The sequence below is a fragment of the Oncorhynchus tshawytscha genome, linkage group LG03 (genome assembly GCF_018296145.1).
Source record: "Oncorhynchus tshawytscha isolate Ot180627B linkage group LG03, Otsh_v2.0, whole genome shotgun sequence".
Classification (NCBI taxonomy): Eukaryota; Metazoa; Chordata; class Actinopteri; order Salmoniformes; family Salmonidae; genus Oncorhynchus; species Oncorhynchus tshawytscha.
Genome location: NC_056431.1, coordinates 11,642,153 through 11,713,500, shown reverse-complemented (window position 1 = coordinate 11,713,500; position 71,348 = coordinate 11,642,153). Strand labels below are relative to the sequence as shown.

The window sequence follows — 71,348 nt, the reverse complement described above, 5'->3', positions numbered from 1 at the left end:
AACCCCAGTCATGTTCTCTGTCCCCAGGGGAAAGCAGAATGCTACTCTCAGCCAGGTTGTTATGTGTTATCCAGTCTCACTGTTATCCACACGAACACATTTGTTTATTAATTAATTAATAAAATGCAAATTAGGAGGCCTATTATCAAGCCAAACAAACACAAATACAAACACGGGGCTGTATAAAACGCGATATTCACAAAGTCAATTCTAATCCCGTAGAATGGTACGTTGCCAGCAGTGTATAATTCCTCCAGGCCTTTGAAGGTGTTAGACAAAATGGAGTATGGCACCTGGAGAATGGGAGTGATTATACAGTAACAGAATGAAATGTCACTCATGAAAACTTGTAATCCACAGAATGGCTTTTTACTCTTTTCATCTATTATAACTGTTATGGAAACAGTCATAGGCCTACAGTACTATACACACTAGGCTACTCTGTTTCTACACACTAGGCTACTCTGTTTCTATACACTAGGCTACTCTGTTTCTATACACTAGGCTACTCTGTTTCTACACACTAGGCTACTCTGTTTCTACACACTAGGCTACTCTGTTTCTACACACTAGGCTACTCTGTTTCTATACACTAGGCTACTCTGTTTTTATACACTAGGCTACTCTGTTTTTATACACTAGGCTACTCTGTTTCTACACACTAGGCTACTCTGTTTCTACACACTAGGCTACTCTGTTTTCTACACACTAGGCTACTCTGTTTCTACACACTAGGTACTCTGTTTCTACACACTAGGCTACTCTGTTTCTACACACTAGGCTACTCTGTTTCTACACACTAGGCTACTCTGTTTCTACACACTAGGCTACTCTGTTTCTACACACTAGGCTACTCTGTTTCTACACACTAGGCTACTCTGTTTCTACACACTAGGCTACTCTGTTTCTACACACTAGGCTACTCTGTTTCTACACACTAGGCTACTCTGTTTCTACACACTAGGCTACTCTCTATCTACTCTTCTCACTCTCTCTGCGGTAACCCCTTGAGTCCTTTCAAGAATGTTTATCAGTAGAAGTGAAAGGGGAAGTTCTGTAACGATTGCGGCTGAACTCCCTTGAACTGTTAACTGCCACTAGTTAACTGCCTCGTTCAGGGGCAGAACGACAGATTTTCACCTTGTCAGCTCAGGGGATCCAATCTTGCAACCTTACAGTTAACTAGTCCAATGCTATAACCACCTGCCTCTCGTTGCAGACTGCCTGTTACGCGAATGCAGTAAGCCAAGGTAAGTTGTAAGCTAGCATTAAACTTATCTTATAAAAACAAACAATCAATCATAATCACTAGTTAACTACACATGGTTGATGATATTACTAGTTTATCTAACGTGTCCTGCGTTGCATATAATCTAACTGAGTATACAAGCATACAAGTATCTGACTGAACGGTGGTAGGCAGCAGCAGGCTCGTAAGCATTCGTTCAAACAGCACTTTCGTGTGTTTTGCCAGCAGCTCTTCATTGCGCGTCAAGCATTGAGCTGTTTATGACTTCAAGCCTATCAACTCCCGAGATGAGGCTGGTGTAACCGATGTGAAATGGCTAGCTAGTTAGCGGGGTGCGCGCTAATAGCGTTTGAAAAGTCAGTTGCTCTGAGACTTGGAGTGGTTGTTCCCCTTGCTCTGCATGGGTAACGCTGCTTCGAGGGTGGCTGTTGTCGAGCCCATGGAGGAGCGAGGAAAGGGACGGAAGCTATACTGTTACGCTGGCAATACTAAAGTTCCTATAAGAACATCCAATAGTCAAAGGTTAATGAAAAAATAAATTGGTATAGAGGGAAATAGTCCTATAATTCCTACAACCTAAAACTTCTTACCTGGGAATATTGAAGACTCATGTTAAAAGGAACCACCAGCTTTCAAATGTTCTCATGTTCTGAGCAAGGAACTTAAACATTAGCTTTCTTACATGGCCCATATTGCACTTTTACTTTCTTCTCCAACACTTTGTTTTTGCATTATTTAAACCAAATTGAACATGTTTCATTATTTGTTGGAGTGTAACGGTTTTCTAGTGGTGATGAAGTAGAGTCGGACCAAACTGCAGCGTGTCGATTGCGATCCATATTTATTAAACAAAACGTAAACACGACTAAACACTAAACACTACAAAACAATAAACGTAATGAAAACCGAAAACAGCCTATCTAGTGCAAACTAACAGAGAGTACAAGTAAGACACTAAGGACAATCACCCACGACAAACTCAAAGAATATGGCTGCCTAAATATGGTTCCCAATCAGAGACAACGATAAGCACCTGCCTCTGATTGAGAACCACTCCAGACAGCCATAGACCTTGCTAGACAACCCACTAAGCCACAATCCCAATACCACCACCAAAACCCCAAGACAAACACACCACAATTACAAAAACCCCATGCCACACCCTGGCCTGACCAAATACATAAAGATAAACACAAAATACTTTGACCAGGGCGTGACAGAACCCCCTAAGGTGCGGACTCCCGAACGCACCTCAAAACAATAGGGAGGGTCCGGGTGGGCGTCTGTCCATGGTGGCGGCTCCGGCGCGGGACGTGGACCCCACTCCTTTAATGTCTTAGTCCCCTCTCCCTTCGTCCCTGGATAGTCCACCCTCGCCGCCGACCATGGCCTAGTAGTCCCCACCCAGAACCCCACTGGACTGAGGAGCAGATCGGGACTGAAGGACAGCTCGGGACCGAGGCAGCTCGGGACTGAGGGGAAGCTCGGGAGTGAGAGAAAGCTCAGGAGTGAGAGGAAGCTCAGGAGTGAGAGGAAGCTCAGGAGTGAGAGGAAGCTCAGGAGTGAGAGGAAGCTCAGGAGTGAGAGGAAGCTCAGGAGTGAGAGGAAGCTCAGGAGTGAGAGGAAGCTCAGGAGTGAGAGGAAGCTCAGGCAGGTAGATAGATCTACCAGCTCCTGGCTGGCTGGTGGTTTCAGCAGACTGGCTGACTGGCAGATCCTGGCTGACTGGCAGATCCTGGCTGACTGGCAGATCTGGAAGAGTCTGGTTGACTGGCAGATCTGGAAGAGTCTGGTTGACTGGCAGATCTGGAAGAGTCTGGTTGACTGGCAGATCTGGAAGAGTCTGGTTGACTGGCAGATCTGGAAGAGTCTGGTTGACTGGCAGATCTGGAAGAGTCTGGTTGACTGGCAGATCTGGAAGAGTCTGGCTGACTGGCAGATCTGGAAGAGTCTGGCTGACTGGCAGATCTGGAAGAGTCTGGCTGACTGGCAGATCTGGAAGAGTCTGGCTGACTGGCAGATCTGGCGGCGCTGGGCAGACTGGCGGCGCTGGGCAGACTGGCGGCGCTGGGCAGACTGGCGGCGCTGGGCAGACTGGCGATGCTGGGCAGACTGGCGGCGCTGGGCAGACTGGCGGCGCTGGGCATACTGGCGGTGCTGGGCAGACTGGCGGTGCTGGGCAGACTGACGACGCTGGGCAGACTGACGACGCTGGGCAGACTGGCGATGCTGGGCAGACTGGCGATGCTGGGCAGACTGACGGCGCTGGGCAGACTGGCGACGCTGGGCAGACTGGGGGCACTGGCGGCGCTGGACAGACTGGCGGCACTAGCTGCTCCATATAGGCTGACAGCTCTGGCGGCTTCTTACAGACTGACCGCTCTGGCGGCTCCGTGCTGACTGGCAGCTCCTTGCAGACTGGCAGCTCCTTACAGACTGACAGCTCCGTGCAGACTGACAGCTCCGTGCAGACTGACAGCTCCGTGCAGACTGACAGCTCCTTGCAGACTGGCAGCTCCATGCAGACTGGCAGCTCCATGCAGACTGGCAGCTCCATGCAGACTGGCTGCTCTATGCAGACTGACAGCTCTGGCTGCTTCATGCAGACTGGCAGCTCTGGCTGCTCCATGTAGACTGGCTGCTTCATGCAGACTGGCAGCTTGGGCTGCTTCATGTAGACTGACAGCTCTGGCTGCTCCTTGCAGACTGGCAGCTCCATGCAGACTGGCAGCTCTGGCTGCTCCATGCAGACTGACATCTCTGGCTGCTTCATGCAGACTGGCAGCTCTGGCTGCTCCATGCAGACTGACAGCTCTGGCTGCTCCATGCAGGCTGGCAGCTCTGGCTTCTCCATGCAGGCTGGCAGCTCTGGCTGCGCTGAACAGGCGGGAGACTCCGGCAGCGTAGGAGAGGAGAAAGGCTCTGGCTGCGCTAAACAGGCGGGAGGCTCCGGCAGCGCTGTAGAGGAGGAAGGCTCTGGCTGCGCTGAACAGGCGGGAGGATCCGGCAGCGCTGTAGAGGAGAAAGGCTCTGGCTGCGCTAAACAGGCGGGAGACTCCAGCAGCGCAGGAGAGGAGAAAAGCGCTGGCTGCGCTGAACAGGCGAGGCACACTGAAGGCCTGGTGCATGGTGCTGGAACTGGTGGTACTGGATCGAGGACACGCACAGGAAGCCTGGAGCGGGGAGCTGCTACCGGAGGACTGGAGTGTGGAGGTGGCACAGGATGGGCTAGACCGTGAAGGCGTACTGGAGATCTTGAGAGCAGTGTTGGCACAGGATGTGCAAGGCTAGGGATGTGCACAGGAGGCCTGGTGCGTGAGGCTGGCACCAACTTCACCAGCCGACTAACACGCACCTCAGGACGAGTATGGAGCGCTAACCCAGGTGCCATCAAATCCCCAACACGTTCCGTCGGGCGAATTCCATGCAAAAAGCACCAACACAGCAACTCCCTCATTTCTCTCTCCTCCAATTTCCCCATTAACTCCTTCACAGTCTCTGGTTCTGGTCTCCTCCTTGGCTCCTCACGATAAACAGGAGAGTTGGCTCAGGTCTGACTCCTGACTCTGCCACACTCTCCCTGAGCCCCCCAAGAAATTTTGGGGCTGATTCTCAGGCTTCCATCCGCTACGCCGTGCTGCCTCCTCATATCTGCGCCTCTCAGCTTTCGCCGCCTCCAGTTCTTCCTTGGGGCGGCGATATTCTCCAGGCTGAGCCCAGGGTCCTTTACCGTCCAGTTCTTCCTCCCATGTCCATTTCTCCAGGTGGTGCAGCCTCTCCCACTGCAGCTGCTGCTGCTCCTGCTGCTGCTGCCTCTGTTGCCTCTCCTGTGGTTCCTGCCTGTTAACACGCTGCTTGGTCCGTTGGTGGTGGGTGATTCTGTAACGGTTTTCTAGTGGTGATGAAGGAGAGTCGGACCAAACTGCAGCGTGTCGATTGCGATCCATATTTATTAAACAAAACGTAAACACGACTAAACACTAAACACTACAAAACAATAAACGTAATGAAAACCGAAAACAGCCTATCTAGTGCAAACTAACAGAGAGTACAAGTAAGACACTAAGGACAATCACCCACGACAAACTCAAAGAATATGGCTGCCTAAATATGGTTCCCAATCAGAGACAACGATAAGCACCTGCCTCTGATTGAGAACCACTCCAGACAGCCATAGACCTTGCTAGACAACCCACTAAGCCACAATCCCAATACCACCACCAAAACCCCAAGACAAACACACCACAATTACAAAAACCCCATGCCACACCCTGGCCTGACCAAATACATAAAGATAAACACAAAATACTTTGACCAGGGCGTGACATGGAGGCTAAATTGATTTTATTGATCTATTATATTTAAGTTAAAATAAGTGTTCATTCAGCATTGTTGTAATTGTCATTATTACAAATAAATAAATAAATAAAATCGGCTGATTAATCGGTATCAGCCTTTTTTGGTCCTCCAATAATCGGTATCGGCGTTGAAAAATCATACTCGGTCGACCTCTAATTTGAACCCAGGTCTGCTTCTCATACAGTTAACATAGTCATGCACTGTAAACATGAGCCCTGCCTCAAACACTCATGACAGAACCCGATCTTACTCTGCTACAGTAAGGGCCAGGTGCAACATTGCAACCAACACAGGCTTGTACCACAGCCTTTGAGCAGAGACCTGCAAGTTAAACCTACAGACTCATCCTATAGTGACATTGCAGGGTAAGGAGATTCTAGTGAACTTACTAGAGCAATAAGGAGATTCTAGTGAACTTACTAGAGCAATAAGGCGATTCTAGTGAACTTACTAGAGCAATAAGGAGATTATAGTGAACTTACTAGAGCAATAAGGAGATTCTAGTGAACTTACTAGAGCAATAAGGAGATTCTAGTGAACTTATTAGAGCAATAAGGAGATTCTAGTGAACTTACTAGAGCAATAAGGAGATTCTAGTGAACTTACTAGAGCAATAAGGAGATTCTAGTGAACTTACTAGAGCAATAAGGAGATTCTAGTGAACTTACTAGAGCAATAAGGAGATTCTAGTGAACTTATTAGAGCAATAAGGAGATTCTAGTGAACTTATTAGAGCAATAAGGAGATTCTAGTGAACTTACTAGAGCAATAAGGAGATTCTAGTGAACTTATTAGAGCAATAAGGAGATTCTAGTGAACTTACTAGAGCAATAAGGAGATTCTAGTGAACTTACTAGAGCAATAAGGAGATTCTAGTGAACTTACTAGAGCAATAAGGAGATTCTAGTGAACTTATTAGAGCAATAAGGAGATTCTAGTGAACTTATTAGAGCAATAAGGAGATTCTAGTGAACTTACTAGAGCAATAAGGAGATTCTAGTGAACTTATTAGAGCAATAAGGAGATTCTAGTGAACTTACTAGAGCAATAAGGAGATTCTAGTGAACTTATTAGAGCAATAAGGAGATTCTAGTGAACTTACTAGAGCAATTGATACATTTTAGTGCTGGATAAAAAACAGATGGAGATTTTTGGGGAAATATCTAGTTTTGTCGATAATCAAATGTTATCCATTTTATGTATGATAAGCTGATTTTGTTACAATGTTTAGAAAGAATGTATAATATTTTACATGTAATCACTTGTCATAGATAACCCTTAACTGGTGTTCAGCATGGCCAATCACATCAATGTCCTGAGATGCATCCTGCTGTTGCTAATGGCCATCGCTCTAGCCTCGGCTTTGAGAACATTGGACACGACCAAAGAGCTGGAGGGACCCCACCCCCTCGCCACGGCCTAGAAGTACTCCTCTGTTATGTCCAGACCTGCATCAACAACAACATGGTGTCTCTCTGTGACCCCAGGGAGGGAGCATACGGGTTCCATATGTTCAAGAACTACAAACTGTTACTCCCCAAACTGAAAGACCAGAACCCACGGTCCAGAGAACCTGCCCTATGAAGTGAGGCGGTACTACGATAAGGACAACCTGCTCAGCAACCAGGACAGGGTGTTGGTGAAGTACAACCAGAACAACAATCACATCGACAAGATCTACATCTCAGAGCACTACAAGCAATGCAAGACGTACATGATTGGGCCCAATCTTCTCTCCTCTCTCAGACAGCCCAGCTGGCTTGCATTGATATGATAGTATGAATATCAAATCTGTACATTATGCTATTCACTGTTGTTTTTCTTGACACAAACCTGATGGCATTACTAGACCTGTAATATGTCAACCTGATTTTATTGGTGATGTGTTTACTGTAACTTTCTGTTTCCTTTGCAGACACGCTAGAGAAATACATTTTTACAGACAGAACATTGTGACTCTGAGTGCACTGAAATCAAGTTAAATTATGTCTGCTATAATGCAGGTCAGTTCAGCACATTGACCAATGTCCTTGTTCAATCATTCCTATTGATGTTGATACACTGCTCAAAAAAATAAAGAGAACACTAAAATAACACATTCTAGATCTGAATGAATGAAATATTCTTATTAAATACTTTTTTCTTTACATAGTTGAATGTGCTGACAACAAAATCACACAAAAATGATCAATGGAAATCAAATTTATCAACCCATGGGGGTCTGGATTTGGAGTCACACTCAAAATTAAAGTGGAAAACCACACTACAGGCTGATCCAACTTTGATGTAATGTCCTTAAAACAAGTCAAAACGAGGCTCAGTAGTGTGTGTGGCCTCCACGTGCCTGTATGACCTTCCTACAATGCCTGGGCATGCTCCTGATGAGGTGGCGGATGGTCTCCTGAGGGATCTCCTCCCAGACCTGGGCTAAAGCATCCGCCAACTCCTGGACAGTCTGTGCAACGTGGCGTTGGTGGATGGAGCGAGACATGATGTTTCAGATGTGCTCAATTGGATTCAGGTCTGGGGAACGGGCGGGCCAGTCCATAGCATTAATGCCTTCCTCTTGCAGGAACTGCTGATACACTCCAGCCACATGAGGTCTAGCATTGTCTTGCATTAGGAGGAACCCAGGGCCAACCGCACCAGCATATGGTCTCACAAGGGGTCTGAGGATCTCATCTCAGTACCTAAGGGCAGTCAGGCTACCTCTGGCGAGCACATGGAGGGCTGTGCGGCCCCCCAAAGAAATGCCACCCCACACCATGACTGACCCACCATCAAACCGGTCATGCTGGAGGATGTTGCAGGCAGCAGAACGTTCTCCACGGCGTCTCCAGACTGTCACGTCTGTCACATGTGTTCAGTGTGAACCTGCTTTCATCTGTGAAGAGCACAGGGCGCCAGTGGCGAATTTGCCAATCTTGGTGTTCTCTGGCAAATGAGAAACGTCCTGCACGGTGTTGGGCTGTAAGCACAACCCCCACCTGTGGACGTCGGGCCCTCATACCACCCTCATGGAGTCTGTTTCTGACCGTTTGAGAAGACACATGCACATTTGTGGCCTGCTGGAGGTCATTTTGCAGGGCTCTGGCAGTGCTCCTCCTGCTCCTCCTTGCACAAAGGCGGAGGTAGCGGTCCTGCTGCTGGGTTGTTGCCTTCCTACGGCCTCCTCCACGTCTCCTGATGTACTGCCCTGTCTCCTGGTAGCGCCTCCATGCTCTGGACACTACTCTGACAAACACAGCAAACCTTCTTGCCACAGCTCTCATTGATGTGCCATCCTGGATGAGCTGCACTACCTGAGCCACTTGTGTGGGTTGTAGACTCCATCTCATGCTACCACTAGAGTGAAAGCACCGCCAGCATTCAAAAGTGACCAAAACATCAGCCAGGAATCATAGGAACTGAGAAGTGGTCTGTGGTCCCCACCTGCAGAACCACTCCTTTATTGGGGATGTCTTGCTAATTGCCTATAATTTCCACCTGTTGTCTATTCCATTTGCACAACAGCATGTGAAATGTATTGTCAATCAGTGTTGCTTCCTAAGTGGACAGTTTGATTTCACAGAAGTGTGATTGACTTGCAGTTACATTGTGTTGTTTAAGTGTTCCCTTTATTTTTTTGAGCAGTGTACAATTGATGACTTACATGACTATAGAATGTGAACGTAATGCAACAGGGGGTATATTTTTGTTGCTGCTTCTTTCTAGATTGTTTCATACTAGTTCTTTACTTATACAATTTTAGAAGTGTTGATCACAGAGTGACAGTGTTCTCTATGCCAGTGGCGGTCGGTGCCTTTTAAGATGAGGGAGGACAATACTTTTTTTTATGAGCATGGCCTTATTTCTATTAAAGCATATTGAATGACTGTCATTCATATTCCATTCACCCAGCTCAATGTAACATCAATAGGTTTAGGCTACGTACTACATGATACTCAAATTTTCCTTATACCCATCATGAGGTTGCTACAACCTAGCCTATGAATGAAAGTTTACAACGTAGGTGCACAGGCCGAGAGAAATTTTAATATTCAAGGTGACAGATATTGACACATTCAATACCGCCTTGCACAATCTTGCCTGCATATAGCTGATCTAGGGTGTAACCATTAGTCCAACAGTTGCAAATGAGAGTTTCTATTGGACAAATTCAGGTATGTTTATCCCTGTTCAGTTTCGTTTGCTTCCGTTTAAGAAATGTTTTTCAACAGAATCGGCAGAATGAATAAACACCCGATCACACGCAAAAGCAGTTCACTTTCATAGCAGCCAGATCGTTGTATAAAGATCGTTGTATAATTCCATTTCTCCTCCGCTCACCTTTTCCCTTCTCTTGTGTACTTCAGTGCACAACACATCAGCTGTCTGTGACCAGGTGAAAAAGCCTTTCCAAGCCAAACCTTCATATTATAAAAGCTAACCACTACACACAGCCTACATCGTTGTCACCATATTAGCTAATGTCAAGTCAACACCATAGATACTAGAACTAATGCATTAGTAAACCCACTACAATCATGAAGTACAGTGTAGCAAGAAGTTTAGCAGTTACACCGGCGGGCCCTGGTGGCAATAAATTAATACAACCAAAAGCTAACCTTGACTTAGCCATAGCCAGCTAGTTAACATAGCATCCTTCTCTGTTTGAGCCGAGTGTTTGAGTAGGCTAATCTAGCTAGCTAGCTGATTTTCTAGCAAACTAAGTGAAAGTGAACAAAAATACTAAATATAGCTATCTCTCTCTCACTTGCTTCTCCTTCATTTTTGAAGGAATTAATTTGTTCAAAACTGTTCAACTATTGTCTTTCTCTCTCTTATGGGGTCAACTACTCACCACATTTTATGCAGTGCAGTGCTAGCTAGCTGTAGCTTATGCTTTTAGTGCTAGATTCATTCTCTGATCCTTTGATTTGGTGGACAGCATGTCAGTTCATGCTGAAAAAGCTCTGATAGTTTGGAGGATATCCTCTGGAAGTTGTCATAATTACTGTGTACGTCTATGGAAGGGGGTGAGAACCACAAGCCTCCTAGGTTTTGTATTGAAATCAATGTACCCAGAGGAGGACGGAAATTATCTGTCCTCCGGCTACACCATGGTGCTACCCTACAGAGTGCTGTTGAGGCTACTGTAGTGTTTTAATCAATTATTTGGTGCCGCGAATATATGTAGTATAGTTGTATCCAAAAAGGATTACTTTTTTAATATTTCAATGTTTTTATTTGTATGAAATTCACTGAGGACGGTGGTCCCTCCCATCCTCCTCTGAGGAGCCTCCACTGCTCTGTGCTCACCCAAGCCTGACACCACCCTGAAGGGGAAGTTTTAGTGGTGTTGTCTTTTGCAGTATAATACCAGCTCCTTTGACATATACCACTTAAGTTTAAAATAAACACTTCTCTATTCACCACTTTCTCCACTCACCCTAAGAATAATGGTCTTTCCCCAACATAGCTTAGAACATCATCTTAGTGTGGCATTAGTTTATCTGTTGTACAGAGAGAGAGAGAGATAAGGATATAAAAATTACTTGTTTAGAAAGGATGAGAAATAGCATGTTTACTGAAATGAATAAGGATAGCAGGAGATACAACCATGAGTAATGGTTTTAGTGTGAGACCACATGTCCATATGACTGTTTTAATGTCCCAGTACACAATATGTAGTGTAATAATCTACTCAGGTCTGTGGATTGCTATCATAATCTCAGTACAGACCTTTGACCATTATCCAAACAGATATTGGCACAACTCTACATTTAACGTATTTCTGTATTTTACTAATAGACAACATTTGAGTTGAAAATGCTATCCTAGTTTTATAGACTGCTATTAAACAATACAAGAAAGACTGTAATTTGATAAATTGTAGAAAGAGGGAGAAACAGCCTTCTCTCACTTGTAACCCTCTCTCTCTCTCTCCTCCCAAGCTCCCTACACTCCTACAGTATCTCCAGACCTGAGAAAGCCAAGCTAAGCCAAACCTCTACTTCTACTCATTCATCTTGAACTCTGCTCTGTTGCCACAGGGAGGACAGCAATTTTGCAGGTGTACTTTTCCTTCAGGCCAAATTCAGATTTGATTTGATACTCCCACTGAGAATGTTATGGCGCTCCTGAAAAGAGCCATGGGTAAATAAGTCCAGTGTGGCCAGATAAGATAGATTTATAGGGGCTTCAGTGTATACAAAATGTTGAGGTGTGTGTGTGTGTGTGTGTGTGTGTGTGTGTGTGTGTGTGTGTGTGTGTGTGTGTGTGTGTGTCTGTGTGTGTGTGTGTGTGTGTGTGTGTGTGTGTGTGTGTGTGTGTGTGTGTGTGTGTGTGTGTGTGTGTGTGTATGTGTCTGTGTCTGTGTGCTCCTATAAATGCATTGTGAATTATATTTATTGATGAGATGTAAGAGTCCACACCATAAACAAACCCGCCAGAATTAAATACACACACACAAACACACACGAGACAGATCAGTGATGTACTACATATTATATTCTTCTCTCATCGTCCCTGTGCCTCTGTCTCCCTTTTTGTTCTCTCTAAATGAGAATTAAATCAAGTCAGATTAAAGGCAGCGCTTGGAGGAGCTCTGATGTGTCTGTCCGTGCTTAACAGGAGACAGGTTTTTCTCTTTCTGCACTAGCTGCCTGGGTGGATGGGGGGAGTCCGTCTGACTCCGAGCAGCTCTTTGACAGAATTCTAAAGCGGCGGAATGAACAGATGTCTCCCAATGATTAATGTGCCTTTCTTCTTCTCCTCTGAAGAGCAGCGTGCCCGTGCATCTCTTACCCTCCTCTCTCTTCTCTATCTCTCTCCTCCTTCTTATAGTCACTCTGTAAAGCTAGTTTGCTCACTTACTTCTCTCTCTCTTTCTCTGCCCCCCTCTTGCTCTGTCTTTCCCAAGTCCATCCTTCATAGAACTCTTATGCCTCTCTTTCTCTTAATCTTGTCTCACAGATATGAGGCCGATCAGAGGTGGGGTTATAGGGGCATGCAGTGATATACATGTTTTTTTAATAGGTTAAATCATGGGTTAGAGTCTTGGAGAGTTAGGAGATGTGTGGTAGGATGATATGAGAGAATAACATGGGCTGAGATGGCTGTGGATAGTCATGTAGGTTGAGACTACTTTGTTGAATAGAAATACACTGGGATGATGGTATGTCAGATCTGCATACATTTCCATAGGAAGGGGTGAATTACATAATGGTGAGAGAGCTATCCCAAAGCTTCCAGAGAGAACAGCACTGGACTGCTTCACTTCATAGATGTAGTTATATGCACATAGCGTGTTGGGGATATGGGGGTAGGCAGGACGTGAAGGACAGAGGATAGGCGAGGGCTCTTGGAATAAGACTGGTTAGTGTGTACTGACGATTAGACACGAAATCCAAGAAATAGAAACAAAAGAGGTAAGTCAGGCACTTCTCTCCTCAGAAAATAAAGTGCAGATTACCGGGGGAGGTAGGTTTGATGAGAGAAGTGTAACCCAGTGTAACCCTGTGTAACCCTGTCCCCTACTGATTGTAGAGCAGACCTCCTAGTAATTGGATCGCCATCTCTAAGACAGTTCCCCTTTTCATCTCCACATGAGAACTTTTTCCATTTTACAACCTTTTCCATTTTACAAGATGGCGCTGCAGTAGGACGTGTGTATCTGTCTTTGTCTTATCCCGTGTCTTATCCCATGTAAATAGCCAGTCTTTTTCGTTTGTATCTTATTCTCACTTTCTATCTACAAACTAAATATACTTTCCTGCAACCCACCTTACCCAATATGGTACGGATCTGCTATTTTTATTCCTTATAACTGGAACTTCCATCAGGAGCTAGCCAGCTAACTAGCTACTAATTTTTTTAGCCACGGCTAGCGGTCCTCTCCTTTTTCCCCGTCATCAGCCAGCCTTAGCTCGGACAACACCTGCCAGTCTGCACAGCGCGATATCAAGCCAGAGCATATCGGACTGCTTCTCTCTACCATATCACCAGATTCCTGCTGCTCTGGATCATTACACCGGATCATTACTCCGGATCATCGCAGCTAGCTAGCTGCAAACAAGTGGCTACTGTTAGCTAACGCCTCTGTCCTGAAGCAAGCACCAGCTAGCCTTGAGCTAGCCTCGAGCTAGGCCCATATCCCTGCTAATTCTAGAGCTACAATACCTCCTTTGCCAATTGGCCTGGACCCTTTATTGTCGATATCGAGCTCCGCCGATCCATCACGACTGGACTGCTGACGTGATCGCCCGATGTGGTCTCAACAGGCTATTCTGTTACGATGTCGCCGAAGAACCATCTACTAGCCCCGGCCCACTAGCTTTTCTGAATGCTGTGTCCCCTGCTCGCCTTGCGTAGTAGTGACTACCGAACAGCACCCTGACTCACCTATTGCTGCTCTTTTGACGCTATATTCACTCAGCATCACAGCTGATGCCCCCTGGACTGTTTCAATAACACGGTACCTCATTTTGTTTACCTGTCGGCCCCAGCCTTGAACTCATCGCCATTTACCTGTTGTTGTCTTAGCTCTCCTGATCAAATCCATGATTGCTTTTTGCCTCTCTCTAATCTCAATATGCCTTGTCTACTGCTGTCTTGGCTAGTTTTTACTGTTTTATTTCACTGTAGAGCCTTCAGTCTTGCTCAAAATGCCTTAGATAGCACTTCCGTCCCACCCCACACACATGCGGAGACCTCACCTGGCTTAAATTGTCCCTCCAGAGACGAAACCTCTCTCCTCGTCACTCAACGCCTAGGTTTACCTCCACTGTACTCACATCCTACCATACCCTTGTCTGTACATTATACCTTAAATCTATTCTACCACGCCCAGAAATCTGCTCCTTTTATTCTCTGTCCCCAACGCACTAGACGACCAGTTCTTATAGCCTTTAGTCATACCTTTATCCTACTCCTCCTCTGTTCCTCTGCTGATGTAGATGTTAACCCAGACCCTGAAGCCCCCAGTTCCACTCCTATTCCCCAGGCGCTATCAGTTGTTGAATTCGGTAACCGTAAAAGCCTTGGTTTCGTGGATGTTATCATCAGAAGCCTTCTCCCTAAGTTTGTTTTATTCACTGCTTTAGCACACTCCGCCAACCCTGATGTCCTAGCCGTGTCTAAATCCTGGCTTAGGAAGGCCACCAAAAATTCCAAAATTTCCATCCCCAACTACACCTTTTTCCAAAGATAGAACTGCCAAAGGGGGTGGAGTTGCAATCTACAGCAGAGATAGACTGCAGAGTTCTGTCATGCTATCCAGGTCTGTGCCCAAACTGTTCAAGCTTCTACTTTTAAAAATCCACCTTTCCAGAAATAAGTCTCTCACTGTTTCCTCTTGTTATAGACCCCCCTCAGACCCCAGCTGTGTCCTGGACACCATCTATCTTCAGGGTTTGTACTGTTAGGTGACCTAAACTGGGATATGCTTAACACCCCAGTCATCCTAAAATCGAAGCTAGATGCCCTCAATCTCACACAAATAATCATGGAACCTATCAGGTACAACCCTAAATCTGTAAACACTGGCACCCTCATAGATATCATCCTGACCAACTTGCCCTCTAAATAGACCTCTGCTGTCTTCAACCAGGATCTCAGCGATCACTGTCTAATTGCCTGCGTACATAATGGGTCTGCAGTCAAACGACCACTCCTCCTCACTGTCAAATGCTCCCTAAAACACTTCAGCGAGCAAGCCTTCCTAATTGACCTGGCCCGGGTATCCTGGAAGGATATTGACCTCATTCCGCCAGTAGAGGATGCCTGGTTATTCTTTAAAAGTGCTTTCCTCACCATCTTAAATAAGCATGCCCCATTCAAAAAATGTAGAACTAAGAACAGATATAGCCCTTGGTTCACTCCAGACCTGACTGCCCATGACCACTACAAAAACATCCAGTGGTGTACTGCATTAGCCTCGAATAGCCCCCGCGATATGCAACTTTTCAGGGAAGTTAGGAACCAATACACACAGGCAGTTAGGAAAGCAAAGGCTAGCTTTTTCAAACAGAAATGTGCATCCTGTAGCACAAACTCCAAAAAGTTCTGGGGCACTGTAATGTCCATGGAGAATAAGAGCACCTACTCCCAGCTGCCAACTACACCGAGGCTAGGAAACACTGACACCACTGATAAATCCACGATAATTCATCATTTCAATAAGCATTTTTCTATAGCTGGCCATGCTTTCCACCAGACTACCCCTACCCCAGTCAACAGCTCTGCACCCTCCACAGCAGCTTCCCCAAGCCTCCCCCATTTCTCCTTCACCAAAATCCAGATAGCTGATGTTCTGAAAGAGCTGCAAAATCTGGACCCCTACAAAACAGCTGGGCTAGACAATCTGGACACTCTCTTTCTAAAATTATCCATCGGAATTGTTGCAACCCCTATTACTAGCCTGTTCAACCTCTCTTTCGTATTGTCTGAGATCCCTAAAGATTTGAAAGCTGCCGCGGTCATCCCCCTCTTCAAAGGGGGTGACACTCTAGACCCAAACTCATGCTGCCAAACATACCCTCGTAAAACTGACTATCCTACTGATCCTTGACTTTGGCGATGTCATTTACAAAATGCCTCCAACACTCTACTCAGCAAATTGGATGTAGTCTATCACAGTGCCATCCGTTTTGTCACCAAAGCCCCATATACTACCCACCACTGTGACCTGTATGCTCTCGCTGGCTGGCCCTCGCTTCATATTCATCGCCAAACCCACTGGCTCCAGGTCATCTATAAGTCTTTGCTAGGTAAAGCCCTGCCTTATCTCAGCTCACTGGTCACCCACCCGTAGCACGCGCTCCAGAAGGTATATTTCACTGGTCATCCCCAAAGCCAAATCCTCCTTTGGCCACCTTTCCTTCCAGTTCTCTGCTGCTAATGACTGGAACGAATTGCAAAAAGCACTGAAGCTGGAGACTTATGTCTCCCTCACTAACTTTAAGCATCAGCTCTCAGAGCAGCTTACTGATCATTGCACCTGTTCACAGCCCATCTGTAAATAGCCCACCCTACTACCTCATCCCCATATTGTTATTAACTTTTTTGCTCCTTTGCACCCCAGTATCTCTACTTGCACATTCATCTTCTGCACATCTATCACTCCAGTGTTTAATTGCTCAATTGTAATTATTTCGCACTACGGCCTATTTATTGCCTTACCTCCCTAATCTTACTACATTTGCACACACTGTATATAGACTTTTCTATTGTGTTATTGACTGTGCGTTTGTTTATCCCATGTGTAACTCTGTGTTGTTGTTTGTGTCGCACTGCTTTGCTCTATCTTGGCCAGGTCGCAGTTGTAAATGAGAACTTCTTCTCAACTGGCCTACATGGTTAAATAAAGGTCAAATAAAAAAAATAAAAAAATAACAATGGAGCATTACTCAAACATGTTCTTTTTTTAAAGGGTTTCAGGCCTATTCAAATATTGTTATAATTTATGAGAGCAAAACACACATAGAGAGACACACACAGAAAGATGCACACATTGTAGCCTATTCTACACTTTACATCTCTCTCTCTTTCTCCCGTCTCACTTTCTATACATCTCTTTTGAGGCAGGCCTCTCGCAGCAGACATTTGTCTCCCCCTGCAGGTCAGTCTGAGTATGAGAATGTCAACTACACCGTCTCCTGGGGTAAAGACCATTAAAACGCATACTGCTTGGTAATTAATACCAGCCTATGGTAAAGGGCTCACATTAAATATTTACACTGTGGTTAATATTTTATATGGCAATTTTGTATTTAAATTGGATTTAATATTTAATATAAATACAGTGCTAAGTGAGGATGACTATTTTCTAAACATCCGTCCAGACATCCTACATATGGTTGCAGGAGTAAATAGAGGTATGACGGGCATACTGCACAGGGGTGGAACACACACAGACATTCACACACGCACTCACGTGGACATACACACACTGTGCAGGTGAGTGAATGTTTAGTTTCACAGTCCACTCGCTTTGAATGAAATGTGCCTATAGACACTGACAGATACATAGCGCCATAAAACAAAGCTCAGCGGTTCCTCAAATATTAAATACTAAGACCGGGTTTTCCGCTCAGAGCTTTCTTCTGGCCCTGTAACAAACAGCGGGAGACAATTGCTAAATCCTTTGATGAGATTCCAAAGACAGTTTTCTTGGAAAATGTACAAATGAGGGTGATTCTAGATATACAGTCGTGGCAGAAAGTTTCGAGAATGACACAAATATTAGTTTTCACCAAGTCTGTTGCCTCAGTTTGTATGATGGCAATTTGCATATACTCCAGACTTTTATGAAGTGATCAGATGAATTGCAATTAATTGCAAAGTCCCTCTTTGCCATTCAAATTAACTGAATACCAAAAAAACATTTCCACTGCATTTCAGCCCTGCCACATAAGGAACAGTGTCAGTGATTCTCTCTTTAACACAGGTGTGAGTGTTGACAAGGTCAAGGCTGTAGATCACTCCGTCATGCTGATTGAGTTCGAATAACAGACTGGAAGCTTCAAAAGGAGGGTGGTGCTTGGAATCAATCTTCCTCTGTCAACCATGGTTACCTGCAAGGAAACACGTGCAGTCATCATTGTTTTGCACAAAAAGGGCTTCACAGGCAAGGATATTGCTGCCAATAAGATTGCACCTACATCAACCATTTATCGGATCATCAAGAACTTCAAGGAGAGCAGTTCAATTGTTGTGAACAAGGCTTCAGGGCGCCCAAGAAAGTCCAGCAAGCGCCAGGACCGTCTCCTAAAGTTGATTCAGCTGCGTGATCGGGGCACCACCCGTACAGAGCTTGCTCAGGAATGGCAGCAGGCAGGTGTGAGTGCATCTGCACGCACAGTGAGGCGAAGACTTTTGGAGGATGGCCTGGCATCAAGAAGGGCAGCAAAGAAGCCACTTCTCTCCAGGAAAAACATCAGGGACAGACTGATATTCTGCAAAAGGTACAGGGATTGAACTGCTGAGGACTGGGGTAAAGTCATTTTCTCTGATGAATCCCCTTTCCGATTGTTTGGGGCATCCGGAAACAAACTTGACCAGAGAAGACAAGGTGAGCGCTAACATCAGTTCTGTGTCATGCCAACAGTAAAGCATCCTGAGACCATTCATGTGTGGGGTTGCTTCCCAGCCAAGGGAGTGGGCTCACTCACAATTTTGCCTAAGAACACAGCCATGAATAAAGAATGGTACCAACACATCCTCCGAGAGCAACTTCTGCCAACCATCCAGGAACAGTTTGGTGACGAACAATGCCTTTTCCAGCATGATGGAGCACCTTGCCATAAGGCAAAAGTGATAACTAAGTGGCTCGGGTAACAAAACATTGATATTTTGGGTCCATGGCCAGGAAACTCCCCAGACCTTAATCCCATTGAGAAATTGTGGTCAATCCTCAAGAGGCGGGTGAACAAACAAAACACCACAAATTCTGACAAACACCAAGCATTTATTATGCAAGAATGGGCTGCCATCAGTCAGGATGTGGACTAGAAGTTAATTGACAGCATGCAAGGGCGGATTGCAGAGGGCTTAAAAAAGAAGGGTCAACAATGCAAATATTGACTCTTTGCATCAACTTCATGTAATTGTCAATAATAACATTTGACACTTATGAAATGCTTGTAATTTTAGTTCAGTTTTCCATAGTTACATCTGACAAAAATATCTAAAGACACTGAGGCAGCAGACTTTTTGAAAATGTATATTTGTGTCATTCTCAAAACTTTTGTAACTTCTGTATTTGTGTGTGTGGCGATGGGGAGATGTGAAGGAGTGAGTAATGTGAGGATCTCTCATCATTACTATGTGGGTTGTAGAGTACAGTAGCAGTGGCTCAAACCTCTCCTCAGAGACCCGAGGACCCCGGAACTAACTCACTTGATTCACCTAGTCAAGGGCTTCATGATTAGTTGACAATTTGTTTCAGGTGTGCTAGCTATGGAATAAGTCAAATATATGGAACAGCTGGTGGTAGATGTTTGAGAACTCCTGCAGTACAGTGCAGGGGCAGGGGACGTCTGCCCTGTAGATATACAGTAGGGAGGTGTGTGGGGCCCGGCTGTCTCTCCTACATTTTGACCCTCTGTCATTACAAAGCTGGAGGGAGATCTCCATCTATTTATCACACTGGATCATCAGCCAGTCCTTTGTGTTTTCCTATACCCATCTTCTTCACAGTGATAGCAGTAGGCAGACATTATGCGGTGTGCCCAGAGGGAAAATGATGAAGAGAATCTGCCAGGCTTGAGTGTTCTCTGCCAAAGTGGATGGGCAGAGAGAGCTAATCAATCATGGCTTGTTCAGTTAGAACGAGGATAAAGGAGGTGACGTCTGGAGGGACCGTTAGCCTTCTCACTCTGACGAGGCTCATTACTCCACAGCACATGTGGCAGGTGTCACATGTTCCTCTTTACTCTTTATTTCAAAGCTCTATGAACATTACAATGTGAATACTAACATGCTGGCTTAATGTCTGCCTTCATTTACATTTAACTAGATTCCATGACATTCTGTATAAACCCATCCTGGAGAGTTTGGTTCTGGAATTTTGCTGATATGTTCTCTCTCATACTATGACAGGAGAGCAGATACAGACCTCACATATAGACGTTGTAATCATGAGTCATTTTAAATGTATCATTCCAACGATGATATGATGGCTGCTATCAATATATGAGGGTTTTGATTTGTTAGAAAACACTTAAACATCTCTGGGATATGTGGGACGGTAGCGTCCCACTTGGCCAAAAGCCAGAGAAATTGCAGAGCGCCAAATTCAAATAAATTCCTATTAATATCAAACTTTCATGAAATCACACATGTAAGATGCCAAATTAAAGCTACACGTCTTGGGAATCCAGCCAACATGTCAGATTTCAAAAAGGCTTTTCGGCGAAAGCAAACAATGCTATTATCTGAGGATAGCACCTCCGTAAACAAAAGAGAGAAAACATATTTCAACCCTGCAGGCGCGACACAAAACGCGGAAATAAAAATATAAATCATGCCTTACCTTCGACGAGCTTCTTCTGTTGGCACTCCAATATGTCCCATAAACATCACAAATGGTCCTTTTGTTCGATTATTTCCGTCCATATATATCCAAAATGTCAATTTATTTGGCGCGTTTGATCCAGAAAAACACTGGTTCCAACTTGCAAAACGTGACTACAAAATATCTCAAAAGTTACCTGTAAACCTTGCCAAAACATTTCATACTACTTTTGTAATACAACTTTAGGTATTTTTAAAAGTAAATAATCAATAAAATTGAAGACGGGATGATCTGTGTTCAATACAGGAAGAAAACAAACTGATGCTAGCTTTCTGGTCACGCGCCTCTATCAAACAGTACACATGAAGTGACCCTCGTTCAAGATGGCAAAGAAAAAACCTCAACCAATTTCTAAAGACTGGGGACATCCAGTGGAAGCGGTAGGATCTGCAAGCAGGTCCCTTAGAAATCTGGATTCCCAATGAAAGCCCATTGAAAAGAGAGTGACCTAAAAAAAAGAAATCTGAATGGTTTGTCCTCGGGGTTTCGCCTGCTACATAAATTCTGTTATACGCACAGACATAATTCAAACAGTTATAGAAACTTCAGAGTGTTGTCTATCCAAATCTACTAATAATATGCATATCTTATCTTTTGAGGATGAGTAGCAGGCAGTTGAATTTGGGCATGCTTTTCATCCAAAATTCCAAATGCAGCCCCCTATCCTAGAGAAGTTTAACAAACAATACAACAAGGTGTGCTTGCATAGCTTTGTGGGAGCGGAAGAAAGGAAATCCAATCTGTTTCCCTGTTTCTGGGATGACCACTGCAAAGTCTCTCCCTCTCCCTCTTTGCTCATAGGCGATTCTCACACTATCATTGTCTGGCCAACCTGGGGAAGTAATCAAAAGCCATCTCATTAATCAAATGTGCTCTGACCAGGGACAATCATGCAGGATTGAGGCATTGTAATCTCTCAAACTGCAAAGTTCTGGGGAAGCTAATAGATTCTCTGTGAATTGTAATTCCATAAGACAAAAACAGGAAGTGGGGGTAGAGAAAAATGACACTCTTAAAATGTAAGTGAAGGTCATTCCAATTATCTGTGATGGAACTAGTCCCTGACAACGCCTCACACCCTTCACATCCCCTTATCTAAAGAATCAACAGACTATGTATGAATCAGAATGAATATGGGTGGGGGGCATAGGGTGACATGGGAGGGCAGTAGAAACGGTTGTGCAGTTAGTAGTGTGACTCAGAGATGGAGAGAGAGATCCCAATGTCACCCAGTGACAGGAGAGGACAGCGCCTTCATTAGGGCGGTGAGTTGGCCTCGCATTTACATCAGAACCACGGCAGACAAGAAGAGAGGAGAGCAGCCTCAGTAGTGCGCTAACCAGCATTCCCCTCCTAATCACTCACTCAGTTATCATAGTCAGACAGGTCCGGCGATTGTACTGAAGGCACTTGGGATGTCTATGTCTGTGCATTAAGCATTCATTTAACTGACCAGCGGGAGAGTGATGAGCGTCACATACTCGCTTGCATGTTTACTTTCCACAAATTTCTGGTGTGTTCTCTTCTTACCCCTCCCTCTCAGTATTTATCAGGGCTGTCACGCAGCAGAGATGGCATGGCTGACGAGCGGGCTGAGAGGGAGGGACATGCCATGCGTCTCTGATTGCCTCCGGGGTTGCTAAGGTCACGTGTTATTGCATTGTTACCATAATATCATCTCTAATGTGACTCCCGGCCCCAGCCTCTATAGTGAGACTCATCATTCAGGGCCACTTGATATTTCCACTCATGTCTATAGCCAAAGAGCAATATTATGACCTGATTCAAGTGCTGAAGCTTGAGTACCATCCTGTAAATCAACCATGTCACTTAAGTATTAATATAATATGTCCCTTTTAATAGGGACAAAAAAATAACATAGATCACACGCTATATACCTCTATTATACTAAATAAACCACTCCTAAGACTCTTTAGTTCTCTCCTCCTCAGAGTCCTCATATTGAGCACTGAGTTATCTCATCTACATGCAGAGACAGTATCCCCATCCCAAAACCTTGCAATTCAAAGGCCCCAACTGCACTTAGCTATTTTAATTAAAAGTTATTTAATCCTTTCGGGACGTAATCACCTCAAATTAAGCTCTGCTTTTCTTTGTCTGAAATTGTCTTTGTCTCTGTTGGGTTGAGCAGTGAGAATACTTTGCCTCAGTAGAAGTATGTGTCAGTGAACTGTGGTGGGAGGGGAGGTGGTCCTGCCTTGCTCTCAGAAGACCTGTGTGTTAAGCATGGAAATGTCACTGAAACTAGGACAGGAAACGTGAAGGTTAGCATTTGCTTCCTGAAACACAACACCTGGTATCCTTGACAAAAGCTGATGAGAGAGAGAGAGAGAGAGAGAGAGAGATTAAATGGATCTGTCCTGACCTCTGAGAGAGAAAGGATAGTGAGGAGAGGAGGAAGGTGAGAACAGAGTTTAAATGGATCTGTCCTGACCTCTAAGGGAGTCTATTAGATTACCACTGATCTCTCATGGCGACAGCCCAGCCCATTCACAACTTCAGAGGACACGCAGAGAAGTATTCATAGCTCAACACTGCCCTCCAATGGAGTGAACTAAGATCAAATACCTGGAAACATAGTAGGCCTTTTTTCCCCACTGACATTTAGGCTGGACTGCAATTTAGTAATTACTTTTCATTTATGATGCCAAGGGAGGCCTATGTATTTACTTACAATAGATCTACTAGAGATTTGATTTAAAAAGTTCAACTCTATCCATTAATGCCTTGTTTCCAGGACAAATTGAATTCAGAATAGTCATCAAATATAATGTTTGTTGCTCCAACATACCTGTATCGGTGAGTTGCGTTTCATTGCTTTGGTTAATTGTTTGGCCAGTGTCTGTTTCGCCTTTGGTTCTTAAAGATTCAGACATGTTCATAGATGCCACTGTTGAAATGAATGCTGTTTGCCGTTCATATTGTAGCAACCTTAACCCAACACCTAGCAACCTCATCAAGACATTCAGACCTCTTGCCGTAATGGTTAAGGTGTTGGCTTGACAGTTGTTAGACTAGGGTTCAAGTCCCATTTGGGGCTACCTCTGAATTTGCTATATTGGTGTTAGAAGTGGGATGGTGCAATTGAGGCCATCGGAGAAGTGTGTAGAATTGGTATAGAGAAGTGTGCGGACACGCTCTCCCGAAGGAAAGGGGGTAATGTAGCGACCTTAACCCAACAACTAGCAACCTCGTCAAGGGGTTTGGACCTCTTGGCGTAACGGAAGTTGCATTGACAGTCGCTGGACCCAGGTTTGAGAGTCCAGGTCTGGGCTACCCCCCAAATCCGCTATAATGTTGTGTGTTTATTAAGTACATTTTAGGAGTTTAACCAGGTGGAAGAATTCGCAGAGACCAAACAAACTGCCGCCAGAAATTTGCTGCAGCCATACCGGAAGAAAAATATTTAAAAAATTGCCCGGATACTGTAAAATAGCCATGCATCCAAATTACTATTTGAGCCAATCAGTTGTGTTGTGACAGGGTAGGGTTGGTATACAGGAGATATCCATATTTGACAAAAGACCAAGTCCATATTATGGCAAGAACAGCTAAAATAAGCAAAGAGAAATGACGGTCCATCATTACTTTAACACATGTAGATCAGTCAATCCGGAACATTTTAGGAAAAAATATGCAGTCGCAAAAACCATCAAACGCTATGATGAAACTGGCTGTCACGAGGAACGCCTCAGGAAAGGAAGACCCAGAGTTACCTCTGCTGCAGAAGAAAAGTTCATTAGAGTGACCAGCCTCAGAAATTGCAACCCAAATGCTTCACAGAGTTCAAGTAACAGGCACATCTCAACATCAACTGTTCAGAGGAGACTGTGTGAATCAGGCCTTCTTGGTCAAATTGCTGCAAAGAAGCCACTACTAAAGGACACCAATAATAAGAAGAGACTTGCTTGGGCCAAGAAGGTTCAACCCACTAGAAGGTTCAACGAGCAACGGACATTAGACCGGGGGAAATCTGTCCTTTGGTCTGATGATTTTGGTCTGAGATTTTTGGTTCCAACTGCCGTGTCTTTGTGAGACGCAGAGTAGGTGGACGGATGATCTCCACGTGTGTGGTTCCCATCGTGGAGCATGGAGGAGGAAGTGGGATGGTGTCGGGTGCCTTGCTAGTGACTGTCAGTGATTTATTTAGAATTGAAGGCTTACTTAATCAGCATGGCTACCACAGCATTCTGCAGAGATACGCCATCCCATCTGGTTTGAGCTTAGTGGGACAATCATTTGTTTTTCTGCTGTATCAGAGGATCTGGCCTCCACAATCACCTGATCTCAACCCAATTGAGATGGTTTGGGATGAATTGGACCGCAGAGTGAAGGAAAAGCAGCCAACAAGTGCATATATAGAGAGAGAATATACAGTATATACATACATTTTCCTTAATAATGTTACTGTCCCCACTACACCAACAAATACTTAAATACATGTAATTTTGTACTTGAAACATTTAATTCAAATACTGTAGAATTCTATTAATTCCTGTGGAGTGTTTCCTGCTATGGAGGGAGTGCCAATATGGCCGACCGGTGGCTTCAAAAACTGTTTTTAATACGTTATAGACCTTTTGCACAATGTTAGCAACGCCCACTTCCGCTCTACTTCCTACCGGACACATAACTTCCTGTCAGCCTGATTGAAGCCATACTAACTTCGAAGTCGATCGTTTTATCATTATCTCAGTATATTAATATAATCATATTTCTATAGCATTTTTTATCATTCTTGTTGAAAATTCTGTTTATGCGTTCAGTTAGGGATTTTTGTAATTTGATTATTGTCTTCTGTGTCTTTTCGTTGCCTCTTAGCTAGCTAGCTATTAACGTAGCCTGTAAGGTGGCTAGCAATTAGCCAACACCCCCCTCTCTAACCAACCATGACACTGTTTTACTCAATGCGCCTGCAAGAGCTGCCAAAGATAAATGAAGAAGTTTAAGGAAAACATTAACTCAAATTGCTCCTTTTGTAATGACCACCCAGAAACAGTTGTGCATCTTTTTTGGCATTGTATGCATGTAAGAAAACTGTGGCAAGACATCAGTAGGTTTATAATTGAACACATTTAGGAAGAGTTTACACTATTGTGGAGAGATGTACTGTTTGGATACTTTACATACAATAGAAATAAGCAGAATCATTTTTATGTAATTAATTTCATTATTCTTTTGGCCAAATTTCATATACACAAATGTAAATTTACAAACAGAAAACCACATTTTCGTTTTTTTTTAAGACGGTTAAATGCTCTACTAACAAAAAAGCTGTTAGAATTGTAAGTATATGCATGTCCCTTAAGGTCCTTGTGTAATTGTAATGTGATATTGTACCCCCTAGCGCGATTGTCCATTGTTTGTAATCTATGTATGCTTGTGTTCCCTCATGTGCTTTATGTATTGATTTGTTGTTAATAAAAAAATGTTTTACTTTTTTTTTTTTAAAAAGCTGCCAAAGATAACAGTGACGGATGTACATCGTCTGGCCAAGACAAGTAGCAAAGCACCGACCTCCAAGTTGGAAAAATAATTCAAACTTTGTCTCCAGTTACCTTTTCAACTATGAAGGTAGGCAACTTGGCTATACCTATCAGACCAGACAAGGACGTTTACTCAAAGCTGTAACGTAGTTTAAGACATGCTTTTTACAGTAGTTAGCTGACATTATGATTGCTCATTCTTTTTATTCCAAGCAGTTTCGAACAGGGACAAAGTGACAGGAGAAGTAAGCATAAGGGCTTGCTGCTACAGGTCCATGAGGAAAAATGAGAAACCACACAGTTTGAGTGTAGGGTGAAAAGTCAGCTGTTTGTGACACTACATGCTGGTTACACAGTCAGAGATGAAGCCTAGTCTAAGAGGCATTGCATTAAGAGGCATTGCTTAGTCTAGGACAAGGCTTAACCCATGTCTATTAAACCGTTCTTAGTGTAGTGTTTGTAGAGATACTGGGGTGCAAAATAGCAAAAACATAAATAACAATATGGGGATGAAGTAGTTGGGTGTGCTATTTACAGATGGGCTGTGTATATGGACAGTGATCATCAGTATTCCCTAATAGCCAGTATAGTAGGTGGTCTTGTCCTATTACACTTTGACTATATACAATTATTTAATTTCAGGTGGTGTCAAGTATTGTTTAGATTTGCTAACCACAGCGGCTGCTTTGCAGAAGTACACTCTCCAGTGCCCTTCTTGAAATGTTCCCTAACCTCTCAGTTCTCCAGATAGAAGAGGCATACAAGAACTTTGACTCTCTATCCAAGCCATTGATCTGCTTTTAGTCAACTCCCACTTTGGAAAGGTACAGGTGGGGAGCCTCCTGTCTTACCAGCAGCCTCCAATCACTATGTGACCATAGTTCACCATAAGGAGACACCACCATTCCCTTCACTGCCCCTGGATGGCTACAGACTGGAGAGCAACTTTCAAGGCTGCACATTTGTGCTCAGTGAAGACCAGCTTCACATAGTCTCTTCAGGTGAGAGAATACATAGAGACCCAGTGGTGTTCTCACTAATTAGAGAAGGGTGACTGGTACTACTTTTGTGTACATGCAAAATAAAGTTCTTAGGCAGGAAAGACTAAATAACAAGGGACAGGCTCCTTTATCTTTTAATTTAAGAGAAACAAACCAATATCTGTCTTTGCAATTAATTAATCATTTAAAATATTCAGTTACATTTTTCTGTTCTCTTGTCACTGTAAATAAAAACTAACATTTTGTTTGGAGGATAAGCAGAGGTGTTTTATCAATAAATGGACTACAGGGTGTTAGACAATGTGGATGGTCACAGCAAAACAAATGGACAGATGCATTGCAGTAGTAGCTCATTGCTCCTTGGCCCATGCCTTCACAAGAGACCCACACTGGTAGTTTTGTAAGGCAAGCCACAGCCCAGATGCAGTTGATGCTTCCCATCAGTGACATGAGGGTCTCCTTGTCATGGTAATATTCCACTGGAATAGCAAAGGTACTGCTCCCTTCTTCAGACGTCGAAGCCCACTAGAAGGTTCAATGAAATCTTATTTTCCTAACTTTCAATAAAGATGCCGCACCAACTAATAACGTTAACGTCGTTAGCACTAACTTTTGCTAGCTAGCTAAAGAGAGAACACAGTCGAATTACAAAAATCACTAACTGAACGGATAAACTGAATTTTCAACAAGAATGATAAACGCTATATAAATATGATTATATTAATATACTGAGGTAATGATAAAAACGAGGCTAGTACTGTACGGCTACAATCAGGCTTACAGGAAGCTATGTATCGGGTAGGAAGTTGAGCGGAAGTGGGCGTTGCTACGTTGTGCAAAATGTCTATTAGTTGAAACTTAAATGTCTGCATATGAATGTTTTGCTCATCGATCCTTCAGAAGGAACAAACTTTCAGATTGACACAGACAGGAAATATGACAAAGCATTCCCGCGCTAAATAATAACTTTTCTGATGCGTGAATTAATTATGAATGGACGGATTTTAAAGGGGAAATCGATATACGAGCGATCAGAAGGATAATGGTGATTGGTCATTCCGTTATTGCGTCTCTGAATAGCCAACCAATGGGCTTAGAGGTCTCACCCGGTTGTTGTCGCGGGAACTTTATGGAGCTATGAACACAAAACACTTGTTAGCTGCTACTGTAGTATAACAGTTTGTAAACCACCAGCCATGCATGTGTAGCTAGTTATACATGCATCACACTGACTGAATATTTCGGTGGAGTGCAGATAAGATAGCTAGCTAGAAGACACTGTTGCCAGCTATAGCTAGGTGGCTAACGCTAACTAAAGCCAGTTAGCTAATCAGCTTAGATAGCTAGTTACCATGCTAGCTAGCTACAACCAAATCATTTTTATAACTGCTACAATTGTCAAGGCTAGCTACCTAGCGAAATACACTAGCTAAATAAGCAAGCTCGACAATATTGTGAAACTACACCCACGTTGGTTGCCTAGGTAACTAGCTAGTTAGGAAGTTAATTAAAGGTTGAATCGCAAACGTCTCACTATTATTATCCTGCCACTGTTATCCTCCCATTTTTTGGGGCAAGATACAGGTAGCTACCCTAGCTACCTATCACCTTTGACTGGAATCATGGCACATCGACTGACGAAAGATGAGCTTGATGAACAGTTCGAGCAGTTTTTGAAAGAGGTGAGTTTAACGTTACTGCAGACACGATAGCAGCACTATGTCTGCAATTCTGTGTGTTCATAGCTAAAGTTACTCACTAATGACGGCCCTTTATGTCCACACCAAAGATATTGATAACCAGCCTTTTCATCTGTGCCCATACTAATATGTATTCACCCAACCAACTAGCTAGATGGCTACTTGAACCTAGTCACCATTGAATTGTATTCAGTCTGTCTCAGATGACTCAGTGGATTTGGGTGGCAGTGCTATGCGCTCCAGTGTTCTGGACAGCTTGGGCAGAGCCTCTCAGAAACCACCACCAAAGAAGACATCAGCTGCCCCTGTGCCGTGGTGGCAGGAGGATGACAGCGAAGAGACACCTGGCAGAGGTAAGCAAAGCCAGGGATGTGTAGATTGATGTGCTTCAGTTCAGTTAGGATTCTCTCTCTCTCTCTCTCTGCGTGTGTGCGTGTCATTGGTTCATTCTCTGTGTATGTGTCTTTGTGCTTGAGTGTTTCATGACATGCTGAAAGGTTATATCTGTAGAGGGACACTGACTATGTGCTGATTTCTCATCTGCTCTGTAATTCCTGGAACATCTGTTGCATTTAATTTCAGCATCATAACATGCCCATAACCTGTTCCCTGCTGCTACTCCCCTGATATTTGTGGTTTGACTCCTTTCATGAGTTCATCTTTGATTGGTTTACATCAGTCGACTCTTCATGACGCATTTGTATATCAGTCTTGTTGTTCTCTAGCTGTCTGCCCCCCCCACCTTCTTCTCTCCTTTCTCTTACATCTCCTCTTTCCTTCCACCTGTCCCCAGCAGAGGCTGCCAAACGCAGGTTCACTAAACCCAAAAAGCCCCAGCAGCAGGCTGTGGTGAAAACTCAGGAGGATGAGAGTGAGAGCAGCCCAATGAAAAGCACCCCTCAGGGTATAGGAATCACTACTGTAACCCCCTAGTTTCTTAGGGCCACCCAATGGCACATTGTCTCCCCATCATTGGTGTTAGTACAGTGACATGCTGCCAACCTTCACTTTCTCTTATTAGCTTTAGTCCTGCCCTCTAACCTCTCCTTTGCTATATATATATTTTGCCTTAGATCTTCTCTTCCTCCAAGCTAACCCTTAAGTATTTCTAGCTCACATTTAGTAGTTCTCTCCTTTTGCCCACCTACTCTTTGAGGGTGTCCCTTTCACTGAGATCCTTTTATTTGTGTGTACAGAACATGATTCCTTTCCATGATCTACTCTTATCTTCCATTGGTTAGCTGTCACAGTGGAAGCCCCCACAAGGCCCACCCCCAAACCTCGCAGCAAAGCTCTGGATAGGCTCAGTCAGCTGGACCTGGTCCCTGGAGCCAATCAGGATGCTTCTTCTCACATTGCTGCGGGGCCGGAAAATAACAGCCCAGAACACGACTCCTCCCACTCTGCCAGGCAGGGGAGCCCTCCCATGAACGAGAGCTCCTGTAATGCATCAGGAGAGAGGAGTCCTGAGGAGAGTACCTCTCTCCGCGACACACCAGTGGACAGTCACAGCAGTAATAGTGACTCACAGAGTCTTGAAGAGGGTAAAGTCGTAGTAGCTAGACTAGATACAAATCCCCAAAACCCTGGTAGACTAGTAGTTAGACTAGTATGGTATAATGATAGTAGCTAGAGACAGATCCAAACCTGCTGCCCTGGCAGACTAGAAAGTAGAGGCTAGAAGTGGATATTCAACATCATATGACTGCTGTAGTCTCGTGTTGCCACACTTCCCAGACCTGTATCCACATTACAAAGGTGGAAATCAAGGTTTTTATGACTTAAACCATGATTAACCATGATTTTTGTGAAATATGGATTTAAAACATTCTCTTTACTCTCTTTGTCTCCTTGTCACTAATTTTCATATTTATTCATTTTGTTTTCCTCTGCTAAGGGAACAGTGTAAATTAACAAATTAAATGCATAGCTTTGGAAAAAAATAAAGAACTTTCTGGACCTCAAGGGCAGGTGTTATGGTTACTGGTGCTAAATCCGGTCGTGTTCTGTCACCGCCAGACAATTCAGTGTGTCGAGGTGAGCTGTGAGCAAACTATTTTACCGTTAGTTTCAGCGCTTCATTTGGGCAAATTCTTTCACTAGTAAAATGACTCCCAACTGCTTTTACTAGTCTAACTCTGGAGAGCCTGACATTAGCTCTTGTTTTGTTTTTATCATAACCAGCTCTTGTTTTGTTTTTACCATAACCAGCTCTTGTTTTCCATTCTGTAAATGTCACGATGATCATTCAGTGCTGAAATGGAAAATTTAGGCATGTTTTGCCATGGTGAGACTTAGGAAAAGCTTCTTTTTTTTTATCTTGACAGCTATTTATATTCCAAAACCATTCGAATATTTATGAGGATATGGAGCTTTTCTATAGTACCCTCCCTCCAGTAGACTGACAGCAAGTGGTTGTGGAGCTGAGATCAAAGTTAGCTCTACTGCTCTGTCTTCTCTCTTCTGTGTGTGCTGTTCCCCTCTTAAATGGACTGCATGGCCTTTGAGGGGCTCTGCAGGCCTGTATACCCCAGGAAGTCAATCTCCTGCGAATGATAAAAGACAGCTAATGAGCTACATTACCATAGTGGAGTTTCAAACACGGCCTGGAATATTGACAGCTTGGTGTCCACATGGAAGGACTCCTTTTTTTTTAGCTCTTTAAAATAATATATATTAGCTGTCTGCTGAGCTGTCTGACCACAATAAGGCCAATACAACAACCACAGGTCCTTTTTCAATTCAGGAAGTAGCCTAAAGCAAAGAGCAATTTCTGTTTCCTGTAATTACCTGAATTGAACGGTCCATTATTTTGTTGTTTTCCAGGATTGCTGAGATCTGAGAAGACGTTCTGTAAGTCTCTGAGAAGATCCCAGCCCATCCAGGAGGAGGAAGAGGAGCTGCATCATCATGGAGTAGAGAGGGGTTCGGAGGAGGAGGAGGGGGCAGAGCCTGTCATCTTCAGCAGAGACAGTCTGGAGCCTGAGGGTGAGTCTGCTCCGGAGGGATGGATAGATACTCTCTCTATGATGTCACCAGATCTAGCTCAATCCATTGCTAATCTGACATCAGGGTAGTGACATTAAAGCAGCTGTACGTGCCAGCTTTAAACTATTTTACTTTAAACTCTTTGAAAGTAGCAATGGTTGAAACATGTCTGTCTACCCAGACTCTGTGATGGCGTCCGGACCAGGTCAGAACGCTGCAGTTGGTCTTGGTCTGGGCATGGACAGCCTGGAGGAGGAAGAGGAGAAGGCCCGCTTCTTTGCCCACCTGGAGGGAGGTGTGTCCTCCACCATAGACTACTCCAGACTCAACAAAGATCTGGATTCCACCAGCGCCTCCACCACCGCTACCACCCTCAGGTATCTACCACACTCCACGGCGCTCAGGGGGATGTTGTCTCACAATGGTCTCAGATTGTTTTTGCGTTTCCACTTTCGAGTGGTTAAGGTTAGGACTTTGTGAAGACAAGCTGATCCTAGATCTGTAACTAGGGGCACCTTCACTCCGGAGCATGACGCTCCAGGCCTAGCTGTAGCTGCCTTTTGAAGCCACTGCTGGGGTTGTCCCAAGGAGACCCTCAGTGTTGCAGACAGTGGCTGGGTAAGGTCATTACTGTCACTCCCAGTGTGTGATCTGTGAATGACACTTGTTCTGCTGTTTCTCCAGGAAGGCAGAGGCGGCTGTGGCTGGGGTCGATCAGAGAGAGGAGGAGACAGCTATGGAGTCTGACCGACTCTCCCTAGGTAGGACAGATGCACTCATAGAATTAGGAATTATAATAATAATTGAATAGGATCTCTATGCTCACACTACTCCAGACCCTGCTTGGTTCAATAGGTTTTGTTTTCTTTCAAATACTTTGAAGTTGGAGGGGTTGCGCTTTTGGGACGATTCCATTGGTTCAATTGCAACATGCAAGCTCAATCAATTGCCGTTAAGGTATTTGAAAGGAAACAAATCCTATTTGAACCCAGGTCTGTTGTCATTTACAGTGGCACTCTGTCAGACAAGTACTTGCACATACCTCATCTGCATGATTGTAGCTCATCAGTGAATCTGTCATTCTGTCTGTGCCTGCTGCAGCCTCCCCCCACTACAGTGAGGATGAGGACTTTGAAGATGAGGTCATTGAGAAGGTGAGACTAGGTTTTATGCGAGTCTGATTTGAAAATTTAGTCATTTAGTAACGCTTTGTAAGGGAGTGATTTGAACCAGAAGTTTAAAACCGAAAGTTGGATGTAATTGCATCATTTAGAATTGCCCCATGATGAGTTGTAAGCAGGAGTCGTTTGTGCTGCTCACATGCTAATCACTCTGGGTTTAAAAAAAGCCACAGTTTATAAAGGTAATAAGGCATTCAGCAGTTATCCCAGCTCTCTCTCAAGAGGTAGAGTGAGAAGAAGGGGTCTTTAATGGCAGGTGTGCCAGGTCTTGTCTGTGATTGGCTGAATATGTGGTGAGCGACTGACTGCATGGCTCTTCTGTTTTGCTCATCTCGTTTGTTCTCTCTCCCTTTTTCTTTCAGGAGCCTAAAAGGCCTGCCATGCTCACCAAAGGTATTATAAACCAACATCCATTTTTCTTTTCTGGGTCAGAGTGGGTTTTTAATTCAGCACAAGTATGTGTTTCATGTTTTATTAGCCGTATGTACTGCATACACATGGTTTACACCGGCCAACCAAATGTTTACTTGCAGTTATCTTCTCGACAATGCAGCAACAATAATAAAATAGAAAAATACGAACCTAAAGTAAATGGCTCTGTAGAATAGAATGAACATTTTAGCATAAGTATAATACAGGAAGGCACAATATAGTCCAGTATTTACATGTGTTTGGGGACAAGGGCCAATTGGGAAGCAAGTCTTTGTGTGTGTGTGTGTGTGTGTGTGTGTGTGTGTGTGTGTGTGAGTGCTGCACGATATACGAAACTTCGGTACTTTTTCGATACTAGAATTCTTGTTACTTTCGGTACTTCTGTCAAATGTGTCTCACGACGTCTACTGATTGAAAGAGGAAAGTCTGTTTCTATCAGCACAGCCGATGTTCCTATCAGCACAGCCGATGTTCCCTTGTAGCTCGAGAGCACTGTGCCTGCTCCTCTTACTCATTGCTAGCATGTCCTTAGGAATCACTGCACTTATGCTGCACAGAAGGTAACACTTAAGTAATGCAACAAGAAGTTAACACTCAAATAATTTCAGTGTTGAAACGGTTAATTACTGTTCACAAAACAATGTCCATTACAGGCTAGAACACTTTGCAATGCAAGAAAATACCGGTAGCTTTCAGCTTTGTAGGCTAACTTGCCTTGCTAGCTTACAGCTGACGCTAACATCAATTCACTACCCTGGTACCTTGTTTGTGATATGAAAATATTGCTGGCTTCAAAGCTGATTCTCCCCAAAAACTATCCATTCACGTCGTCTTCCCCACCTCACGTCTCTCCCAGTCAAGATCATTTTTGCTTGAGCCTTATGGAAAGCCTTCTGTGTCTTTGCGTGTCAAAAAAGATACACGTCAGATTTTGACACGCATTGCCTCGAACTGACTGTGTGTGTGTGAATGACGTCATGGGTGTTAAAAGAGACAGCCCACACTTTTCTAAAATAAATGCAAATGTTGTTGATCAGTACAATAAAATAAATCCCAAATGGAAGGGAAACAGATTGTTTTTCATCTGTAACCCATGAAATCAGCCAAAACAAGTTCAATAACTTAATACATGCACACACACTTATTGCTTCATCTTATTGCTTATCCAGTTTAGTTTTCTGTGACTGGCTAATACGCCTTCTGTTTTTGCTGTGGTATCGACTATCGTGATTGTATCGAGCATTGTGATACTAGACCTTGTATCGTGACAAAACTAGTGTGTTGTGTACAGAGTATGTATATACAATGTCTCTGGTTCCTCTAACAGTACCCCTGTTTCGCAGGCATGTGATTTATTCCTGATGAATCATTTCCTGCTTTTATGACACCGTCCTCTATTCATTCAGTATTGAAACTGACCTACCCCTAAAATCAATATTCTATTTGTCCTGATCACATAATTTCCTGGTGTAAGTGTCCCTCCATGATTCTCTGGACTCGACCGGTGAACTCCTGCCCCCTGGAGCGGACAGTGACACCAACGAGGAACCAGGGAGGAACCAGGGAGCAGAGTCCATAGAGACGGCACTACCAGGTGAGACCAGACTAGACAGACTATCAGTCAGGTCCTACTGGATGTAGTTATGTACCCCTAGACACTTATGTGGATTAGGTTTCATCTGTGTCAGTTTGGTGGTGGCGGATGATGGTGAACCTGGTGGTGTTCCTGTGTGGTCTGTGTAGCCCAGTCGTATGGCCAGAGTGGGGCCAGTGAGATGGAGGCTCTACAGGAGGCCTACAGACAGATCAGGAGGCTCTACAGGAGGCCTACAGACAGATCAGTGGCTCTCTGGAGGACTCAGACCATCATCACCACCCTTCATCACCAGTCAGGAAGGAGAGGAGGAGGAAGAGCAATCCTATTGCTGTCTCTCCCTCTGTACCTGAGCTCTCCAGAGGAACACTACTAGCACCAGTCTCCACCACAGAGTCAGGTTGGTCAGTCTCCACCACAGAGTCAGGTTGGTCAGTCTCAAACACTGATATGTCTGTGGTGAACCTGTCAAGTAAATAGACTATGGTTTTCAATTCAAACTAACTGCAGATCCACACATGTCCATCCATATTCTGACAAGATGGTACATTTGAAGTTGTAAGATTGTGTTGAGGTGTTACAAATGGACTTGAATTTCTGATTGATTGATTGATTAACTTCAGTGTGTTTTCTCAGAGCTGCCCACTGCAGAGGAGCTGATGCGTCCCATCCGACCAGACAGCATAGACGACACAAGAGGCTTCACTCTGCAACCTGCTAGGTGAGTCTACAGCTGTCTGTCACAGGGCTGTAGTAGGGAAGGACAACCGTCACTCTCTGGAAGGTACAGAATGGAGTGGATAGATGTTAACATGAGCTGTGTGTTCACAGTGGGACCCAGTTCACCTCAGAGAAGACTGGCCAGTCCTTATGCCATAGATCCCGTGAGTCAAGCCCAAGACGCTCAGCAGAGCCAGACACTCCTCCGGCCTCCCCAGGCCCCCGTCCCAGAAGTATAAGAGAGGAGGTACAGAGGCTGATGAAGCAGGATCAGAACAGCTCCTCCCCTGAGCTGACTTCCACTAACCCCAGCAAGAAGAGAAGCCAGCAGGTAAGGGCCAGGAATGGAGCCCTTGTTAATAAGCACTAAACCCTACCATACATAACCACACTGATTCAGGCGTTCACACCTACCTGAACTGTTTCCACATTACATAGCCATTGCTCCGACATTGCTCATCCTAATATTTTATATATTTCTTAATTCCATTCTTTTACTTTTAGATTTGTGAATTGTTAGTGACTACTACACTGTTAGGAAGACAATAATTTCACTACACCCGCAGTAACATCTGCTAAATATGTGTATGTGACCAATAACATTTGATTTGCATCAAAGGTGATTATCATTTACAATGTAGATGGTGACATGGCAATGATTTGTATATTGACAATATATTTGGCATAGGTTCCTGGACGCTCTACGGTACCTGGTCCCTTCACATCCTCGTTGAGGAAGCCTTATGTTGCCCCTGGCAGAGGTAGAGTGGAGAGTAAACCATCAGCCGTGGCCACCAGGACCTCTGGAGCAAGGAAATCTGGTCCTACCAGACCTGGGGCTGTAGCCAAGCCCCCCTCTCCTCTAACCCAGAGGAAACCTCTCAGCCAGACAACATACCAGAGCCTCAGCCCCCTCCTCTCAGAGACAGATAAAGGTAGGAGAAAAAGAACTCCTCACACATTGACAACCAAAGCTAGTAGGTGTAGTGTAAGTGTGCTTAAAAAAAGATATGTTGTAGAGTTAGAACTATATCTAAGTAGTATAGCACATAACAGTACTACAGTATAATACATAACACTAACATTTACCACATGTTGCTGTGTGGTTGTACTCCTGATCCAGACTGTGGTGGTCTGAGGGTAAGCAGTGAGCTGGTGGCAGGTGTTCAGTCCTTCGCTGCCTTCCTCCAACAACAACATCGGATGGAGACGAGAGGTCGCCAGGATACCAGTCACACGGTCTCCTGGGAAACCAAAGGTCAACAGGAAGCCAGCCAGACTCAGGCTGAGTGTCCATCAGAGAGGAAAGTAAGTCAACATACTGGAGTAGTTTTTCAGTCTGTGGTGCATCAGTGTGCTGCAATTACTTTTCAGGTAAGTATGGTATTTTTCTCCATTCACCTGGTCATATGATAGGGGTGTGACTTCTACTTTGTTACGTTATCTAACTCAGCTGATAGAGCAAGGAGCAATCAGCTATCATAAGTCTGATTGACTGATTTCAGTTTGGATCTTATGTAGTGTGCTCATACCTGGATGAATATAGCTGTCAATTATTGTTGCCTTCTTGGTGCCGAATTTCACAACATCTTTGTTTGTGCAATATTTTGGCCTTCAATACACATTCAAATGCTAGCAACTATCCATTAAAAAAAGACTCTGACCATGTGTTACCCCTCTGTCTGTCAGAGTGAGCCCAGGGAGGAGGGCAGGTCTGGGGAGTTGGAGGAGAGCCCCCTAGTGTCCAGGCTGAGACTGCAGCTAGCCCAGAGGGGGGGAGAGCTCCACACCAGAGAGGAAGAGCTACTGCTGCAGCATGACACAGAGGTCAGCTCACTGAGACAGGAGAACTACCTCCTGCAGAGCAAGGTAAAGGGACACACACACACACACTATTACATTCACATGGACATTCATATCTCTAAAGAGCATAGTTCCATCTGTTTGGCCACCTGTGACTTCCTACATCCTTCTATTGTAACAGAAAAGAACATGTTCTCCATGACTGTCGGAACAGTTTAAAAGCCCTACGTCAGCACTCCTGTTGCTATGGCACTGCTCATTTTATTTAGCTGCTTTGTGTGTCTGGCTTTTGTAATACTGTTATTCAAGCTATTGAATAAAGCAGTTGTGAAGGACCCAGCTGACACAGGAGCAAAATAAAATATTCCATTAAACAATAGCATGTTATCTAAGATATCTCTGCCATCCACTGAAGGCCAGTTAAATTAGCTCAAACTGTATTTTGTGAACTCAAAACCGTAGTAGATGCATACATCACTCGTGTGTTATTTGTGATGTGTACTTGTGAGTCTTGTCCCTTGTGTTTCAGCTGCACAGTACAGAGGAGGCCAACAGCAGGAAGAAGGGCCGGTTGGGTCGCGGTCTGGACGGGCCTTTGGACCCCCTCACTGAGGGCAAACTCAGACTGATAGAGAAAGAGGTGAAGGAACAGGAGACCATCATCCAGGGATACCAGCAGGTCTGTACACGTCTGTCTACTCTGTGATTGCTTGGCCGTCTCTCTTGGTCTTTACTCTTCCAGTCTGTGTTTTAAGGAAACAACACTTGAATGTACTGCATTTGTTCAGAGCCAGGCTGGCGGTGACTCATTGGCTTTGAATCCATCCCAATTACCCGGAGTCTCTGTGACTGCAGAGGTTATATGTATACAGGCCACTGTTCAGGGTAATGGAATTCCTCTGTTCACTGACTTAATTCCAGGAGGGGGTGTGGGTTTGTAACAGGTAGCACAGTTGGCCTTTTTTCCTCCAGATTGTGACCAGCTTAGAGATGTGACACTGTGTGACAATAACACTGTCTGATAACCTCTCATAATCACAGAGCCTACAGCCGAGCTCCTAGAATCAGTGGCTACAGTACACACACCACCAAGGTGGAACTGTAGCAGTTCTTAATTAGGCATGCTGAATGCATTCCCTCATCTCACAGCTTCTAGTCATATTCCTTTCTAGTTTGATCTTATGTCGGTTACATGCGTAGAACCGGTATTTCTGATCAAACTAATTTACCCAGATGGGCCTATAGTTGAGACATGTGATTCTCTCTCCTTGCGGTGTGTGTGGGTAACAGGAGAATGAGAAGTTGTACCTGCAGATGAAGGCTCTTCAGGCTCAGAGTAAACTCAATGAAGAGGCCATGTTCACAGAGAACCAGAGGCTGCTAAACGAACTGGCCCTTACCAAGTGAGTTGACTCATACATATGCACAGACACGTACCTATCCACGTCATTGAATGTTAACACTGACGCTTATTTATGCCCAGGGAGCAGATGAGCAACTCGCCGAGGACTGTGGGTAATGTAGGCTGTGTGGCCCATATTCAGCGCATCACACAGCTGCTGGGCCAGATGCAGGCAGCACAGGTGAGTGTTCAGTCACGTCACACAACCACCTCTAAAAGGAAGGTCTTGATGTTGCTTTGGAGATTAAACAATCAACTCATCTTAAAAGGGAAAGACCAGTCTCACCTTTGTGTGTGTGGTGTGTATGTGTGTGTGTGGTGTGTGTGTGCGTGTGTGCGTGTGCGTGCACGCACAGAGGACTGAAGAGAGACTGGTGGAGGAGACCCACAGGCTGAAGCAGGAGAAACAGGCCCTGGAGGTGGACCTTGAAATGATGAGGAAAGAGAGAGACCTGGCCAAAGCGCAGGTCGTCTACACCTCAGGTTAGTGCGTGAGAGACATGGAGGCTTGACTGTGAAATCAAACCTCTTGTTTCTACTCCCAAAGGACAATGTTCCCTGTTTCAAATCCAGTGACTTTTCCAGACGTGTGGTTTAAACCTCCTTTAAAACTTCCCACTGTTGTGGTTGACAGTCAAGTGGAGCTCTGACATGCTGTATTGTCCTTGTCTCTGCCAGGGGATAAGACCTTTGAGCTGCAGGTGGCAGAGAACAGGCATAAGGAGGAGGTGTGTGGTCTGAAGAAGAGGCTCCAGTGGTATGCTGAGAACCAGGAGCTGCTGGACAAAGACTCTGCCAGACTGAGGGCTGCCACCGCAGACACACACAAACTCACAGAGCAGGTAGGACCCCAAAGCACAGAGCAGGTAGGACCCAAACGCACAGAGCAGGTAGGGCCAACTTGACCTTATTTGAGAGTGTGTATTGTATTACTGTCATTTCCTGTAGGTCAGTATTTTGAATGAACCTTTGCTCTTCCAATCAGGTGGAAAAGCTGAAGATGGAGGTGGGGAAGAGAGCCAATCAGAGTAAGACTAAAGAGAGAGCTGGAGATGCTAAGAGGATACAGGACCTAGAACGACAGGTGAGTCAGTTGAGAAATATTTCCTGTGTGTGTGTGCGTATCCCTGAATAGCGGCATACCTCTCCTTTCTCTCGTGACTCATGCCATATTTCTGTTCCCCCTCTCCCAGGTGAAGGAGATGGAGAAGATTCTCAGACAGAGGAACCCTAACTCCCTCCCAGCGCTCATCTACGCTGCAGCCAACGCACCTGCGGTGGATGAGGATGGAGGGGCCAAGAGCTCCCCGCCCACTCAGACCAGGGCCCTATTGGAGCGGCGCATCCAGAGGCTGGAGGCGGAGCTAGAGAGCCGTGACGACGAGGCCAAACGCAGCCTCCGAGCCATGGAACAGCAGTACCAGCGGATTAAGGTCTGTTCATACTCTCAGCTGAGTGGCACTGTTATGTACTCATACAACCCTGTGTTACCATTCCCTGTCACTAGCCCTCAGTCCTGTACCAATTAGCACTCTACACATACTTACAACGACTTAGTCACAACCGCTTCAAACTGCCACTTAGAACTACCTGAAGATGTTCATCCTCAACACAAAACACTCTGAATGTCCTCTCTCACACAAAGGAAAGATAAGAACAGGGTGATCCTTGCTGTTCCCCCAGTTATCTTCATGTCTTTTCAGAGAGGGGTCAGAGGGCAAGTTCCAACAGCCTTGTACAACACTTGAATTGACAGTTCTGTCCGACTCACGGTGGAGACCTTGGGGATGTCAGTGATTCATCCTCTGTATAATAGTTGTTGTCATTTCCAAATGTGTGATGTCATTAGTCTTAATGTTTCATTAGACCAACACTGACCGGGGGGGGGGGCTTTTTCCTCAGGAGATATGTTGTGAGATTAATAAATTGTATCAATGGAAATAAATCCCCTAAATATAAAAGTATACTAATGTACAGTGTGTGTGTGGTTGTAGCTCCAGTATGAGCAGCAGATCAGTGATCTAGAGCAGCGGTTAACCCAGAAACACCCGGTCCAGACCGGGTCACCTGGGGTCTGGCAGGCCCAGGTCTGCTCCCTGCAGCAGGAACTGGAGCTCCTGAAGGAGAACCATCAGAGTAGAGGGAGAACCCTACAGGCTGAGGTCCACTCCCTACAGGAGCAGCTCACACAACAGGCACAGGTAGACCTACCACTCTCTTGTCTACCTTCCTTCTTGTCTACTTAGCCCACCTAAGAGGAAATAAGTCTCAGTAATTCATCCTGGGTAATTATTTTACATGTATGTAATGTTACCTGGAGCAGGTGTATTTTATTTAAATAAATCAATTAATCAGTCTACCACCGAGCCAGAGAGAGCCCCCCAACGCAGCCCGTCCCGACACCAGCGCCAAGCAGAGACGGCCCTGGGGGTTCGGATAGAGAGACTCAACCAGGAGCTGTCAGCCAAGACCCGCAGCGTCCAGGAGCTGAGCCGCACCGTGGAGAGACTCCAGAGGGAGAGGAAGACCATGCTGTGTGGCCCTGGCCCCAGATCAGAGGGCCGTGTTGGGCCTGGGGAGGCCAGGCGGCAGGCGTCCGGGTCCAAAGGACCCATGGTGGTGGCTACCCCAGGGGAGAGGGGAGGCACGGTGGGAGAGACTGCAACGTTCCCTCCCACTCAGGATGAGAAGGACTACCAGCCCACAGCGTTCTCTGGGAGCCACATCTCAGAGGTGCTGCAGGAGAGCGAGGGGTTAAGGCTGCGTCTGGAGCAGCTGGAGCTGCAGAGGGACAAGGAGAGGGTGGTACTGCAAGCTGCAGCCGCACAGGCCCAGGCCGAGCTGCGCAGGTATGTAGACACACACACACACACACTCATTTTGAATGATTTATTTAGACCCACAATAAAACCTTTCAGTACAAAGGACTCCAGTAGTTCAGTGGTTGTACAGGTGCCTGACTCATTGGTAGAAAGTTGTTCATTGATGCAGCTTCTATAAGGCTTTTCACAATTGTGTACCAACACAGTTTCCTCCATACAGACATACTGGAATATTCCTGCACAGCTTACAGCCATGTGCTCATTGTTGATCTTGTAATATGAAGAAATAAAACTTGATAACGTTTTAAGCTAAACGATCTGATCTGTTTCATCAGCCTCATTGCTTTTTAAATTGTATGTGCAGCGGTTGTATTTATTTTGGATCTATCGTCCCAGAGTCTGTTTTGAAGACATTTTTCAAGCCCTGGAGGGAATTATTTTTTATAAAGGTATAAAAAGAATTTGGTTGTAATTGTAATGTTGCAATATTTTATAAACTTCCAGAATGGCCAATCATCCTTCAGGAGAGCCTTAAAGGGGCAGGGTTGTATTTTGAGACCGGCTTTAACATGCAAGGAAGCCAATAAGCAGAGTGTAGCTTACATTTCTAAATCAAATCAAATCAAATTTTATTTGTCACATACACATGGTTAGCAGATGTTAATGCGAGTGTAGCGAAATGCTTGTGCTTCTAGTTCCGACAATGCAGTAATAAAAAGCAAGTAATCTAACTAACAATTCCAAAAAAAACTACTGTCTTATACACAGTGTAAGGGGATAAAGAATATGTACATAAGGATATATGAATGAGTGATGGTACAGAGCAGCATAGGCAAGATACAGTAGATGATATCGAGTACAGTATATACATATGAGATAAGTATGTAAACCAAGTGGCATAGTTAAAGTGGCTATCTGATACATGTATTACATAAGGATGCAGTCGATGATATAGAGTACAGTATCAACGTATGCATATGAGATGAACAATGTAGGGTAAGTAACATTATATAAGGTAGCATTGTTTAAAGTGGCTAGTGATATATTTACATCATTTCCCATCAATTCCCATGATTAAAGTGGCTGGAGTAGAGTCAGTGTCATTGACAGTGTGTTGGCAGTAGCCACTCAATGTTAGTAGTGGCTGTTGAGATAGAAGCTGTTTTTCAGTCTCTCGGTCCCAGCTTTGATGCACCTGTACTGACCTCGCCTTCTGGATGACAGCGGGGTGAACAGGCAGTGGCTCGGGTGGTTGATGTCCTTGATGATCTTTATGGCCTTCCTGTAGCATCGGGTGGTGTAGGTGTCCTGGAGGGCAGGTAGTTTGCCCCCGGTGATGCGTTGTGCAGACCTCACTACCCTCTGGAGAGCCTTACGGTTGAGGGCGGTGCAGTTGCCATACCAGGCGGTGATACAGCCCGCCAGGATGCTCTCGATTGTGCATCTGTAGAAGTTTGTGAGTGCTTTTGGTGACAAGCCGAATTTCTTCAGCCTCCTGAGGTTGAAGAGGCGCTGCTGCGCCTTCCTCACGATGCTGTCTGTGTGAGTGGACCAATTCAGTTTGTCTGTGATGTGTATGCCGAGGAACTTAAAACTTGCTACCCTCTCCACTACTGTTCCATCGATGTGGATAGGGGGTGTTCCCTCTGCTGTTTCCTGAAGTCCACAATCATCTCCTTAGTTTTGTTGACGTTGAGTGTGAGGTTATTTTCCTGACACCACACTCCGAGGGCCCTCACCTCCTCCCTGTAGGCCGTCTCGTCGTTGTTGGTAATCAAGCCTACCACTGTTGTGTCGTCCGCAAACTTGATGATTGAGTTGGAGGCGTGCATGGCCACGCAGTCGTGGGTGAACAGGGAGTACAGGAGAGGGCTCAGAACGCACCCTTGTGGGGCCCCAGTGTTGAGGATCAGCGGGGAGGAGATGTTGTTGCCTACCCTCACCACCTGGGGGCGGCCCGTCAGGAAGTCCAGTACCCAGTTGCACAGGGCGGGGTCGAGACCCAGGGTCTCGAGCTAGATGACGAGCTTGGAGGGTACTATGGTGTTGAATGCCGAGCTGTAGTCGATGAACAGCATTCTCACATAGGTATTCCTCTTGTCCAGATGGGTTAGGGCAGTGTGCAGTGTGGTTGAGATTGCATCGTCTGTGGACCTATTTGGGCGGTAAGCAAATTGGAGTGGGTCAAGGGTGTCAGGTAGGGTGGAGGTGATATGGTCCTTGACTAGTCTCTCAAAGCACTTCATGATGACGGATGTGAGTGCTACGGGGCGGTAGTCGTTTAGCTCAGTTACCTTAGCTTTCTTGGGAACAGGAACAATGGTGGCCCTCTTGAAGCATGTGGGAACAGCAGACAGCAGACTGGTATAGGGATTGATTGAATATGTCCGTAAACACACCGGCCAGCTGGTCTGCGCATGCTCTGAGGGCGCGGCTGGGGATGCCGTCTGGGTTAACACGTTTAAATGTCTTACTCACTTCGGCTGCAGTGAAGGAGAGACCGCATATTTCCGTTGCAGGCCGTGTCAGTGGCACTGTATTGTCCTCAAAGCGGGCAAAAAAGTTATTTAGTCTGCCTGGGAGCAAGACATCCTGGTCCGTGACTGGGCTGGGTTTCTTCCTGTAGTCCGTGATTGACTGTAGACCCTGCCACATACCTCTTGTGTCTGAGCCGTTGAATTGAGATTCTACTTTGTCTCTGTACTGGCGCTTAGCTTGTTTGATAGCCTTGCGGAGGGAATAGCTGCACTGTTTGTATTCAGTCATGTTACCAGACACCTTGCCCTGATTAAAAGCAGTGGTTCGTGCCTTCAGTTTCACACAAATGCTGCCATCAATCCACGGTTTCTGGTTAGGGAATGTTTTAATCTTTGCTATGGGAACGACATCTTCAACGCACGTTCTAATGAACTCGCACACCGTATCAGCGTATTCGTCAATGTTGTTGTCTGACGCAATACGAAACATCTCCCAGTCCACGTGATGGAAGCAGTCTTGGAGTGTGGAGTCAGCTTGGTCGGACCAGCGTTGGACAGACCTCAGCGTGGGAGCTTCTTGTTTTAGTTTCTGTCTGTAGGCAGGGATCAACAAAATGGAGTCGTGGTCAGCTTTTCCGAAAGGGGGGCGGGGCAGGGCCTTATATCCGTCGCGGAAGTTAGAGTAACAATGATCCAGGGTCTTTCCACCCCTGGTTGCGCAATCGATATGCTGATAAAATTTAGGGAGTCTTGTTTTCAGATTAGCCTTGTTAAAATCCCCAGCTACAATGAATGCAGCCTCCGGATAAATCGTTTCCAGTTTGCAGAGAGTTAGATAAAGTTCGTTCAGAGCCATCGATGTGTCTGCTTGGGGGGGGATATATACGGCTGTGATTATAATCGAAGAGAATTCTCTTGGTAGATAATGCGGTCTACATTTGATTGTGAGGAATTCTAAATCAGGTGAACAGAAGGATTTGAGTTCCTGTATGTTTCTTTCATCACACCATGTCACGTTAGTTATAAGGCATACGCCCCCGCCCGTCTTCTTACCAGAAAGATGTTTGTTTCTGTCGGCGCGATGCGTGGAGAAACCCGCTGGCTGCACCGCTTCGGATTGCGTCTCTCCAGTTAGCCATGTTTCCGTGAAGCAGAGAACGTTACAGTCTCTGATGTCCCTCTGGAATGCTACCCTTGCTCGGATTTCATCAACCTTGTTGTCAAGAGACTGGACATTGGCAAGAAGAATGCTAGGGAGTGGTGCACGATGTGCCCGTCTCCGGAGTCTGACCAGAAGACCGCTTCGTTTCCCTCTTTTTCTGAGTCGTTTTTTTTTTGGTCGCTGCATGTGATCCACTCGGTTACACTGGTTGTAAGGCAGAACACAGGATCCGCATCGCGAAAAACATATTCTTGGTCGTACTGATGGTGAGTTGACGCTGATCTTATATTCAGTAGTTCTTCTCGGCTGTATGTAAAGAAACCTAAGATGACCTGGGGTACTAGTGTAAGAAATAACACGTAAAAAAACAAAAAACTGCATAGTTTCCTAGGAACGCGAAGCGAGGCGGCCATCTCTGTCTGATACTCTATGGTAAAGAAGGATGGTAATACATTTTGTTTTGTCAAGTAAAATGGTGTTACAGAGAGAAATTGGGGGGACAAGTAACCTAAGCTTTTGGACAGGTAACCTAAGCTTTTGGACAGGTAACCTAAGCTTTTGGACAGGTAACCTAAGCTTTTGGACAGGTAACCTAAGCTTTTGGACAAGTAACCTAAGCTTTTGGACAAGTAACCTAAGCTTTTGGACAGGCAACCTAAGCTTTTGGACAGGTAACCTAAGCTTTTGGACAGGTAACCTAAGCTTTTGGACAAGTAAAAACATCTGTCCCACTTGTCCAAAGGACAAATGGCTAAAAAAGTTCATGTCAAGCCCTGCACCTAATGATCCGTTTTTCTCTGGCAGCCCACACTAATGCACTTGTCCGAGACCACCAAAAATAAACTCCCAAAAAGGGCTCTCTGATCTGAGGCTGGTGGTAATTTATAGCTGAAGCCTAAATATATCATTGCAACGCACTCATGCACTCAGAGAGATGTCAACATGATTCTCAATCCCAAATAGACCCCTAATCCCTACACACTAGGCATGCTTTTGATACATGCTTTTGATGCCATCCCATCCATCCATCCATTACATTGAAATAGTCCTCTGATTTTAAAGTCACACCAGCCTCCACTGGTATGTAATATGCAACCGTGTATGGTGGTGTTTACAGGGGCCTCATTTTATAAACGTTGCGTTAATTTCGCACTAAATATTTGCGTAAGCCATTTCTGAAACGAATGCGTACGTATACAAATATTGAGATTCATGATCTTGGCATAAGCCATACACACATACACATGCTTCCCAATAGAAATCAGACCAATCCTAAAACTGAACACATCTAACTCCGCCTGGAAACCGCCAATCATTCACCTATTATGGTGACAATAACAGCCTTATTGTTCCAGTTCATTTGGAACTATTGGAATTAGCCCAAAGCGGTTTCTAATAGAAATGGCAAACGTTTTTGCATCTTATTATACTTTCCTGTTTTTTTTATTTTTTATGAATGAGTGTCATCCCTTATTTGCATAAAATACTACTTGCCTCCTTGCAATGCATTAGTTCAACCACTAGAAATTGTGTGTCCGCATGGTCTAAATTTTACGAGGAGGTAAGCTCATTCTCACATCAACTTTAATTTTGTAAATGCCAACTTTTTGTCTGAATGCATGTTTTGTGTTTTTTTTGTACGTACGTTTTGTTGTAAATAAGGCCACAGGTGTACTGACCACCAGAGGATTAGGGTTCGATGGTATGTGATGGGGTGTCATGTTTCTACCTATCCTGCAGGGATACTACATACCTGGTTTGAGGAGTTTGTGAGGTGACTTGTGTGAACTCTTGAGTTCAACTCAGGATAACCTGTACTGTGAAAGTGGCCAGGTCCATTTCTAACGAACCTGCTCCACGGCATTTATCCTGAATGAAGTGTCTGAGCCACGAGTTGAGGATGAATTCATTCAGATTCCCAACCTCTCGCAAAGAATACGTCATCCCCTTCGTTTGAGGAAGACGACTGATTAATCAAATATTTAATCAATGTTTTTTGTTTAAAATGCTTCACATTACACATTTAGTAATGCCAGAATGCATTTGAAACTTCATGCACAGTAAAAAAGTTGGTAATACAATGATTTTATCAATAGGAGTGGGTGCTCATGCATTGATAAGCACACCGAAGACGACATTAACGATAAATAATCAAATGAAGAAGGCACTTCTAAAAGGGTCCTACTAATCACCCCAAAACAACCCAAACGTGCCTGAAACCGCTCTGGTCAAAAGCCGTGCACATTAAAGGGACTAGGTTGCCATTCAGAACACAGACAGCGTCCCTGGTCATCTGGTGTTGGCAGCACCTTGTACCAACATCTGTATGCGCCGACAGACAGGACACACTGATCTACATACTAATCACAGGTAATCTCGTTGAAGGAGGATAATTGTTTCAGCGGGGTAAACAAAATTAGCATCACACAAGCTGAATTAAATGTAAAAGGCTTTGAAAATAAAATGCTTGGTATCTGCTCAGTGCCCTGTTGACGTTTTAGAGATGCTTGTTTTTGTGAGAGATCTGAGAACAGTATTTTCAAATTTAATATGAAAAGCCTATACTAAAATGTGAAAATACTACATGTCATGTCTCAATCTTTATCCATCTTACCTCCTATATTGTTTGATGTCCTGTGGATTTGAGAAAAAAAGATGACGAGTTCAGTGGGAAAGTGTGTGTGTGTGTTACTGTTTGTAGGTCGTAGTGAATATGAAACCAGTTGTATCGGGCTGTATTGTGTTAAATGAGGAAGGGCAGCAGAGGTTTAGTAGCAGCTTGGCCTGGCTGTTTCATGAAATCACCATATGAATTATAATCAGCGTCACTAAAATACAGTCGACCAAGCCATTATTGACATCGAAACGTGAACCTGAACTGACCATTTGGGTGGTTTTGTGTTGTTTTGGCTGCCAGTTTGTGGTTTTTGTGTATTTTTGGGTACCTGTTTGTGGTTGTTTTGTCTGATCGCATGTTTGGTAATTAGTAGCACCATTCTAAAAGCCTGTTTTACACCATATCCTGATGAATTTTGGTTCATTTTGATCTCTGCATAAATCAAATGTGGCACTGACTCGCCCATGGATTGATGTTTCAGCATTGTCTCAATGAAGAGTTCAGCGTTCGGCTAGCCACGCGCAATATGCACACAGTTACAAGCCTGCTAGAGTTGGTGGCAGGCGGACGAGCAATATTCATCATACGGATTAATCAAATCAAATTATATAGCCCTTCTTACATCAGCTGATATCTCAGTGCTGTACAGAAACCCGCCTAAAACACCAAACAGCAAGCAATGCAGGTGTAGAAGCACGGTAGCTAGGAAGAAACCTAGAGAGGAACCAGGCTATGTGGGGTGGCCAGTCCTCTTCTGGCTGTGCCGGGTGGAGATTATAACAGAACATGGCCAAGATGTTCAAATGTTCATAAATGACCAGCATGGTCAAATAATAAATCACAGTGGTTGTCGAGGGTGCAGCAAGTCAGCACCTCAGGAGTAAATGTCAGTTGGCTTTTCATAGCCGATCATTAAGAGTATCTCTACCACTCCTGCTGTCTCTAGAGAGTTTAAAACAGCAGGTCCGGGACAAGGTAGCACATCTGGTGAACAGGTCAGGGTTCCATAGCCAGGCAGAACAGTTGAAACTGGAGCAGCAGCACGGCCAGGTGGACTGGGGACAGCAAGGAGTCATCATGCCAGGAAGCCTGAGCTGGAATGTGAAGCTGGCGAGCTTTAGAAAACCCTGAGTAAATCTAGCTAACATCGTATTTACCCCTCTGGCGCGCTGGGTTAGAGGATGCTAAATGATTCATGGTGGTGTATCTACCTGTCCTGCAGGGTACAGCAGCATTCAGCAGAGCAGGTGTCCTCGCTCAGGGCTGACCATCAGAGGGAGCTGGAGAGCCTGCTTACCGGCCACGCCCTCGCCCACTCCTCCTCTAAAGTGGCCGAATTGACCAATCAGGTGACCGCGCAGGAGGTAAAGGCTCACAATGGACCAATCACATGTCAACTGAAAGTTATTGGTGGTGTTCCAGGTATAACGTATCAACTGGATAAATGGGTTTGTTTTTATGAACCTTCAGATCATGGTTCAGCATCTGCGTGACCAGGTGAAGGAACTGCAGGGGACCAAGGATGCTCTGGCTGTGTCCAAGCTGAGGGAGGACACCCTACAGAACCAGGTACTTGTGATAACATTTATTGTCCTCAACTTCATCAACACACTAGTGTTGTCACAATACTCCTTATCACAGTACTTGAAGTATCATAGCAAGGAAACAACACAAGGTGACTATTTCCTGGGGAAAGCACAACATTAATGCTTGTTTCATCTCTTTATAGCTGACAAGGCTGTTGGAGGAGCTGAAGCAGGCCAGGGAGTGCCACAGCCCAGAGCTCCGACACTTCACTAGCCTGGAGAGAAAGATCCACAGCATGGAGCTACGACACACTCAGAGGGAGAAAGAGCTCCAGCAGGTGAACACACATACACACACACACACACACACACACACACACACACACACACACACACACACACACACACACACACACACACACACACAGAGGAAGAAAAAGCTCCAGCAGGTGAACACACACACACACACACACACACACAGAGGAAGAAAAGCTCCAGCAGGTGAACACACACACAGGAAGAAAAAGCTCCAGCAGGTGAACACACACACACACACACATACACACACACACACACACACACACACACACACACACACACACACACAGAGGAAGAAAGAGCTCCAGCAGGTGAACACACATACACACACACACACACACACACACAGAGGAAGAAAAAGCTCCAGCAGGTGAACACACACACAGGAAGAAAGAGCTCCAGCAGGTGAACACACACACACACACACACAGAGGAAGAAAAAGCTCCAGCAGGTGAACACACACACACACACACACACACAGAGGAAGAAAGAGCTCCAGCAGGTGAACACACACACACACACACAGAGGAAGAAAGAGCTCCAGCAGGTGACACACACACACACACACACAGAGGAAGAAAGAGCTCCAGCAGGTGAACACACACACACACACACACACACAGAGGAAGAAAGAGCTCCAGCAGGTGAACACACATACACACACAGAGGAAGAAAGAGCTCCAGCACACACACACACACACACACACACAGAGGAAGAAAGAGCTCCAGCAGGTGAACACAGAGGAAGAAAGAGCTCCACACACACACACACACACACACAGAGGAAGAAAGAGCTCCAGCAGACACACACACACACACACACACACACAGAGGAAGAAAGAGCTCCAGCAGGTGAAACACACACACACACACACACACAGAGGAAGAAAGAGCTCCAGCAGGTGAACACACACACACACACAGAGGAAGAAAGAGCTCCAGCAGGTGAACACACACACACACACACACAGAGGAAGAAAGAGCTCCAGCAGGTGAACACACACACACACACACACAGAGGAAGAAAGACACAGGTGACACACACACACACAGAGGAAGAAAGAGCTCCAGCAGGTGAACACACACACACACACACACACACAGAGGAAGACAGAGCTCTAGAAAAACACACTCCACACAGAGGTGAAAGAGCACAGCAGGTGAACACACACACACACACAGAGGAAGAAAGAGCTCCAGCAGGTGAACACACACACACACACACACACACACAGAGGAAGAAAGAGCTCCACACACACACACACAGAGGAAGAAAGAGCTCCAGCAGGTGACACACACACACACACACACACACACACAGAGGAAGAAAGAGCTCCAGCAGGTGAACACACACACACACACACACACACAGAGGAAGAAAGAGCTCCAGCAGGTGAACACACACACACACACACAGAGGAAGAAAGAGCTCCAGCACACACACACACACACACACAGAGGAAGAAAGAGCTCCAGCAGGTGAACACACACACACACACACACACACACACACAGAGGAAGAAAGAGCTCCAGCAGGTGAACACACACACACACACACACACAGAGGAAGAAAGAGCTCCAGCAGGTGAACACACACCAGCAGGTGAACACACACACACACAAAGAGCTCCAGCAGGTGAACACACACACACACACACACACACACAGAGGAAGAAAGAGCTCCAGCAGGTGAACACACACACACACACACACACACACACAGAGGAAGAAAGAGCTCCAAGAACACACATACACACACACAACAGAGGAAGAAAGAGCTCCAGCAGGTGAACACACACACACAGAGGAAGAAAGAGCTCCAGCAGGTGAACACACACACACACACACACACACAGAGGAAGAAAGAGCTCCAGCAGGTGAACACACACACACACACACACACACACACAGAGGAAGAAAGAGCCGCTGCAGGTAAATCCACCCACAGAAAGAACTTTGAATAACACACAATGACCAAACACTGAACATTAACACATATGCCCACGGTGCCTTCCTGCAGGTGATGGGTCAGACTCGGCTGGTGGTGGAGGCTGAGCAGCAGTCTGAGGTGGAGCGTTGGAGGAGGCTGGCTCAGGGGAAGACCCGGGAGCTGGAGGTCTTCCGTCTGGAACTGGACTCTATCCTGGACGTCTTGAGAGAACTTCAGAGACAGGGAGTGGTCATCCCTGCTCCGGACCAAGCTTCTGCTGTACCCTTCAGCTGGAGGACCTGAAACATGGGACATAGGCTCTTTCTAATTACTTACATATCTGTCCTCATCTTGTCTGATCTGAAAGAATTGACCAGGCGAAAGCCAGCTTAATGATGAGCTTCCACTATTTAAGTATTCTTTTGTTCAGTGCAGATAAAGGGGAGAAGGGGGATTTGTAAGCAATTGAGAGCCAACTCACACATCCTTTAGGAGAACCCATCATTGTGCTGAACAATCAGGTTATTTATTTTTGTAGATTTGTATGTTTATACTTGATTTTAAATGTATTTTAAGTTATTCAATGTGTGTTAGAAAAATATTTTGTATAATTTTTTTCCTGTGTGTTTTGAATTTGTAACAAGTAAAGCACAAAGATAAAACATCTCAAAGGTGAGAAACAAATTATTCAAATTCACACTTTGAAATTGGTCTATTATCCCCAAGATGACTGTTATTGGTGACTCCAGTTGTGGGTTGTTGCTAAACATTAGCATATCATCAAAGCTCCTTAACATGTATTACCATAACATCTCACAAGAAATGGGTGGCTGTAGTTATTCATGGCAGCAAAGCATTTTGTTAACCCAGCCCAGGTGTCACAATAATGTTAGGTTTATTCTTCCCTGTTTCAATCCTTAAAATTAGAGGATTGAAACGGCATCAAACACATCAGGGATTTGAAAGTTCTATTTTTCAAGTTTATCAAGTTTCTTATCAAGTTTCTTTTTCACCTGGAGAATCATGTAAGGATGAGCCTGCAGGAAGGGTACCACATGAGAGAGGAGAATGTCTTCCCTGTAACACAGCTTTGTCATGCTGGAGGGTCATGTCAGGATGAGCCTGCAGGAAGGGTACCACATGAGGGAGGAGAATGTCTTCCCTGTAACACAGCTTTGTCATGCTGGAGGGTCATGTCAGGATGAGCCTGCAGGAAGGGTACCACATGAGAGAGGAGAATGTTTTCCCTGTAACACAGCTTTGTCATGCTGGAGGGTCATGTCAGGATGAGCCTGCAGGAAGGGTACCACATGAGGGATGAGGATGTCTTCCCTGTAACACAGCTTTGTCATGCTGGAGGGTCATGTCAGGATGAGCCTGCAGGAAGGGTACCACATGAGAGAGGAGAATGTCTTCCCTGTAACACAGCTTTGTCATGCTGGAGGGTCATGTCAGGATGAGCCTGCAGGAAGGGTACCACATGAGAGAGGAGAATGTCTTCCCTGTAACACAGCTTTGTCATGCTGGAGGGTCATGTCAGGATGAGCCTGCAGGAAGGGTACCACATGAGAGAGGAGAATGTCTTCCCTGTAACACAGCTTTGTCATGCTGGAGGGTCATGTCAGGATGAGCCTGCAGGAAGGGTACCACATGAGGGATGAGGAATGTCTTCCCTGTAACACAGCTTTGTCATGCTGGAGGGTCATGTCAGGATGAGCCTGCAGGAAGGGTACCACATGAGAGAGGAGAATGTCTTCCCTGTAACACAGCTTTGTCATGCTGGAGGGTCATGTCAGGATGAGCCTGCAGGAAGGGTACCACATGAGGGATGAGGATGTCTTCCCTGTAACACAGCTTTGTCATGCTGGATGGTCATGTCAGGATGAGCCTGCAGGAAGGGTACCACATGAGGGATGAGAATGTCTTCCCTGTAACACAGCTTTGTCATGCTGGAGGGTCATGTCAGGATGAGCCTGCAGGAAGGGTACCACATGAGAGAGGAGAATGTCTTCCCTGTAACACAGCTTTGTCATGCTGGAGGGTCATGTCAGGATGAGCCTGCAGGAAGGGTACCACATGAGAGAGGAGAATGTCTTCCCTGTAACACAGCTTTGTCATGCTGGAGAATCATGTCAGGATGAGCCTGCAGGAAGGGTACCACATGAGAGAGGAGAATGTCTTCCCTGTAACACAGCTTTGTCATGCTGGAGGGTCATGTCAGGATGAGCCTGCAGGAAGGGTACCACATGAGGGAGGAGAATGTCTTCCCTGTCAGGAAACACAGTTTTCCCTGTTTGTCATGCTGGAGGGTCATGTCAGGATGAGCCTGCAGGAAGGGTACCACATGAGAGAGGAGAATGTCTTCCCTGTAACACAGCTTTGTCATGCTGGAGGGTCATGTCAGGAAGGGTACCACATGAGAGAGGAGAATGTTTTCCCTGTAACACAGCTTTGTCATGCTGGAGGGTCATGTCAGGAAGGGTACCACATGAGAGAGGAGAATGTCTTCCCTGTAACACAGCTTTGTCATGCTGGAGGGTCATGTCAGGATGAGCCTGCAGGAAGGGTACCACATGAGGGAGGAGAATGTCTTCCCTGTAACACACAGCGTTGAGATTGCCTGCAATGACAACAAGCTCAGTCCGATGATGCTGTGACACACCGCCCCAGACCATGACGGACCCTCTACCTCCAAATCGATCCCGCTCCAGAGTACAGGCCTCAGTGTAACGCTCATTCCTTTGACGATAAACGTGAATCTGACCATCACCCTTGGTGACACAAAACCTCAACTCGTCAGTGAAGAGCACTTTTTGCCAGTCCTGTCTGGTCCAGCGACAGTGGGTTTGTGCCCATAGGTGACGTTGTTGCTGGTGATGTCTGGTGAGGACCTGCCTTACAACAGGCCTACATTCCCTCAGTCCAGCCTCTCTCAGCCTATTGCGGACAGTCTGAGCACTGATGGAGGGATTTTGCGTTCCTGGTATAACTCGGGCAGTTGTTGTTACTTATCCCGAAGGTGTGATGTTTGGATGTACCAATCCTGTGCAGGTGTTGTTCCACGTGGTCTGCCACTGCGAGGACGATCAGCTGTCCATCCTGTCTCCCTGTAGTGCTGTCTTAGGCGTCTCGCGGACATTGTAATTTATTGCCATAGCCACATCTGCAGTTCTCATGCCTCCTTGCAGCATGCCTAAGGCACATTCACTCAGATGAGCAGGGACCCTGGGCATCTTTCTTTTGGTGTTTTTCAGAGTCAGTAGAAAGGCCTCTTTAGTGTCCCAAGTTTTCATAACTGTGACCTTAATTGCCTACCGTCTGTAAGCTGTTAGTGTCTTAATGACCGTTCCACAGGTGCATGTTCATTAATTGTTTATGGTTCATTGAACAAGCATGGGAAACAGTGTTTAAACCCTTTACAATGAAGATCTGTGAAGTTATTTGGATTTTTACAAATGATCTTTGCTGAGTTTAGTTTTATTTAGTCACAACCTTCTATAGACTTGGCAGACGAGACTGATGTGACATGTAGGTAAAGCATTGACAGGAGCAACACATGGTATATAAAAAGTTATGTCTATGACAGTTTATAGTGAGGAACAGGTGTACTACAATTAGTACTGAACAAGGACAACATTCAGACTGCTGTTGAATTGAAAACCCAAGAGAAGAGTCTTGCCTTTCTGGTGCATTTTGGTTGTTGTATCAAATCCTCCTTACCTCTTCTGTTGTTGCCATCCCTTTATCTGATTCCTGCAAGGCCTCCACCACTATACGGGGGGGCCGAGTGGCGCAGTGGTCTAAGGCACTGCATTGCAGTACTAGAGGCGTCACTACAGTTCCCGGTTCAATCCCGGAATGTATCACAACAGGCTGTCATCGGGGGTCCCATAGAGCGGTGCACAATTGGCCCAGCGTTGTCCGAGTTAGGGGAGGATTTGGCCGGGGTAGGCTGTCATTGTAAATAATATAATTTTCTTAACTCACTTCCTAGTTAAAGGTTAAGTTTAAAAAATACAAAAACATTCTAATCAACTTGATGAAGCTGGACTTCCAGTTTAGCGTTGAGATGTGACGTCACGTTCTGGCTCTGCGTAGGCAACCTTGTTGACATAAAGATGATAAAAGTAGCGCATGTATATTTAACCCTATTGTTAATTTACATTAAATGTTTATATATTTTGACTGTACAGTATTTTAGCCTGAACCAAATCTGAACAGAATGAAAATGTCAGGAGGTACAGTTACACAGTGGAGGTGGTGTGGGAAGCTGGAACCACAGCCTAATTAGGAGAGCTTGCACTGTACATGACTGGCACAACACAGAATGTTAGATTAGGACTTATTTGAACCTCCATGAATTCGGTTGACACAACTCTATATAAGGCTGGTGAGTCCTGTGATGTCCTCATAATTATCTATAATGTCCTAACGGAGGTGGGTGTGAGAAGTAAGCAGGACCATGGTCTATTGTGTGATGGGCAGGACAGTCCATCTTCTGAAGGGTGCTACATGGTCGATGACACTCCCCCTCTAGGATGATTGGTGGTTCCCCCAGTCAATCGTGTGATGGACCCCATGGGAGCGACACTCCTCATCTAGGATGATTGGTGGTTCCCCAGGAAGTAGAGGGGACCTTAGTCCATCATGTGATGTGCGCTGTGGGGCCGATGATACTCCCCCTCCATGATGATTGGCGGCTCCCCCAGCAGCAGATCGTCTGCCCCCAGGGTGGAGCTGTGCTCGGAGTTCACAACGTTAGGGATGTTGAAATGGGACAGGGACATTGCCTCTCTGTGGTCAGTCCGGTTCCCCCCCAACATGGCAGCCCCTTGCAGGGCACGGCTGATACCTACTTCCATCCCCACCACTACCCCCTCCTCTGGGCTGCCTGACCTGCCTCGCCCCGGCCCCTGGACCAGCCCTCCTCTGGGTGCTCCCACAGCTCCTGCCCTGGACACCCCCTGGGCCTGTTCCTCATTGATGTAGCAGTGGAAGATGGAGCGGCTGAGAGAGGAGTCCAGTTGTAGGCATGGCCGGTTGTCAGGGTCTGCAGGGGAGCGGAGGTCCTCCACACAGCTGGTCAGACGAACACGCTTCTTACAGGGCTCAGCTCCTCTAGATGGGGACATTTGAGGACCAGGAGTGTATTAGAAGAGAAATAGGTGTGACTACCTCACAATTAAAAGTGAAAAATAAGATGCCTTAATCAGAATCAAGGAGGATAGGGAGAGGGAAGAAAGAGACACGGATGGTAGGTAAGAGAGGACAGGGAGAGGGAAGAAAGAGACATGGATGTAGGTAAGAGAGGACAGGGAAAGGGAAGAAAGAGACAGGGAAAGGGAAGAAAGAGACATGGATGGTAGGTAAGAGAGGATAGGGAGAGGGAAGAAAGAGACATGGATGGTAGGTAAGAGGACAGGGAGAGGGAAGAAAGAGACAGAAGGAGGGAAGAAAGAGACATGGTGGTAGGTAAGAGAGGACAGGGAAAGGGAAGAAAGAGACAGGGAAAGGGAAGAAAGAGACATGGATGGTAGGTAAGAGAGGAAAGGGAAGAAAGAGACATGGATGGTAGGTAAGAGAGGACAGGGAGAGGGAAGAAAGAGAGGGAAGAAAGAGACATGGTGGTAGGTAAGAGAGGACAGGGAAAGGGAAGAAAGAGACATGGATGGTAGGTAAGAGAGGACAGGGAGAGGGAAGAAAGAGACAGAGAGAGGGAAGAAAGAGACATGGTGGTAGGTAAGAGAGGACAGGGAAAGGGAAGAAAGAGACAGGGAAAGGGAAGAAAGAGACATGGATGGTAGGTAAGACAGGACAGGGTGAGGGAAGAAAGAGACAGGGAAAGGGAAGAAAGAGACATGGATGGTAGGTAAGAGAGGATAGGGAGAGGGAAGAAAGAGACATGGATGGTAGGTAAGAGAGGATAGGGAGAGGGAAGAAAGAGACATGGATGGTAGGTAAGAGAGGATAGGGAGAGGGAAGAAAGAGACATGGATGGTAGGTAAGAGAGGACAGGGAAAGGGAAGAAAGAGACATGGATGGTAGGTAAGAGAGGATAGGGAAGAAAGAGACATGGATGGTAGGTAAGAGAGGACAGGGAGAGGGAAGAAAGAGACAGAGGGAAGAAAGAGACATGGTGGTAGGTAAGAGAGGATAGGGAGAGGGAAGAAAGAGACATGGATGGTAGATAAGAGAGGACAGGGAGAGGGAAGAAAGAGACATGGATGGTAGGTAGATGGTATCATGTATTCCCTTTTGGGGCGTATGACTCTTCATTCATGCTTAAACAAACAAGTCTGGATTGAATAATCAATGCATGTTTGGAAAGAGCTGTGTGTTGCGTGTCCGTGCGCTAATTCTGTGTATATTGGCGCTCCTGTGTATATTGGCTCAACACTATATTCCTATCCCCTTCGCGGGTGTCTTTATTTTTTGGCTTTAGCTAAGCTCAGTATATAGCTGCATTGAAGCAGGCAGAGAGGGAAGGAAGAGAGAAAGCTGAGTAAATGGATGTCATGGCGTTGGACTAGAGCAGTGGAGCGCTGTGGTCAGCAGACCTGGGAGTTTAACAGGCTTGGCCCTGGTGGGGCCCCTTGAGGCCCCCTGACCTCCATTACTGAACACAGCAAGACAATTAGCTCCTCTACTCAGCAGCCAGCACTCATCAGCTCTCACATTCACTTAGGACCTAATAGGCTATGTTTAGAGAGGCAGCCCAATTCAAACATTTTGCCCCAGTTATTGGCCTTTTGACCAATCATATCAGATCATTTCACATCAGATCTCATTCAGAGCTTATCTAAATGATAAAACTACCAATTAGTGAAAATAAGATCAGAATTGGGATGCCTGTCTAAACATAGCCGTAAAGAAGAGAAGCCTGATGTGACCTCAACACGCCCATCCACACGCACACAACCATGCACGTGCACGCACACACACACTGGGCTACAATTGGAAATACAAGATTCAGGGAGACTGATGGGTACCATTTACTCTTTCATTTGTTGTTATAGTCACACACACAGAAACAGATTTCCAGCCTTAACTAGTTGGTCCCATTAAATGCATTAACTGCCATCCTGCTTGCTGTGCTGTGGTCCTGCAATAAATAGAGCCTGGGAAGTATAAAGGTAGAGCAGCGTGCTGATCAGTCACCGATCCCTGCAGGTTGTTTGTTTTCATCAGCAAGCCAGTGAGGTCTGTCTGGAAGGCAGTGAGGTTTGTCTGTAAGGGATCCCAGAGCTGAGCCTGGCAGAGATCCACTCCAGAGGAACAGATACACATAGACTCAGGGGCTCAGCTCTCCGGCAGCTAATGAGAGAGCCGTGACAGCTGCCACACACACAGCCACAGGGATAAGGGTGGTTCAGAGAGCAGCAGAAAACGTTCACAGGGGAAAACTGAGCTTAAAGAGTCAGCTTAGAGAGAGTTGAGAAAGGGAGAGTGGTAAGAGAGAGAGAGAGGGGATGAAGCTCCAAGAGAAATAGAACTCAGACACCGCATGCAAACAGACTACATCATCACATTGCCGTACGATCATTTCTATGCAATTGTTGCAGTCTATGCATGGCATCACCACAATCAGAATCACACAACATGGAAATGTTATTAATTATCTACCAGCCACATGTCAGGTGTGTGTAACAACAGGCTACATCCCACAACGGTATTATAAATCAAATCACCAATAGCAATATAATACATAAAACATGATAGATAACACTTTATTTGACACCCAGGTCATAACCATGTCATAATATGTAATAACAGCTGACATAACTTGTCATAACCTGGTATAATATGATCATAACACTGTCATGATAAAACGTATATAGACCTGTTGTGTTATTTTATGGCTGGTTATGACACATACACAAGAGTGTCAAAACCCACAAAACCTACCACACAAGGCAAAACATTCCATGATACCATATGCTACTTGTCAACAGTGTTTTTATGCTATATATACAGTACAGTACCAGTCAAAAGTTTGGACACACGTACTCATTCAAGGGGTTTTTCTTTATTTTTACATTGTAGAATAATAGTGAAGACATCAAAACTATGAAAAGCGTGTGCAAAGCTGTCATCAAGGAAAAGGGTGGCTATTTTGAAGAATCTCAAATATAAAATATATTTGGATTTGTTTAACACTTTTTTGGTTACTACATGATTCCCTATGTGTTATTTCATAGTTTTGATATCTTCACTATTATTCTACAATGTAGAAATTTGTAAAAAAAATAAATAAAGAAAAACTCTTGAATGAGTAGGTTAAATAAAATAAAATGTATTTATATAGCCCTTCGTACATCAGTTGATATCTCAAAGTGCTGTACAGAAACCCAGCCTAAAACCCCAAACAGCAAGCAATGCAGGTGTAGAAGCACGGTGTATCCAAACTTTTGACTGGTACTGTATATATATGTATTTATTAACGTTGTTAAATTATTATTGTAATTGCACACACATTGATGTCAGACATGCACCTACCACAATGCTCTGTTGTTGACAGGGATGAATGCAGGAGCAGATTTCAGGAGCAGGACAAGACACCCTCTTTTGGACTGATGACTGATATAAGGGCCTGTAAGTGTCTTATCTGGCTTATATGACAATGATGGTCATAATGCTTCTTGACTTTGTCATAAAGTGTATTGTCTTAGTCCATGTAAAGTGACACAGGATGGTCATAATGCTTCTTGACAGAGTCATAAAGTGTATTGTCTTAGTCCATGTAAAGTGACACAGGATGGCCATAATGCTTCATGACAGTGTCATAAAGTGTATTGTCTTAGTCCATGTAAAGTGACACAGGATGGCCATAATGCTTCATGACAGTGTCATAAAGTGTATTGTCTTAGTCCATGTAAAGTGACACAGGATGGTCATAATGCTTCTTGACAGAGTCATAAAGTGTATTGTCTTAGTCCATGTAAAGTGACACAGGATGGTCATAATGCTTCTTGACAGAGTCATAAAGTGTATTGTCTTAGTCCATGTAAAGTGACACAGGATGGCCATATAATGAAAAAAACACAACTGTAAAGAATTAATTACAACAAAAACAAAGGATATAAGAGACAAACTTTCAAATGAAAGGAAACTTTTTGGCAGGAAAAAAAAACTAATTTGAATAAATGTAGGTTTTCACACTCTTATGTAGGTGTCATAACCAGCCATTAAAAAAAACACAATATATGTCACAACAGGTGTAAATATATGGGTCATGACAGTGTTATGACCATATTATGACAAGTTATGTCAGCTCTTATAACATCATGACAGTGTTATGATATGTTACGACACCAGGTGTTAAGTGAAGCGTTACCACATAATTGCATAAATGTATAAACATCATAAACTTTAATCTTGTAGTTTTTCAAGTAAATGTAGTGACCTGTCAAAAAATGTCTTGATGCTTCCCATAAACACATAGTTGAAAGCTCTTGATCGACAGATGAGCTGCCGCGGTGCGGCTCGCCTACCATTGAAATGATTGGACTTCCACCGGAACGCATACGGTTTACCGCAGTTTGTTTGCACAAGGCTAGAGAGAGAAACAGGGCTTTGTGGGAGGGGGACGAGGGGGAGGGACCACCAAGGGAGAGATCTCTGACTGAAAAGGAGAAAGAAAGAAGGATCAAAGCAGAGCGTACAGTCAGAAAAAAAAGAGGTAGCTGACAAAGAGTGCGCGCGCGAGAGAGAGAGAGAGAGAGCAAGCACAGTGTGCAAATGAGACATATGCTACAACCATGGATAAAAAGGAAGAGGGCTGCTGATAATTAGAATCCTTTACTAAGATGGCATCAAACATCAGAGTGCACTGAGACTGGGAGGGAGAATTGTCTCATTTACGTAGGGGAAAACCAAGAGACACTCTGAACCAGGCGCTCTCTGTGGTGCTGAAGAAGAACTAACCACAGCCTGTGTAAGGCTCTGCCACTAACACGCCTGGCGCTGTCCATGGTGCTGAAAAGAAAGTACCACAAAACTTGGAGTATGAACAGCCACACTGCCAATGTTATTTACCTGGTGTGATAAATAATTGTGCATGCTAAGAAACTGTCCGTGCTGCTGAACCACCACTAATAAGCATGGTGCTATCCATGGTCCTAAAAGCACCATGAAACTTGGAACATGGACCAGTCACACTGTCTGCCATTTACCTACTGTGGAAAAGAATTGTGCACATGTTAAGAGGCACTGGAAGTTGGAGGATTGCTAAGTAATTCATTTGATTGACATGTGATGGCTGGTTGATAAGGAGACTCACTCGGGATGTGGAGCTCCTGTCTTGGTGAGAAGCGTCAGGACAAAGAACATGAAGATGACAAAGACAGCCAGGCCCACCCAGAAGCCTATCACGATGGAATCTGCAACACAACAAGACTTGATTGACAGCTCAAATATTTTTTTTAGTTCCAATGTATAGTAAGTAGGTCATTATATCTACAGCATGACAAAAACAACATTATTTTAAGCACAATGAGATGGAGAGGAGGGGGAGAGAGAGAGGGGAGGGCTATGAAAATGTATTATGTCTAGACGGGGTGACATTGATTGGTGTATGCTATTCTAGAGGAAACATAAAGTTATTGATTGTGTATGTGTCTAATGTTAAAAGGCTGACACACATACAGGCCTAAACAAGGAACCCCCTTACTCAGACACTCAGCACTGACATGCTTATATTACTCTGCAGGGTTTACAGTCCAAGGCAGTCCCCCCCTACTCTCTCTCTATAGCTCTCATAAACCACACACACCCTCTACCTATTTGTCATTATGGAGAATATCGGCTATATACCTAACTTTAACTTCTAGCCAGAAATATGAATGTGATGCAATGAGCCATGACAATTCTCACGTATAAATACATGAACACATGCTTTAATCACAGTTCACTTCTACAATAAAGTCATGCATGCGTAACGCAGAGAAGATGGGTGAAAGGGGTGGAGGGGCAGCACAGGACTGTAAACTGAGATCCTGTACTTACATCGGTGCGCTTTTAGTCCCTCGAACGAAACAGGCTCATCATCGTCGTAATATTCATACGTCCACTTGTAGTCCGGGTCCGGAGCGTTTCCGCCTGATAGATTTGAGTGGTTAAACTCAGACATCTCCAAATAGATCCAAGAGCGCAGGCGGACTAAAGAAAAACAAAAAAGGCGAACGTTAAGTGAGACAGTTTTAATCCCCAACACCAATAAAATAAAATAAATCTAGCGAAGTAGGCGAGGATTTCTGGAATTGACTCTCCGTTCAATAACACGGTTATTATATGAGGCATACTAAACTTCACCACACGCAGCTATGTGCTTACACGGTGCGCGCTCTCTCTCTCTCTCTGGATTCGGAAACGAGGGTGCGCCTGTCCATTGACATCATCTTGAATTGCTTTCGGACTCGTGCGCTTGGCTTGGATGCGCAGAGCAATAATGAGTTGGAGGACGGTGAAATGGAGAGCGGTAGGTAGGATATGTGGCCTACACTTTTTTAGAAAAAAGGGACTGCGATGTGGAGTGATCTTATCCATCAATGAAATTTATATTTATGCAAAGGCACTAGTGGCTTTGAAGATGTTCTGGATCTGTGTTTTGGAATACTGTCAATAATCCATCATGTTCAAAGGTCAAACATATGCTATTTTATTGTCACGAAGCCAGAGTGAAATTAAATTAGCAGAATCCAGGCTATTACTCATCTAAGGTTCAGCAGTTAATTCATCAGTGGATGTTTGAAAGGAATGATTTCAGAAGAGACATTTAATTCATCACTATTTGTTTATCATTGTCTTATTTAGGGATTCAATATTCCCCAGGCAGTGAAGATGAACTGAATTGATGCACAATACACTATACAAGCAAGGGCTTTTGGAGATATTAAGCTGAATATGTTGAGCTGAAAATGGAACAATCACTTTAACACTGGTGTAGGCCTATCATTGAAGCGCATGTAAAAGATGCACAAAAAAAATACAAATTGAAAAAGATCAATCCAGAAGAAAATATGTTTACACTGGGTGAACTCACATTGCAGTTACAGTAAGATAGCCATTTTCATTTTGAATGCTGAACCATAATGGCCTTGGGCTGATCATTATAGTACATTCTTAACCCTGGGGCAACTTGTCCATGCCTCTAGAGGGTCAAGACTAAAGAGAAATGTCTGAAATGATCAACAGCCTACATAAGCAACTTCTCAAAGATAATGAGGAGACATTTATCAAAGGAGCCACATATAAAAACAGTTACTGTAGGCAACATGAAAGATACAGTTAGTAAATGATCTGGTCCCTTTTTACAGTTCAAATATGCCAGCAGGTTATATAGACTATATCTGCCTAACACGGCTATACTGGCTATACTGTATGTGTGTAACCCTGTGTGATCTGCTGTGTGAATGGCAGGTCAGGTGTGCTATTCTATTGAGTCATCCTTCCAGACCTGCAGGCCAGTGTTTAGCTCTTATTAACCAGAGCTCAGGGAACAGAACACACACACACACACACACACACACACACACACACACACACACACACACACACACACACACACACACACACACACACACACACACACACACACACACACACACACACACACACACACACACACACACACACACACACACTCTCTCTCTGCTACAGTACCATATAATTGTACAATACACCAGGGATATGGATCTCGTAGGTAAGCCCTGAGCTGAATATTTAATTAGATTCACAAAGAAATGGTGTGTTACATAACTAGTTATAGACTACTCTGTTAACCATGCTAGTTAAATATGACCTTCAGGAGAACACATGTGGATCAGGGTTTTCAGGGCCGTTCTGATACTCTTTCATGACCAATAGCACATAGAGAATTATTGCACTGTAGGTGGCCTAGTAACCATTCTGACCTCTCCCTCTCATTATACGATTCTGGGTTTTGTTGTATCTGATACAATCAGTGTTTGATTGCTGATCCACAGGCGTCATCAGCCCAGTCCACCTCTCACTCGACTTTTCAACTCCTATCCAGGAACGCCCTGAACATGGTGCGTTGACAGTAATTGGCCAAATCACTGCCCACCTGTGGATGGCTTCCAGCTCGTGCAGATCTTTTCTACCATAATAACCAGAAAAAGGCCTTTTCAGCAGCACTTGCTAGGTGCAAAAGCGCATATCTTCTGTCCTTTTCTTTGATGCCCAGAGCGGAAAGCAGTCTCCATGTTGATTAGGCAGGAAAGCCATGCCAGCCGACTTTAACTGGGTAAACCCAGACACTCCATCCCTTCCCTCGCATCTTATCTGCCAGGAAGTCATACTTTCTCTTCTTGTGCTGGTATGCTTCCACACACCTCTCTGAGGGCGCTGTCACCAGCTTTTTCTCCTTCACCGCCCATATGATGATGTCTGGACGGAGAGTGGTGACAACCATGTCAGGAAGGAAGATCAGCTTTCTGTCTAGGTCAGCACGCATCTACCACGATCTTGCATCTCACACATTCTGGCTTGTTCCAGAATGCTGTCCTTCCTGGGTCTGGCTACTTCTGCTTCCTGTGGCCTGACTAAGTTGATGTGGTGGCCTTTGCTGGTGGGAGTCCTATTTTTCCTCTGTTGATTCTCGAGGATCATGGCCAGTTCCCTTAAAACTTGGTCGTGCCTCCATCTGAATTTGCCTAGGGAGAGGGCAAGAGTGCACTATGTTAAAACCTTATCCATGGTGCCAAGTTTGTTGCAGAGAGAGAGGTTTGGGTTTTCAGCGAGGCCTCTCATGTGTAAGTTAGTGAGGGACGGGAACACGTCATAGACAGATATGAACAGGAACAGGATTCTGTCAGGATCCATCCTCCACAGCTCACCCAAAGAGACTCCAGGCTCCCAACCTCACTGCTTTGGCCCTTCTCTGATCCTTTATTTGCCTGACTTCCTGCTGCACCAGGTGCCTCCTTTAAGTGGTGTTGGCTTTGGCCCAGCATGTGGTCTTCGTTGTTTCAAGGCCCTGTCTATATCGGCAGATATTCCCCTTTTTGCCAGCAGCACACCACCCTGCATGCCACTGCTGGCTTGCCTCTGAAGCTAAGCAGGGTTGGTCCTGGCTGCTCCCTGGATGGAAGACCAGATGCTGGTGGAAGTGGTGTTGGAGGGCCAGTACGAGGCACTCTTTCCTCTTGTCTATTAAAATATCCCAATGTCTCAGGGCAGTGATTGGGGACATTGCCCTGTGTAGGGTGCTGTCTTTCGGATGGGACGTTAATCAAGTGTCCGGACTCACTAAAGATCCCATGGCACTTATTGTAAGAGAAGGGGTGTTAACTCTGGTGTCCTGGGTAAATTCCCAATCTGGCCCTCATACCATCATGGCCACCTAATCATCCCCAGCTTCCAATTGGCTCATTCATCCCCCCTCCTCTCTCCAGTAACTATTCCCCAGATCATTGCTGGAAATGAGAATGTGTGCTTAGTCAACATACCTGGTAAAATAACATACCTGGTCAAATATACAACACAAATGTCACCGTGCTTCAGCCTGTTTGACGACTTTGGTGGCAGACCACTTTCTTTGTGTCCCGAACTCAATAATGGCACCTTGTATCTTCAGGTCTTTGGAGTCCATGAGGATCGTCACCAGCCGGTCTTTACCACTTTGAATTCTACCAGTGATGAGATTGGTAGTTTTAGGTTTGCTATTCTACTGTACAGGCCCACACATGAGAAGCTGGGGGGCACACCAAGCCATCTGCGTAGGTCTCAGTTCGCAATTCTCTCTAGTGCCCGTTGTTGATGAGGTGACCTCATACAGGGTTAGCGGCCAGGTAATTCGGGGGAGGACACTGTGCTGGTACATCCAGTGTACATGTGGTTCTTCTGTCCATTAGGGTCTAGTCAAATAACTTTCCCAGGCACTTGACGGGGTTATTGACGAATTATGGATTTTTTTCTCTCTGGATCGTCATGCTGAACCTGTCTGTCACCTTTCCTTGTCTTTCTGTCACCTTTCTTATCACCATGCTTCTCGAATTGCAAGGTTTATTAATCAAAAGTTAAACATTACATTTAGTAAAATGTTTCAAGCATTCAGCATAGTTAAACATGATTACTGTCAGTTATTGTGAATCATTCTTTGCAACACAATACATTCAATAAACTGTTGAAATGAGATTAATTTTGTTACTCAGGGTTCCTTTGTTTCTCTGCTACAGAGAGAACAGGAAAACCTGCTTTAGCTATAGACCCATCATTTTAAGTGTTCAGCGAAGCCTCTCTCCCGCTGGTCACAACTGCACTAAGCCAGAGGGGGAGTCGTGTCATCAAATACCTAATTCAGTGGGATGAGGCCTCAGGTGTAAACCTTTCTTGTCTCCTCTGATAAAAGCCACTTCTTTTGAAGATGAGGATGTGTACTGGGGCTAGGCTGCTGTTTTGTGGAACTCACAAATGGAGCGGATTGCAATTAAAAGACAAATGAAGCAGGGATCAAGCTCCACATCACTGGGGAGTGGTGGTCGTGTACTTCAAAATGATGAATAATTCTGTGTGCAATAGCTCACATGAACTCATGTCCAAAGTGGATCAGACATCTCATTAAAGGAAGCAGCTCAATAAAACATGCATCTGATCTAATGGATTCTCTCTAAAGATACTCTTCTCTTCTCCACTATGTCACGTCAGCTGTACGTTGGAGTGGACGGATCTGGGGAGCACTAAGCTGATTGTTAAGGGGCCAGTATTGATTGATTGGCCAGTATTGATTGATTGATTTTCTTCATAACAAACTTCTCTCTAACCCAGAAAAACAGATATAATTCACCATTTAAGTACCGGCCATACCAAAAGCTATATTTACATGTTCTTTGCTACATTGTTTCCACATTGCAGCAGCAGGCAATGAGCCTACAAGGTTGACGCCTGGAGCAGTGATAAAAACACATTTTATATAAATTAGTTCTAAAAATTAAATTAGTCAAATTAAATAAAAAGGATGTGAAGCACATAAAACAAAAAAAGATAGGATATATAGGATATTGATAGGATATATACAAAATTGATAGGATATGTAGGATATTGATAGGATATATAGGATATTGATAAGATATAGATGATATTGATAGGATATATAGGATATTGATAAGATATATAGGATATTGATAAGATACAGTGGGACAAAAAAGTATTTAGTCAGCCAACAATTGTGCAAGTTCTCCCACTTAAAAAGATGAGAGAGGCCTGTAATTTTCATCATAGGTACACTTCAACTATGACAGACAAAATAAGAAAAAAAATATCCAGAAAATCACATTGTAGGATTTTTAATGAATTTATTTGCAAATTATGGTGGGAAATAAGTATTTGGTCACCTACAAACAAGCAAGATTTCTGGCTCTCACAGACCTGTAACTTCTTCTTTAAGAGGCTCCTCTGTCCTCCACTCGTTACCTGTATTAATGGCACCTGTTTGAACTTGTTATCAGTATAAAAGACACCTGTCCACAACCTCAAACAGTCACACTCCAAACTCCACTATGGCCAAGACCAAAGAGCTGTCAAAGGACACCAGAAACAAAATTGTAAACCTGCACCAGGCTGGGAAGACTGAATCTGCAATAGGTAAGCAGCTTGGTTTGAAGAAATCAACTGTGGGAGCAATTATTAGGAAATGGAAGACATACAATCCCACTGATAATCTCCCTCGATCTGGTGCTCCACGCAAGATCTCACCCCGTGGGGTCAAAATGATCGCAAAAATCCCAGAACCACACGGGGGGACCTAGTGAATAACCTGCAGAGAGCTGGGACCAAAGTAACAAAGCCTACCATCAGTAACACACTACGCCGCCAGGGACTCAAATCCTGCCAGACGTGTCCCCCTGATTAAGCCAGTACATGTCCAGTCCCGTCTGAAGTTTGCTAGAGAGCATTTGGATGATCCAGAAGAAGATTGGGAGAATGCCATATGGTCAGATGAAACCAAAATATAACTTTTTGGTAAAAACTCAACTCGTCGTGTTTGGAGGACAAAGAATGCTAAGTGGCATCCAAAGAACACCATACCTACTATGAAGCATGGGGGTGGAAACATCATGCTTTGGGGCTGTTTTTCTGCAAAGGGACCAGGACGACTGATCCGTGTAAAGGAAAGAATGAATGGGGCCATGTATCGTGAGATTTTGAGTGAAAACCTCCTTCCATCAGCAAGGGCATTGAAGATGAAACGTGGCTGGGTCTTTCAGCATGACAATGATCCCAAACACACCGCCCGGGCAACGAAGGAGTGGCTTCGTAAGAAGCATTTCAGGGTCCTGGAGTGGCCTAGCCAGTCTCCAGATCTCAACCCAATAGAAAATCTTTGGAGGGAGTTGAAAGTCCGTGTTGCCCAGTAACAGCCCCAAAACATCACTGCTCTATAGATCTGCATGGAGGAATGGGCCAAAATACCAGCAACAGTGTGTGAAAACCTTGTGAAGACTTACAGAAAATGTTTGACCTCTGTCATTGCCAACAAAGGGTATATAACAAAGTATTGAGATAAACTTTTGTTATTGACCAAATACTTATTTTCCACCATAATTTGCAAATAAATTCATAAAAAATCCTACAATGTGATTTTCTGGATTTTCTTTTCTAATTTTGTCTGTCATAGTTGAAGTGTACCTATGATGAAAATTACAGGCCTCTCTCATCTTTTTAAGTGGGAGAACTTGCACAATTGATGGCTGACTAAATACTTTTTTGCCCCACTGTATATAGGATATTGATAGGCTATTGATAGGATATGTAGTATATTGATAGGATATGCAGGATACTGATAGGATATGTAGTATATTGATAGGATATGCAGGATACTGATAGGATATGCAGGATACTGATAGGATATGTAGGATACTGATAGGATATGTAGTATATTGATAGGATATGCAGGATACTGATAGGATATGCAGGATACTGATAGGATATGTAGTATATTGATAGGATATGCAGTATATTGATAGGATATGCAGGATACTGATAGGATATGCAGTATATTGATAGGATATGCAGGATACTGATAGGATATGTAGTATATTGATAGGATATGCAGGATACTGATAGGATATGCAGTATATTGATAGGATATGCAGGATACTGATAGGATATGCAGGATAGTGATAGGATATGTAGGATACTGATAGGATATGCAGGATACTGATAGGATATGTAGGATACTGATAGGATATGCAGTATATTGATAGGATATGCAGGATACTGATAGGATATGTAGTATATTGATAGGATATGCAGGATACTGATAGGATATGCAGGATAGTGATAGGATATGCAGGATACTGATAGGATATGTAGTATATTGATAGGATATGCAGGATACTGATAGGATATGTAGTATATTGATAGGATATGCAGGATACTGATATGATATGCAGGATAGTGATAGGATATGCAGGATACTGATAGGATATGTAGTATATTGATAGGATATGTAGGATACTGATATGATATGCAGGATAGTGATAGGATATGCAGGATACTGATAGGATATGTAGTATATTGATAGGATATGCAGGATACTGATAGGATATGCAGGATACTGATAGGATATGCAGGATACTGATAGGATATGTAGTATACTGATAGGATATGCAGGATACTGATATGATATGCAGTATATTGATAGGATATGCAGGATACTGATAGGATATGCAGGATATGAATCAACAGACTCATTTGTATTTTCTTTCACCTGTACAGTGAATGGAGGCTTGTGATGCCCAAGCCAGATCAAGCTATGCAGCAGCAGGTATTAGAGGTGGTGATGGTGAGTAATGTTAGTGGTGGAGGTGGCAGACGACAGATAGTGAGAGCCACTCCAGTCTCAAGCACCACCCTGTGTGTCAGGTACTGGTACTCTCCTCACCCCTACACAATTCTCCTCAGCTTTCAGTCAATCATAGAGCTGCTGCTGCCAGACTGGATAGGGGCTTTCTCACCTGTCTGGAACAACATGCTATTTGCACTACATATGTCATGTAAGTAACACCAAATTCACTGAACTGTATCTGTAATGCCATTATAACAGATGTAGAAAATGTGACCTCACCTCTCCATTATTTCCCTTGAAAGCAGCATAGAACATGCCCTCGCCCTGCAAAGCAACTTCCCCTCCAATGATGCTAACTAGTCAGTCCACTTATAATCAAACTCTAAAGAGAATTCCTAATGCCAAAGCTATTACACTCCCATTGACAGACTCGCTCTCTACACCCCCTCCTGAAGGTAGATACCGTAAAGCTCATTGAGAATCAGAGCCACACACAGTGTTTTTCATCTATGGTGACCTTTGATTTTCCATCAGCCAAGACATGCAATTTCATCGGATTGCCTAGTGGGTGGGGAACCTTTACTCCTATGGGGAAGGACTGGCCACCAACATGATGCCATTTACTAAGATAACACTGCGTGTGTGTATAGACGGTCCGGAGGGCAGATGGGGGACAGACAGACACAGAGAGAT

At 44.7% G+C, this 71,348-nt stretch overlaps 2 protein-coding genes across 5 annotated transcripts; one reads left to right on the top strand and one right to left on the bottom strand.

Annotated features, from left to right (window-relative positions):
* The first annotated feature begins 26,137 nt into the window (after positions 1 to 26,137).
* On the top strand, positions 26,138 to 52,513 carry cep162 (centrosomal protein 162). 4 transcript variants are annotated; one of them, XM_042309832.1, is made up of 30 exons: positions 26,145 to 26,261; positions 26,913 to 27,174; positions 28,759 to 28,856; positions 29,068 to 29,227; positions 31,701 to 31,862; positions 32,044 to 32,239; positions 32,547 to 32,623; positions 32,964 to 33,016; positions 33,406 to 33,436; positions 34,950 to 35,069; positions 35,219 to 35,256; positions 35,289 to 35,496; positions 35,706 to 35,790; positions 35,901 to 36,120; positions 36,478 to 36,724; positions 36,913 to 37,097; positions 37,479 to 37,658; positions 38,122 to 38,271; positions 38,883 to 38,995; positions 39,076 to 39,175; positions 39,351 to 39,477; positions 39,673 to 39,836; positions 39,980 to 40,078; positions 40,188 to 40,427; positions 40,989 to 41,195; positions 41,350 to 41,843; positions 49,295 to 49,436; positions 49,543 to 49,641; positions 49,802 to 49,936; positions 51,938 to 52,513. In XM_042309832.1, the coding sequence occupies exons 3-30, from the start codon at positions 28,797 to 28,799 to the stop codon at positions 52,148 to 52,150; spliced, it is 4,305 nt and encodes a 1,434-aa protein (XP_042165766.1). In that variant the 5' UTR covers positions 26,145 to 26,261; positions 26,913 to 27,174; positions 28,759 to 28,796; the 3' UTR covers positions 52,151 to 52,513. The 4 variants fall into 4 exon arrangements, with proteins under 4 accessions (XP_042165762.1, XP_042165766.1, XP_042165770.1 ...); XM_042309828.1 differs by having other exon boundaries at positions 26,138 to 27,174; XM_042309836.1 differs by lacking the exons at positions 26,145 to 26,261; positions 26,913 to 27,174 and having other exon boundaries at positions 27,199 to 28,856; positions 35,289 to 35,469.
* Positions 52,514 to 55,295: 2,782 nt separating this feature from the next.
* Positions 55,296 to 63,191, bottom strand: LOC112235326 (melanocortin-2 receptor accessory protein 2A-like). The gene is made up of 3 exons (XM_024403754.1): positions 62,852 to 63,191; positions 62,127 to 62,226; positions 55,296 to 56,965 (listed from the first exon to the last, which is right to left on the bottom strand). The coding sequence occupies exons 1-3, from the start codon at positions 62,973 to 62,975 to the stop codon at positions 56,485 to 56,487; spliced, it is 705 nt and encodes a 234-aa protein (XP_024259522.1). The 5' UTR covers positions 62,976 to 63,191; the 3' UTR covers positions 55,296 to 56,484.
* Positions 63,192 to 71,348: the final 8,157 nt, after the last annotated feature.

Coding starts and splice junctions, on each gene's coding strand:
- cep162 (XM_042309828.1), top strand. CDS start 28,797: ATGGCACATCGACTGACGAAAGATGAGCTTGATGAACAGTTCGAGCAG. Junction 33,437..34,949: donor GCCTGCCATGCTCACCAAAG/GTATTATAAACC, acceptor TCCTGGTGTAAG/TGTCCCTCCATGATTCTCTG. Junction 49,642..49,801: donor AGGACACCCTACAGAACCAG/GTACTTGTGATA, acceptor ATCTCTTTATAG/CTGACAAGGCTGTTGGAGGA.
- LOC112235326 (XM_024403754.1), bottom strand. CDS start 62,975: ATGTCTGAGTTTAACCACTCAAATCTATCAGGCGGAAACGCTCCGGAC. Junction 62,227..62,851: donor GGGACTAAAAGCGCACCGAT/GTAAGTACAGGA, acceptor GTTGTGTTGCAG/ATTCCATCGTGATAGGCTTC. Junction 56,966..62,126: donor ACAGGAGCTCCACATCCCGA/GTGAGTCTCCTT, acceptor GTCCCCATCTAG/AGGAGCTGAGCCCTGTAAGA.